This window comes from Lathyrus oleraceus, chromosome 3, assembly GCF_024323335.1.
Source record: "Lathyrus oleraceus cultivar Zhongwan6 chromosome 3, CAAS_Psat_ZW6_1.0, whole genome shotgun sequence".
Taxonomy (NCBI): Eukaryota; Viridiplantae; Streptophyta; class Magnoliopsida; order Fabales; family Fabaceae; genus Lathyrus; species Lathyrus oleraceus.
The window spans coordinates 235,123,832-235,195,920 of record NC_066581.1 but is presented as its reverse complement, the minus strand read 5'-3'; the positions used below and the strand labels follow the sequence as shown (position 1 = coordinate 235,195,920).

General features: G+C 41.7%; 1 pseudogene; it reads right to left on the bottom strand.

The window, feature by feature from the left end:
* Positions 1-27,832: 27,832 nt before the first annotated feature.
* LOC127126555 (metal tolerance protein 11-like) lies at positions 27,833-48,123 on the bottom strand (annotated as a pseudogene).
* Positions 48,124-72,089: the final 23,966 nt, after the last annotated feature.

The window sequence follows — 72,089 nt, the reverse complement described above, 5'->3', positions numbered from 1 at the left end:
TCTTGTCTTTCGCGCCCGATTCCAGGGGCAAGTGGACTCCAAACTACGAGGGTCCATATGTTGTTAAGAGAGCCTTTTCAGGCGGTGCTTTGATGCTTACAACAATGGATGGGGAGGATTTCACTCGTCCTGTGAATTCAGATGCAGTCAAGAAATACTTTGCCTAAAAAAAAGTATATGCAAATGAAAAATATAATAGCTCGCTAAGTTGAAAACCCGAAAGGGCGGCTTAGGCAAAAATGAGCGTCTCGGTGGAAAACCTGCAAGGGTAATCCAGGCAAAAATTAGAGACTTGGAAAAAAGGAATATTTGCATCCCGCTAGATTGAGTACCTCACTCTGGGGCAATCTAGGCAAAAATTAGGGATTTGGCAAGTAACTGCATCCTGACAAGATTTTCTGTTCCACAACTGTCATTTCGTCAGAGGATTCTCGATTCGTCGTCAAACTGAAGCTTCGAATACATCGAGATTCAAATTGGTAGAGAAAGGATCATTATGTTCAATGTAGCCCTCTTCCAATATATATCACTGATTTCAAATTTGTACCGATCTATGGAGTCTTGCCATTTGCAGGCTACCATTCCATCAAATGAATTTGAGCTTTTATCCAATTATTTGCACTCTTATTTGTTTCAATTCAACAAATGTTTTGCATGTTTTAATTGATAAAATATCATTGTTTTTAAACAAATCAAATTTTTCAAAATTTGCTGTTTTAAACAAAGTGAATATTCACAAGGTTGAAAGGATACTCAAGAATATCTCAGTGCTCTCCCAAGGGTGGCATGATCTCCAACAGGTAAGACATTTGGTTCATATTCCTGGTTTGGTTGTATCTTCTTTCTCCAGATCTTGTGATGGGGTTGTTCCCCAGCATAGTTGCAAACAGAGTGTTGATTGAAGACTCAGTTTTCTCCAGCAGCAGTTTTTCCCAGTAGAGTTGCTTATACAGTTGGATTCTACTTGGATGATGTTATTCTCCCCGTGGGTTGTTCCCCAGAGTTGTTTGGAGTTGCAAAGCTCTTTGTTTCTCAGTTGATGCTGAGATCCCCTGCGGATCTTCGAGATTTTCTCTTGTTCCCCAACAGATTCGTCTTGGTGGCTGTTTTGCCTGTTGTGATTTTCTGTACCCTGGTTGGGTTGTTTGCTGATCCAGCACTCAGAGATTTGGTGTTTCCTGATATCTCTGATCTCCTGCTTCCCCAGCAGTACCCGCAGATCTTTGCTTTATAGCATAGAGATCTCCGCAGATTGGCTTTCCAGTTGGTTCTCCCCTGGAAGTATAGTACCGGGCGTTTGATTCCTGGACCTGTTTGAGTTAGATATGTCTGTTTTGTCAGCATTCATCAAACATAAATCACGCATATTCGTGCATATTCATAAACATTCAGATATTCATGTTTCATTTCTCGCCATATATCTTTTGTTGATTGTTCCTTGCTATGGTGGTGCAGATCCCCAATAGATCTCCCCTAGCAGATATCAGATGTTAAATCTCTCCATATAGAGTCAACCCCATAAGCAGAAAATGTCTGTTGTCTTTCCTTCTGCAGTTCCCCACTGAGATATATCCTCGTGGATGACGGTTTCTTCCGTTTCCTCCCAACATATATATTGGGATGGATTTTCCTATTAGAGCTACATCCTCATTAGGACGTGTCTTGATTCAGTCTGTCTTTTCGGATTATTCCCGAATTGGCTATTTGTCAACTGTCTTGTGCTTCCCAGTGGTTTGTTCCCCCAGCGGAGTTTTTCGGGCCTCTACCCTTATACCGGTAGTTGTAAGTCCTATTTTCTTTGCCCTTTCAGCGGAATTGGTGGTTATATACCTTTTATTCCTCGGCAAGTTTTTCGGTTTTCTACCCCTTATTCGGTAGATGTAAACCCTAGTTCATGGTTATCCCCACCAGAGTATGGCTATTACCTCGTATTCGGTAGTTGTAAGTCCTATCTCTTTTCCCCTAACAGAGATAACCTTTATGGTTCGTCCTGATTGTAAGTGGATTTCTTTTGTTATGGTTTTTATCCCTAACAGAGTTGGTGTCTCCCTGTGGTGATTTCTATCCCCCAGTTGAGTCTATGGTCTTCAACCCCGTATTCGGTAGTTGTAAATCCCAAGTGTTGATGTTTCTCCCCAGCGGAGTTTGTGCCTTGTGGTACAGTTGGATAATTGTCGGATGCTTGCAATTTATCCCCAGCGGGTCTCCTTTCATTTACCCTTGTGTTGGTAATGTTGTTGTTCCCTTTGATTGGTCATCATTATATACCTAGTTTGGTATCCCGGTGCCTTCCTTTTCGGTTGATTTATCCTTTATTAACCCAGTAACCGGTTGTGGATAATCTTCCATGCGAGTATGTTATTCACGGTCTGCCGGTAATGAATAATATATCTCATGCACTCTTCAGTCGAAGCCTTTTGTGTTTCCCTGGTCGAGTAAGTTTCGTTATTTCCCTTTTGCGGAATCGAATTTTTGTTGTGTTGGATAATTGCCGGATGCTTGCAGTTTATCCCTTTGAGTTATCTTTCGTTTACCCGGATGCTTGGTATCGATTGTCTCTCTTTTTGGTTAGTCACCTATTATATACTTCGGTATCTCTGGTGTCTTTTCCTTTCGAGTATATTATTCACGGTCTGCCGGTAATGAATAATGTGTCTCATGCGCTCTTTAGTTGGAATCCTTTGTTGATTTTCCCCAGCTGAGCAAGATTCGTATTCTTTGTAGAATCGAATATCCATCCTTTAACCAGTTTGTGTTTCGGATGATGAGTGTTTTGGCATATATACCAATCCACGTTTTCGGTAGATCACCTATTATATACCTTGGTATCTCTGGTGTTTCTTACCATGCGAGTTTATTATCTACGTTCTGACGGTAATAGATAATATATCTCATGCGAGTATTCTTATCCACGGTCTGCCGGTAATGGATATTATATCTCATGCGCTCTTTGGGTTTGTGTCCCCAATTGAGTAAGGTTCGTTTTCCCGTTGTGGATTCGAATGTCCATCCTGCAAGTCGATTTGCTTTTTCAAGCCCTCCTTTCGGATGATGAGTGTTTTGGCATATATACCAATTCACGCTTTGGTCGGTCACCTATTATATACCTCGGTATCCCTGGTTTCCTTCCTTTCTGCTCCCTATTATGACTTTGGTCCCTTATGGAGTCAGATTTTCCTGAGTTGATGTACATTTTTCAGGTCTTTCTCAGATGTTTGGTTGATTAATATCTCTCACCCTTATACCGGTCTTAGATATTCATTCTTCCTGAGTTTGTTACCCTTATACCGGTAACATCTCATTCTTTGGTGCTTCCTCAGTGGAGTTTCCTATTTGCTTCTTCCCAAGAGTCAGCTTGTGTCTTTCTAATGGATGTTCTGCCTTTGGAATTTTCTTTTCCCCAGTGTGAGTCCTTCACTCCCCAGTTAGGTCTCCAGTCTGATTTTTGTTATTCCCCAATCAGAGTCGTGTCTTGTTCACGCTGTGTCAGTTTTGTTTTTCCCCAACTCAAAGTCGTGTCCTGCTCACGCATTCTTTTTCTTTTACTATCCCCAATGAGAATCTTGTTAGAGTCTCTGTTCCTGGTGAGTGTATTACTCCGATGGATCGTCTTTTCTTCTGTGTGAACTGTATCCCCACAGAGTTTGTGTCTTTTGCATACATACATTTGCATCATGAGGTCTGTTAGGGACCAAAATTTGTCTCATTACTGTTATTTAAGCCCATTCTACCGCGTCGAGATGAAGATTTCTAAACTTCACTTCTCCGGCTAGAATGACCTTAAATAGGGGCATCTGTAAGACCCCAATTTTGTCCCTAAGATCCCTCATGGCATCATATCATACCATATCATTGCCTCAAGGATCTTTGTGCACCTTTTGCTTCCCTCCTAGTGGGTGGGTTATCTTGTGAGTGTGGTTCTTGATCACCAAGCATGTTTTGCATTTGTATATCATTGCTTTTCATCTGTTTACTAACCAAAAGTACAAAAATATTGTCATCTAACCATGCTACTTGCAGATGAAGCCAGCTAGGTCAAATCAGTCATTGAGCAATAGATGGTGGCCATTCTTGAAGAATTTGGGCACCATGATCATTCATCAAGAGTTCATATGAGTTGTGACATCATTTTGAACCAAGATCTCAAGTGGTAGGGGCTTGGAATTCATCAGAACATGGTTCAGTCAACCAAAACCCTAGCAAAGTCAACTGTGGTCAACTGTGCATTTAATCAGTGATTTGATGGTGGGAATTGGTTTGAGAGGTCTCATTCATGTCCATATAAGCCTCATATAACATGTCAAACATCATCAGTGAAGAATTTGAGGTCAGACAACAAATTTCCAAAAATAGTAAGTTGACCTGTAATTGGAATTTCCCAAAAATGGAAAGTTCTTCTCCTCAAAATTACTTCATCATACAAGCTTCAAATGAATTTTTGTCCAACATGAAAGTTGAAGATCTTGTTCTCCCATTTCCAAAAAGTCCAAGAACACTCATTTCTCATGTGTGGTTGGAAAGTTATGATCAAATCATTCTCAAGAATTTTTGAACTTCAAAGTGAGATAACTTTCAAACCATTTGGCCAAATTGAGTGAGGTTTTTTGCTACAAGTCATATTTGATATGCTCTATCCAAATCCTTCATCACATTTCACCAAAAATCTTCCAATCAAAATGGCCTTTTTCAAGTGCATTGAATTAAAAAGAGAGGGGTGAAAAATGGACTTTCAAATTAAGCTTTGCCAATGCATTCTACCAATTGCAAATGACTGAAAATCACATTTGGAGATTGTTTAGGCCCATTTTCGCACTGTAGTGCCAATTGCATTATTTCATAGCTGTAGAGCCATTTCCAGCACTGTTGCATTGAAGTTCTTCCATGGCAAGTATCGATTGGAGCTGCCTCAAGGGTTGTTGAGCTAAAATTCGTTGTTCATTCATCATTTGGAACATCATTGTGCATCTGTTTCAGCTCAACACGGCCAGAAAACCACGATTTCACCACTGCTCTTCAAATCAGGTGAACTTTCGATTCTCTCTATTCTTGAAATCATGTTGTGCTTTAGAAAGATCTTGCCATGCTGAGTTCACTGAATGTTGTAGTTTTGATTATGGTTAAGTATTGAGAGAGAAATATGGATTCAAAGTTTGGTTGTTAAACTTTATTTTGCTCGATGCTTCCATGATAGTTTGAATTAGGGCTAAGCATTGTTGGATTGTTGATGTACTCTGCAAGATGAACACATTGATATGTCGTTTTTTGATTTTGGTTGCAAGTTGATTCATGAGCTGGGTTTTGTTTGAAGAACACATGAACCCTAATTTTTTCGAGCCCAGAACCGTGCCAGATCTCCAAAACCCGCGTCTGCATGTGTTTTCCCGTTTCACTTGCCATGAAGCCAATCAGGCGTGGACATGCCCTTAAGTGAAATGCAGCGTTTCACTTAAGGGGCCGGTTAATTACGATTATGCCACTGCCGTGTTTAATTTGATTTAAATCTTTTTCTTTTTTCAATATTTATTTCATTTTGTGTGCCAATCTTCAAAAATTCATAAGTTCTTCAATTTTAATCCAAATTTGATGGGATTTTTTGTGAAATGCTCCTCATGATCTCTAGTTTATTATGGTGATTTTTCCAGATTTTTTGCACGAGTAGATTTTAAAAATGCCTAGGGTTTGTTCATGTGTGTCCATTTTGTGTATGCCATGTCATTTTGCTTGTGAAATGATGATACTTAATCCAATGCCTCTGAAATTTTTTGTGCTTAAACTAGACATGTTCATGGTGATTTTGGTATAGAGTTTGTGAATTTATCATTGCTGGTTGATGAGATATGATTTTTCGAATAGAGGTGTGACAATTTGTGTCACACCATTCATGTCGAACTTCATGATTTTATTTACCATGCTTATTGAACTCAAAATGGTCTGGACTTTTGCATGAATATACTTATGGATGTTGAGAATACATGTGAATGTTTCTGGAATTATTGATGGCATTTCCTATTTGATTTGGAATTTCTCCCCTGTTTGGTCATTTGTTGATATTTTGTGATACATGATTTCATTTGATTTGTGAAATCCTCATGCATTATTGGATGGATCTAAAATTTGGCATGTGCATTATAGACATCTTAAAGTTTGTCATGGTTTTGGTCCCATTCATTTATCATGTGTTGTTTCTGTTTTATGATTAATTGAAGTTGGTGCATGTTTTGATGCTTTGTATGAGTTTGCTTGAACTTGCTTTGACTTTCTGATTTTCATTGACCTACTTCCCTTGATCCAAATGAGCTGAAATTTAGTATGCTTATCATGTTATGGATGATGTTTGATCATGAATTATTTGAGAATTGTTTGAAATGTTTGTGATTGGATTTGACTTGAATCTTTCTGTTGACTTCTTTGAGGTTCTATATGACATGCCTTGACCTAATTCGTTTGTGAAATGATAATGATGAATGATATGAATGTGAAACCACTTGAGTTTGTTTCTTAATTGTTTGAACTTGATTTTGGATAGCTTTCACTTGCTGTTTTGGATTTCTTATCTCTTTTTGACCCTAGGCTTGTCCTAGTGGTCTTGTTTCTCATGTTTAAGTTTGCTTTTCAGGTTAAGAAGCAAATGCCTTAAGGAGACTTATGCAAGTTGATTGAGTTTGATTGATTATCATGAACTAACTTGTTTGTTTTGTAGGATGCTTAGCTCATATGCTTTGAGCTTTGTGCATTGCACATTTGACTGATTGTGTTGATCTTTGTCTTATATTGGTTTTGAATTTGAGTTGTATACTGATTTTATTTGATTGATTTCAGGTACCATTAGTTGCTAATAGTTCTTTGAGAACTTGCATTGCTTTGCTTGATAGCATTTGCATTGAGGTAGAATCTCTTGTCTTCATGTAGTCTGGAAGACCTGGCCTATTACTTGGCCAGGCAACTGTCTGAAGTCCTCATTAAGAGGCGATGTTTGTGCTTGTTTACTTTTGTCCCAAGCAGGTAAAGACCTCATGTGAGGAAATTGGTAAACAAAAGAGATATGTAGCCTATCTCCTACTATTCTGTGTGTCACTCACCTTGCTCACACCACATGTGTTGATGCATAGTGAGTAAAAACCCAAGATCTATCGAGTCTAACTTGTGGAGAGAGTTCCATCTTTCTGAACTCCCACACCTTCTATCATTTGAAGCTCTCCCTGACCAGGGATAAGAGCATGAGGCACACCCCTCATATCCTTTCATCTGCTTCACCTTGGCTCTCAATGTCAAGGTTAAGAGCACCATTAACCCTATTCCAGTTGGCTTCAATGCCTAACCCTTTGTATGAGCCTAATTGTTTGGTTATAGAGTGTGCTGAATGACTTTGGTTGATTGATTGCTTACTCCATATGCACATGTTTGCTTGTATGATTTGTGCATTTATCATCATTAATTGCTCATTAGTGCATGATCATTTCATTTGTCTTTGTGACATATCTTTGTTGTTTGCCCATTGAGGACAATTGTAAGACCATTCATTGGCCATTGTTCCTATGATATGGAAGTGAGTATAAGACCATTTCATTGGCCACTCATCTTCTCTTTGCTTGATGCATTTGTTTGATTTATGTAAGGATGCAATTGTAAGTCCATGTAATTTGGCATTTGTTTTCCCATGATCATGTGTTGGAGGTTAGAGTAAGCCCAGATAGATTGGCATCTGACATCCAAGTGTTTGCTTTGTTGTTGGAGATTGGTATAAGTCCAGATAGATTGGCATCCGGTATCCATTTTTTTTTATTTCTTTGTTGAGGAGATTGGTATAAGTCCATAGAGTGGCCTCTGATATCTAGTTTCTATTTTAGGAGATTGGTATAAGTCCAGTGATTGGCATCCGGTATCCGCTTTTGTTGACTTTCTTCCTTTCCTTTGCTTGATTGCTCATTGCCTATTCCAAAGGACACACTTGAGTCATCTTCTATATGATTTCAAGAGGTGAACCTTCTAGGAAGTTTTACATTCCATCTTCATCCATTCATCCCATTTTGTCCTAAACCTTTTCACACGTTGCTTTTAAAACTTGAGATAAATATTGTGCAAACATCTTCGTGCTTTTAAATTAAAAACCTGGACCCCAAGTCCTTGACTTTTTCAAACTCCATTTCATAATACTTCTTTTGAATCAACCTTAATCATACTTTGACCCTCCTTTTGTGAATAATCATAATCAATTAACTTCACCCATTCAATTGTTTTGTGGCTTTGTCCATTCTTGTTAAGTTTTCATACATTAGCCATAGGTTTGATTTATCCTAGTTGGTTGATGTTAATCTCACCTATTCGTCCTTAGTTGACTGAATTGTAAGTCTTCCTTGCTTATTATAGGGTTAACCCCTCACTAGCAAGTTGAAGCTATTCTCACATGGTGGACTCGTTGTTTGTATAAGGTTGAGTTTTCTCCCGTGGATAACGTAAGACCTTAAGGCTTGTGTTTAAAATTGAATCCACTAACTTTTGGAAATCTTTTAGCCGAACTACGGCATTTTGATCCTTACCTTTGATGGAAGGTACGTAGGCAACGGGTTCATCCGTTCGAACACAAAAATAATAAAAATTGTATATTCTTTTCTCATCATCCCATTCATGTTTGCACAATAAATATTTCATAACAAATAACAATTTAGTATAACAAGTGTGAAAAGGGCTCCCTAGGAGTACCTAGGACGTAGTGGGTGCCTAACACCTTCCCATTGCGTAATTTACCCCTTACCCAGACTCTCTGATCTTTTCATTAGTTTTCTATGTGTAAAACTTCTTAGGCTTTTGTTCGCTTTTTAGCCAGTCCTTTGGATAAATAAAAGTGCGGTGGCGACTCGATTCATTGTATGCTTTGCTTATGGTTTAATCAATAAATCATATAGCGACGAATACACCGCTACAGGTACAGGTTCTGTTGGTGATTCTTTGATGGTGACTTTGGTTCGGTTCGTGATCTGGGTTTCTATTTATAAGTTGGATTTATGGATATTTATTTCTGACACGCCGGAGTTCTGTCCGTGGTATTTATTAGCGGGTTCCGTTTATTTCGGATTCCCCGGGTTAGATTTAGGGTTACTTGTTCAGATGATCTTGTTGTTATCCGTTCAGTGACTTTCCTATGATGATGGTGATGTATCCTCCGGTTCCGTTTATTTCGGAACCCCCGAGTTGGATTTGTGGTTACTTAGTCCCTTGGATGGTTGTGATCAGTTCTGAGACCGGAATCCAATACAGTTGGTGTTCAGATGTCTTGGAGGATGGCACTATGAATTGAATTCATGCATCTGCATCATTCCCATTTTGCACTTACCCGCATCTAACTCATGTTTATCCATATGTAGGGTACATTCTTGATTGAGATTCTGGTTGAGAGACATCCTTGTTCCAGGTATGAGGACCGACTTAAAAGATGATGTTGTCTACAGTTTCTTTGATCCAGAGATTAGCGTGCTGAAGGGTATGATATCATTGATTACGCCTGACCATGTGGGGATGTTCCGTGAGGCTTATGGTAGTATTACGAAGATGGTTTTCAGGCTCACAGATGGGGATAAGAGTGCCATCCATACTCTTCTCCAGTTTTATGATCCGGGTTTGAGATGTTTTGTCTTCCCAGACTATTTGTTGGGACCTTTGATGGAGGATTATGCCGGTATTCGGGGCATTCGGGTCAGAAACCAGATTCCTTTTTATGTTACTAAGGAAGAACCTGATATTGTTGAGATTTCTCGTGCTCTTTATTTGAGCCCGGAAGTGACTAAGAAAAGTTTGAAGGAGAAAGGAAACTTTCCCGGTTTTCATCTGAGTTTCTTGGAGGTCAAGGCCAAGGAACATGTTGTTTTGGGTAATTGGAAGATTGTTTGTGCTTTGCTTGCCGTAAGCATTTATGGAATTATTCTGTTCCCTAATCAGAAGAATTTTGTGGATATTAATGCCATCCGGGTGTTTGCTCAGAAGAATCCCATTCCTACCTTGATTGGGGATGTTTATTATTCGGTCCATAATCGGAACGAGAAGCGGCGTGGAGGATTGGTTAGATGTTGTGCTCAATTGTTATATAAGTGGTTCATGGGATACTTGCCTTCCAAGGGTGCCTTTGTCTTTCTTGACCATATTGTAAATTGGGCAACCAAGTTGATGGGTTTGCGAGCGAAGGACATAGCTTGGACTCACATTGATGTGGTTGGACGAGATTTTATTTACAGCTGCGGGAGTTTTCCCAATGTGCCCCTTATATGAGTTCAAGGGTGTATTAATTATAACCCGACGCTTCTTAAGAGACAAATGGGATTTGCTATGGAGGTTCCTCCCCTCGAGCGTGAGATTCAGGAGTCTTTCTACTTCCCGGTTGAGGGTAATCATTCATTGTTGGAGCAAGTGTCTGATGCATGGCGCAACATTCAAAGGAAAGGAAAGATTCCTTTTGGTAGAGCTAATAACAGGTCTTTTCCTCCATTTGATGATTGGCTCAGAAAGAGGGTTGAGCTCACTCGTCTGCCATTTCCTGTGGGTGATCTTTGGTATCCGTTGATTGAGGAGCCACGCTCTTCTATCAGTATGAAAGAATTTCTTGAGATGAGGAGGGCAAGAGATCAACTGCAAGCAGAGAAGACTAAGTTAGAAATGAGTGTTGCTGGAATTCAACTGGCTAATCAGGAAGTTAAGGGGAAAGCAGAAGACCAGGCTAAGAGACATGCTCTCGAGGTGAAGCGTTTTGAGAAAGACACCGCCTATTACTGTAAGATCAGCCAAGCTTTAGAGTCATCTACGAGTGAGCACGACCTTACCAAAGAGCAGTTGGCTAGAGCTTTGAAGGTCATTGAAGATGAAAAGAAGAGACAAGTCCTTGTGAAGACTCAGAGGGAAGCTAGAGCCAAAGCCCTTACCACAGAGTGGGAAGCGAAGCTGAGGGTTAAGGAAGAAGAGAAAGCGAAGATTATGGCCGAGAGAGATCACTATCTTGCTGAGAGGGACCATTATTTCCGTCAAATGAAGATTCATCAGAAAGAGGTGGGAAGACTTCAGCAGGAGAACACTGAGCTCAGGTTCGCTATGAAGTTTACCGGGATGGTTGATGAGGCATAGCTTTCTGTGGGACCTTCTTCGGATTAGACTTTTATTGCAGTTGTTATCATGTGTTGGATTACCGTCAGGCATGTTGACGGAATTCACTTGCTCGTATTTCTTTCCGATTCTGGAAGATTGTAAAGATGATTTGTATTAGATATGATATATGACTCTCGCACGTGTTGCGCACTTTTGCTATACAGTGGTTATTATCATTCAGTGATTGATCTCAAAGCTTTATTTTCTTTTTCGTGTTACACTTACTTAACACACACATGGTCGGGTGATATCTTTGTTAAAGCACAACTTTCTGTTCCGTACGGCAAAGCCAGATGATTGATGTCAGAATGTTGTTGTCGAATTATTATCCGTCTCAATGAAGCCAGGATCGAAGGACAGAATGTTCCTCATACGGATAGACATTGCATTCATGCACGAATCATAATAACTTGTCCTCTATTTTGCAGGTGTCGGTTTCTAACGTGTTTGATTGTTTCAGGAATCATTGCTCGTGCACACAGAGTCATCCCTCTGCACGTAGCTCGTCCGCACAGATACTTTACCAGACACAACAAACGCAGACTGATGGATCCATCCAACGCTGACATTCTCGAGCTGAAAGAGAAGATGAGTGAGTTGATCAACGTTATGCAAGGGTTCGCCCTGGGGCAGAAAGCACTCGCCGAGAAAGTGGAGAAGCTTGAGCTGGCTTCGATTGCCAATAATGGCAATAGTCAAGAGGGTAACTCCGACAATGGTCCTGGTGGTTCTAGGGGTGGTGGCGATCCCAGAAAGAAGGCAGTTAATGGTGGTGTAGTCATCAACAATGGTGGTGGTCTTGGTTTTGCTGCAGGCAGTGGCCCAGGCCATGTTGGCAACACTCTGAAGGAAACTCAATTTTCTCCTTTCCTCGGGGCTGTGGAGGATAAAGAAGAGGATCAGTTCTCTATGTTGAATGAGCAGTTCGGTCAGTATGGTGTTCAACCGCCGAATAAAGAAATTCAGGTACTAGCAGAAAAGATTAGGGCTCTAGAAACCCATACCACTCCTGGGACTATTAACATGACAAATATGGGGCTAGTTGAGGGGATTGTGATCCCACAGAAGTTCAAGGTGCCCACGTTTGATAAGTGCAATGGAAGTTCTTGCCCGGAAACTCATATTCAGGCCTTTGTTCGAAAGATATCTGCCTACACCATGGATCAGAAGCTCTGGATGTACTTTTTCCAAGATAGCTTATTTGGCGGGTCTCTCGAGTGGTACACCAAGCTGAGATCGTCAGATATAAAGAGCTGGCAGGATTTGGGGGATGCTTTCTTCAAACAATACCAATTTAACACTGACATGGCACCAAGCCGTACCCAGTTGCAGGGTATGTCTCAAAAGCCGAACGAGGGGTTCAAAGAGTATGCACAAAGGTGGAGAGAGTTGGCTGCCAGGGTTCAACCCCCATTAGTGGATCGGGAGATGTCAGACTTGTTCATGGGTACTCTTCAGGGGACTTTTGCTGAGAGGATGGTGGGATGTCCAGTTACTGGTTTTGCGGATATAGTAGTGGCTGGTGAGAGGATTGAAAGCTGGTTGAAAATGGGAAAAATACAAGGAAATGCTCCGTCTTCTGGAGTGAAGAAGCCCTTCGGAAATGGTCAGCGCAAGAAAGAGGGTGACTTGAGTGCTGTGTATGCCCAAAGAGGACACGGTAGGGATCATTACTACCAGCATACTGCTGCAGTAACAATTCCTGCTGGTAATCAACCCGCACAACAGCAACAGCAACAACAGCCACCTCAGCAGAGAACACAAAGGGCTGGGTACCAAGTTAGGGGAAGGATGGCAGATCGCCAGTTTGATAGGCCACCCATGACGTATGCCCTTCTGTTGAAAACGTTGAAGGATCTCGGGTTGGTACAGTTGAGGACGTTAGCTCCGTTAAGACCAGATCAGAGGCCTGCAAGTTATGATGAGAACGTCAAGTGTGAGTTCCATTCTGGTGCTCCCGGGCATAATATTGAGGGTTGTAAATCCTTTAAGCATGTTGTTCAAGACTTGGTGGATTCCAAAGCCATCAATTTTGCACCAACGCCGAATGTTAATGCCAATCCCATGCCGACGCATGGTCAGATGATGGTGAGTGTAATTTCTGAGGATAAAAGTAAAATCGGGGTGACGGATGTGGATCAATTGAGGACCCCAATGTCTGTGGTCAAGAGACATTTGTTAAAGAATGGAGTTTTTCCTGGTTGTGATAATTATTGTTCTGCTTGTACTTGTTAGTTGTAAATTTACGTGTCGGGTTTTTGTTATCGTATCCACAGGGATTGTAAGATATCACCGCCGTTCGATGGTTGTATTAATTCTAGCTCAATGTAACAATAAGGTTTTGGTTGGTTGTCACGTTATCTTGCATAAAAAGGTAATAAATTGCGGTAAAAGTTATGGTTTGAATAAATGAGAAATATTGCCAAAGTTAGGGTTCGATGATCATTTTGCATGTATTTGTTCGGTCAACAATCTTATAAACTCCTTTAGATGATAAATTATTTCACAAGGTCCTCCCAATGTGTTTCTCTCGAACACCCATTGTGAGTTTTGCCATTTTGATCCATTGTTTCTCTCGAACACAATCTATCAAAATGATAACTTTTTAGTTCAACCTTATGGTGAACAAAATCATTCATTACTATCTCTAGCTAACAAACAAGATTGGATGAAAACCTAGGTCAAGAGTTGGTAAACATCTCTCGATCATAAACCAACACTAAGAGTTTTAAATAGAAACAAAGTTTTCATCATATATTCACCATTAAAGAGTTTACACATGAAGATCCTTACATTTACACACAAAGCTAGTAATCACCTACATCTAACCTTGACAAATGGAGGACTTAGCTACTCATTTTCATGGTAGCTTGGTCGGCAAGTTTCGGAAGAAGGTTGATCAACATCCAAGTCGGATAATCGATGTTGGATGGGAATCCACCTTCTTTTTGTAGAAGATGGTTACAAGATGAAGAGAAATGAAAACTAGGGCATAAAAGCTCCCAAGAACAATGCTGGAAAGTATCTCTAAGAAAGTACAAAAGTGGAAAAATGCTGTAAAAACTAGGTATGGTGCTCAAAAGTGGCACCTGCTACTTATAGAGTAGTACTGGGCTGTCATGCTCGCTAGGCGAGCAGAAAGGCTCGCCTAGCGAGGGTCTAATTGTGGCACACAAGGCACCTGTGCCCAGAGAAACAGGGTCTGTTGAACTGTCATGTTCGCCTAGCGAACAAACCTTCGCCTAGCGAAGGACACGCTCCAACCTTCGCCCCAGCGAGGTTGAGAGGTTTTGCTACTGGAATGCTCGTTGGGGACTCGCTAGAGCTTCGCCTAGCGAGTGAGTGCTGGCTGCGCTTTCCACCAAAACTGAACGAACTCGCTACCACCTTCGCTATCAGCTCGCCTGGCGAATTTATTGACATTTTACTGGAGCTTTTCGCTGGCGCTCGCCTAGCGAGCAGGCTTCGCCACAGCATTCGCCTAGCGAGCATGATGATGAATGCTTGTTTTTCTTTGGTTCCTTTGCCAACTTTCTTGTGTCTTAAATTTCAATTATTTCATGCCTTCTTCCTGCACAATAACACACAAATCAAAGGCACCAAGCTTGTTTATCAATGTAATGCATTTCATCTAAAACAAAGGTGATTTAGACAATTTAGCAAGGAAATAGAGTGAAAGATGCCCACATATAATAGCTCAAATAAGCACTTTTGGGCATCTAACAACTCTCCCCAACTAGATTCTTGCTTGTCCTCAAGCAAAGTATGCCTCTTGAAGGACAAGAGGATTTGCTTTAAGAAAAAGGTTTCTCCGAAGTTGGATAAACGGCTCAAACACAAGCGAAATCTGCATATACAAGTTTCCAACGGTTCGAATAAAATAATACACAAGAACTAAAACTTAAATAGCAATGCAAAATATTTATCTATCTACAACAATACTATTCTGAATGAATCATCCTATCTCTCCTCTTCGAATAAGGAATGAAGATTTTACGCGTTTGCAACCGCGGGAATAATCTCACTCTCTAACAAACAATGAAGAAATCAAATAGATTCATACAATGTCTAACAATTATAAATGGTACTGTGGAAGCATAAAGATCACTAAGGGCTTTTCGGTTGAAGCTTGGTTAGGTTAACAAACAAGGGTCATTTCTAAGGCCATTGAAACGAAAGTGCCGATGCAAAAGAGACATTCACAGTATTATTCACACATCTCGACTTTGTTTCATTTGTTTCTTATTTGAAACCTTCACAACACATATTCCACAACTCAATTTTTATTTTTCACTATTTTTCTTCCAAGCAAGCATTCATTTTCATTCTTTCTATTTTTGTTCTTTTCTTTCACATCAAATATACAAAACAGATGTTTCTTTTCTATATTTTCTATACATATATTTTTTTATGCTTGCTCGGTTTTTCATTTTTATTTTCAAGAGTTGTGGTACTTACCAATTCTCCCCAACTTATTTCTTACTCACCCTAAGTGAATGCTCTTAACTTTTTACGGCAAAAGAACAATAATCAAGATTTTCCGGGTTGTAAAAAAAAGATTTTTGAGATCTCGCTTTATTTCAAGCCGAGATTCAACTGTTTAAGCTCAAAGGGGTTAACAAATACTCTCTCTGCTCACAGGTAAGTTGTTTTTGGATGTAGTTGTGCTCAAAAGAAAACAAGTGCCTTGATCATTTCTAATTGCTTCCACAATTTCACAATAATAAAAGACAAAGCATGAATCACATGAATCAACAAAACTTATTAGAATCCAGCATTTAAGTGTACAATGGAGGTTTCCTCACAATTTGTGGTTTTAAGTTCTAGATGAAACATTCATTCAATTATGTTGCAAAAAGACAATATTCAATTTACCAAAAAGAGTAAAGTTCCTAATGCATTCTAAAATTCTAGCCGGAGGTAACTATGTACCTTAGCTTCATTCACTTGTTTATTCTTATCATTGCCATCCAAGCTCGGATGCACCTTCATTGGGTACTTCTTGAGGAGCAACCAATCTAGAAGGTTTGCCACTTAATCACCCAAAAATTTATTAAACAAACAAAATTAAAAACAGAAATAAATAACATTAACTGAAAATATAAATTTGTTCATGGGGGACAAAACACCCCAATAGTACAACACCAAAGTTAAGATACAAAATCCGAAAATACAAATAAAAATAACATAAAAACTGAAAAGTACAAAAACTTAACCCTCTAAGGGCTCAGGACTCCTCCTCGCTACCGGCATCAGAACCGGTAGCCTCATCATCAACATCATCATCATCATCATCATCATCAGCATCAACGCCCACCCCCTCACCATAGACAGGCCTGTCCACAGGCCAGTTGGCGTTAAGCAGAAACTGCTCACGCGCCAACAATGCCTGAGCACCGGTGGGGTCATTTCCTTGCAGTTCTAACCTCTGTATACAGTTGTGCATATCTGTCATGGCTCTCTGGGATGCCGCCATCCACTCAAAACTGTAATCGCACACAGCTCGGAGGTAGGGATCAAGTCCAGGAGTAGAAGTACTAGGACCATCAGAAGCCCTGGTACTCCCTGTAGCAGCACTGCCTCTAGCATTCTTCGCTCTACAATATTTGGCCACATACCGGTCATCGATAGGTGACGGGATCCTTACCTGACCCCGAGACGGAAGTCTCACCCTTGCCTGAATGCATAAACTCATGATCAAGCACGGGAAAGCTAGGGGACAATTAACACGAGCCCCCGACTTTAGCCCGCTCTCGATCACGGACTTCAGCTCATTTGCGATGATCCTCGCCACATCGATCTGGACGTTGGTGAGGATAGAATGGACCAAATGTGCCACTGGGATCGACACTGTAGAGGTGTGGGATTTAGGCTGGATGTTGGTTAAAACCAAAAGCAGTATTAGTTGAGCCATGAGAGTCATATCCTCCCTGTGATACCTCATTAGAACCCCAGATGGGTTCAGCTCAACAGATTTCCCTGGTAAAAGCAGGGCGGCAGAAATTGCTTCAACATCACGGTGAAGTCGTAGGTCAGTGTGGTATTGGTCTCTCTCATCAGCTCCTAGCTGGAGCGGTTCCCCAAGGATTCGGTTGATGGCATCCCGATCAAATGCAATTTGACGCCCGACCACTTTAGATACCCAAGTAAAGGGCTCGTCGTCGTCGGGCAGTGCGTTAGCATAAAATTCCCGCACTGTAGCTATGTCGTAATGTTCCAAAGGATTAATCAACCGATCCCATTTCTTCGCGTCAATCAACCCGGCAAAATTTCTGTTAGTGCCCTGTGGGTTGATCAGGAATCGCTTCTCTGGAAGAATTTTCTGCTTCTCCAGAGAAATGTATCTGGCGGCCTGCTTCGGGCCGACAAACTTATCTTGGTCAAACTGGATAGGCACGGTCCGGGAAGTAGTCGCTCCCTTTCTTTTCTTAGGCGCTCTAGACCTTGACTCCATCTGCAAAATATGAGAGGAAACAACACACACCAAACAAACAGATTAGACATCAAAACAATATTCAAAAGACTGACATGCTCGCTGCTGCTTCGCCTAGCGAAGTGGCAGCGAACGCTCGCCCCAGGTTCGCCTAGCGATTGCTAGCGAACCTTACGGGTTTTGGGGTTTTTCAGCATGTTCAGAGATTCTCCCCCAAAACCCATACTCAAATGGTTCCAACATCAGAACCTAATGATTTAACAAGTAAATAATCGTTCTATGCTATTGGGGATTACATATTTGCATTCAAAACCTAAAATCCCCAATTCTAAAACCTAAAATCCCAATTTGCAAAACCTAAATTACCACATGCAAACCTAATGTTTCCCATACTCCACTCATCCTAATTGCAATTCAAATTGGAAATTTAGAGTTCAAACAAAAAGAAAAATGTAGTAGGGAAAACCTTAGTTACACGGATTTGGAAATGTGAAGTGAGTAGAGTTTGCAATCGACCGAAAAGAGAGAGTGTTAGTGAGAGAGATGCAAATGAGAGAGTGTGGAGAGCTCTGTAAAAATGTTCTCAGCAGGGTTGCAAGACAGCAAAGTTATGTTAGGGCAAAATTGAGTGCCCTGCTGAGTTTTTAAATAAGTGCTGTCATGCAGCGCTCGCTGCTGCTTCGCCTAGCGAGCAGCTAGCGAATCAGCTCGCTACTGCCTCGCCTAGCGAACAGCAAGCGAGCATGACAGCAATTGCCTTTTCAAAGGCAGCAGTTCATGTTCATACAGCATGGTCTAAGCACAAAGAAACCCAACACAACACAACACAAAAACAGTAAATACTTACAATGTTGGGGTGCCTCCCAACTAGCGCTTGTTTAACGTCGGCTAAGCTCGACGGTGCGATGCTCACAGAGGAGCATCAAGCGGCAAAGCACAGCTCTCGCGATCCACATGACCGCCGAGATAAACTTTCAATCGTTGGCCATTCACGGTCCAACTATCTTTCTTGTCTATGTCTTCAATAACAATAGCCCCGTACTCCTTCACATCTTTCACCCGAAATGGCCCGGACCATTTTGATTTCAACTTCCCGGGAAACAATTTCAACCGGGAGTTAAACAATAAGACCAATTGTCCGGTCACAAATTCTTTGTTACGGAGCTTCTTGTCGTGATACTTTTTTGCCTTTTCCTTGTACAACCAACTTGAGTGGTATGCGGCATTGCGCATCTCTTCCAACTCAAGTAGTTGTACCTTCCTTTTGTCACCGGCCAACTCATTCTCAAAATTTAAAATTTTTAGGGCCCACAAGGCCTTGTGCTCCAATTCAACCGGCAAGTGGCAAGTTTTACCAAATACCAATTGAAAGGGAGTTAGGCCAACAGCGCCATTTTGTTAGTTGTAAATTTATGTGTCGGGTTTTTGTTATCGTATCCACAGGGATTGTAAGATATCACCGCCGTTCGATGGTTGTATTAATTCTAGCTCAATGTAACAATAAGGTTTTGGTTGGTTGTCACGTTATCTTGCATAAAAAGGTAATAAATTGCGGTAAAAGTTATGGTTTGAATAAATGAGAAATATTGCCAAAGTTAGGGTTCGATGATCACTTTGCATGTATTTGTTCGGTCAACAATCTTATAAACTCCTTTAGATGATAAATTATTTCACAAGGTCCTCCCAATGTGTTTCTCTCGAACACCCATTGTGAGTTTTGCCATTTTGATCCATTGTTTCTCTCGAACACAATCTATCAAAATGACAACTTTTTAGTTCAACCTTATGGTGAACAAAATCATTCATTACTATCTCTAGCTAACAAACAAGATTGGATGAAAACCTAGGTCAAGAGTTGGTAAACATCTCTCGATCATAAACCAACACTAAGAGTTTTAAATAGAAACAAAGTTTTCATCATATATTCACCATTAAAGAGTTTACACATGAAGATCCTTACATTTACACACAAAGCTAGTAATCACCTACATCTAACCTTGACAAATGGAGGACTTAGCTACTCATTTTCATGGTAGCTTGGTCGGCAAGTTTCGGAAGAAGGTTGATCAACATCCAAGTCGGATAATCGATGTTGGATGGGAATCCACCTTCTTTTTGTAGAAGATGGTTATAAGATGAAGAGAAATGAAAACTAGGGCATAAAAGCTCCCAAGAACAATGCTGGAAAATATCTCTAAGAAAGTACAAAAGTGGAAAAATGCTGTAAAAACTAGGTATGGTGCTCAAAAGTGGCACCTGCTACTTATAGAGTAGTACTGGGCTGTCATGCTCGCTAGGCGAGCAGAAAGGCTCGCCTAGCGAGGGTCTAATTGTGGCACACAAGGCACCTGTGCCCAGAGAAACAGGGTCTGTTGAACTGTCATGTTCTCCTAGCGAACAAACATTCGCCTAGCGAAGGACACGCTCCAACCTTCGCCCCAGCGAGGTTGAGAGGTTTTGCTACTGGAATGCTCGCTGGGGACTCGCTAGAGCTTCGCCTAGCGAGTGAGTGCTGGCTGCGCTTTCCACCAAAACTGAACGAACTCGCTACCACCTTCGCTATCAGCTCGCCTGGCGAATTTATTGACATTTTACTGGAGCTTTTCGCTGGGCGCTCGCCTAGCGAGCAGGCTTCGCCACAGCATTCGCCTAGCGAGCATGATGATGAATGCTGGTTTTTCTTTGGTTCCTTTGCCAACTTTCTTGTGTCTTAAATTTCAATTATTTCATGCCTTCTTCCTGCACAATAACACACAAATCAAAGGCACCAAGCTTGTTTATCAATGTAATGCATTTCATCTAAAACAAAGGTGATTTAGACAATTTAGCAAGGAAATAGAGTGAAAGATGCCCACATATGATAGCTCAAATAAGCACTTTTGGGCATCTAACAGTACTGTAACTGCAAATGGGTGTGTAATGTTGAGGGAGACGGTTCAGAAAATGATGGATGAGGGAAGTCTCCGATTCGAGAAAGTTGCTTTGGAGAATGAGGATATTTCAACGATAACCATTTATTTCGATCCTGTCCACTTGTCAGGGCCGGCAGATGTAGCTCCAATTACCATCACGGTACCTGGACCTATTCCGTATGAAAGTGATGGTGTTGTGCCCTGGGACTATGGTGGTGATGTGTATTGCAATAGGAAAAAGAAAGAAGATCATGCTGCAGTTGATACCACCGTTTCAAAGGTGGACAATGCCGGGCTTAGTGGTTTCACTCGCAGCGGGAGGTTGTTTGCACCTAACACGTTGAGAGGTGATGATGTAGAAAAAGAACAGAGAGATAAGGCCGAGGCTTTAGCCAGGGCAAAAGGGAAGCAGGTGGTGAATGAGGATACTCCTAGAGCGGCATAGGCGCCTGTTGAGCCGGAAAGTGGGTTTGACATTGAAGCCGAGGAGTTTTTGAGAATTCTTAAGAAGTCTGAGTACAAACTTGTTGATCATTTGCAGCAGACTCCGTCCAAAATTTCGATCTTATCTTTGCTGTTGAGTTCAGAAGGTCATAGAATTGCTTTGTTGAAGATCTTGAAGAGGGCCTACGTCCCGCAGGAGATTACAGTCAATCAATTAGGGACAGTGGTATCGAGTGTTAATGCCAGCCATGGGTTGGGTTTCACTGATCTCGATCTTACTATGGACGGGCGCAATCACAATAAGGCACTACACATTTCGATGGAGTGTAAAGGAGTTGTGCTTTCGCATGTTTTGATTGATACGGGCTCGTCACTCAATGTGTTGCCTAAGAAGGCCTTGCCTAAATTGGACTGCGAGGGATTGATTTTAAGGCCTACTGATCTGGTGGTTAGAGCGTTTGATGGCTCTAAAAGGGTTGTGTTCGGGGAAGTTGAGCTCCCCATAAAGATTGGTCCTGAGGTGTTCAAATCTGTGTTTTGTGTCATGGACATTCAGCCGGCGTACAACTGTTTGTTGGGCCATCCACGGATACATGCTGCTGGGGCAGTAACATCGACTCTACATCAGAAGTTAAATTATATCTTGGACGGGCAAGTCGTGACAGTTTGTGGTGAAGAGGATATTTTTGTCAGCCAGTTGTCATCATTTAAGTATGTGGAAATGGACGGTGAAATATTCGAAACACCAAGCCAGGTGTTTGAAACCGTCAAGGTGGAGAATGCCGTTTTCACCGAAAGAGAGAAGAAGTCGTCCATTGCTTCTTATAAGCAGGCTGTGGAGGTGGTGAAAAGTGGAGAGGCCCCAGGTTGGGGAAGAGTGATAGATGTTGCGGTGAAGGAGGATAAGTTTGGGATTGGTTATTAGTCAGACCAAGGCTCGTCTGGACAGAATAAAGGTCGTCGCCAACCGTTCACACTCACCAGTGCTGGAATGTTATATCCAGGCCGTATCTGTGATGTGGGTGAAGAGACTGACAGTGACTGCGAGCTCGACTCATGGATAAAACCGCGCGTACCAGGAATGGAGATCCAGAACTGGAAAGCCGAAAAGATCATCACTGTCACTCTGCGTGAAGAGTAATATTTCTGTTTGTTAATTTTGTTTGCATGAAAGCCATACGTTTTTCCCGAAACGTAATGGTCCATTGTAAGGGCAACCTCATGTGTTTCATTTTGCAGTATTTGCATCATTAATAAACGGATGTTTTTCGCATTAAAAGTGGTGTTCTCTGTTTTTCATTTATTTTTGCAGTTAAAAAAAATAATATAATAAAAGTGGCAATGTTTATTTTCATTTTCCTTCCTTTTAAATTTGTCTCGTTCCGACTCTAAAGCAACGCATGAATCAACATTCATGCAGACGCGATTATTCTCTGGGTCTCATTGATGACAATTCTGTTACACCCCTATATGACTTTGACAACCCGATCTATCATGCCGAAGAAGAAGGCAAAGAAGATTGTGAACTGCCGGAAGAGTTAGCCAGGTTGTTGAAACAAGAGGAGAAGGTGATTCAACCGCACGAGGAGCAAGTTGAGATTGTTAATCTGGGCACCGAGGAGGTCAGAAAGGAAGTAAAAATTGGGGCCGCTTTGGAAATGAATGTCAAGAGCAGAAAGGTGGCACTGTTGAAAGAGTATGTTGATATCTTCGCCTGGTCGTATCAAGATATGTCAGGGTGGGATACCAATATTGTTGTACACAAGTTGCCATTGAGAGAAGATTGTCCTCCAGTAAAGCAGAAGTTGCGCAGAACTCGACCCGAGATGGCCATGAAAATCAAAGAGGAGGTACAAAAGCAGTTGGATGTTGGTTTCCTAGCTGTCACTAATTATCCGCCTTGGGTCGTGAACATTGTGCCGGTACCGAAGAAGGATGGAAAGGTGAGGATGTGTGTGGACTACCGGGATTTAAACAGAGCTAGCCCAAAAGATGATTTCCCATTACCACACATCGATGTGTTGGTAGATAATACAACTCATATCTCGGTGTTTTCCTTCATGGATGGCTTTTCTGGCTATAATCAAATTAAAATGTCGCCAGATGATATGGAGAAAACAACGTTCATTACACCATGGGGCACTTTTTGTTATAAGGTGATGCCATTCGGTCTCAAGAATGCCGGTGCCACGTATCAAAGAGCTATGGTGACTTTGTTTCATGATATGATCCATCATGAGATCGAATGCTATGTTGATGACATGATAGCGAAGTCCCAAACAGAAGAGGGGCATCTGGTAGACTTGGCCAAGTTGTTTGACCGGTTGAGACAATTCAAATTGAGGTTGAATCCGAATAAGTGCACTTTTGGAGTGCGGTCTGGCAAGTTGCTGGGGTTTATTGTAAGTGAAAGAGGAATCGAGGTTGATCCTGCTAAAGCAAAAGTGATACAAGAAATGCCTGAACCGAGGACAGAAAAAGAGGTTTGTGGTTTCTTAGGTAGATTGAACTACATTTCACGGTTCATATCTCATCTAACAGCCACGTGTGAACCCATATTCAAGTTGTTGAGAAAAGATCAAACGGTCAGGTGGAATGATGATTGTCAAGCGGCATTTGAAAAAATAAAAGAATATTTGTAGGAGCCTCCGATTCTGATGCCTCCTGTGGAGGGGCGACCATTAATCCTGTACTTGACAGTCCTTGAGGGGTCTATGGGGTGTGTACTGGGGCAGCATGACGAGTCTGGTCGAAAAGAGCATGCAATTTACTACCTTAGCAAAAAGTTTACCGACTGTGAAACAAGATATTCACTGCTCGAGAAAACTTGCTACGCTTTGGCATGGGCTGCTTGCCGACTGAGACAGTATATGCTGGTTCATACCACCTTATTGATTTCCAAGATGGATCCGATCAAGTATATATTTGAGAAGCCAGCATTGACCGGACGGGTTGCGAGATGGCAAATGATTTTGACTGAATACGATATCCAGTACACTTCTCAAAAAGCAATAAAGGGGAGTGTATTGTCTGATTACCTCGCCCAACAACCCATTGAGGATTATCAACCAATGAAATTTGAGTTCCCCGATGAGGACATCATGTTTCTCAAATCGAAAGATTGCGAGGAACCTATCCCGGAGGAGGGGCCTGACCCTGAGTCCGAATGGATTCTGATGTTTGATGGGGCCGTTAACGTGAATGGTAGCGGAGTTGGTGCTGTTTTGGTTACGCCAAAGGGATCCCACATTCCTTTTGCGGCCCGACTAACATTTGAATGCACCAACAATGTGGCTGAATACGAAGCTTGTATCTTAGGTGTCAAAGAGGCGATTGATTTGCGAATCAAGAACCTTGTTGTGTATGGAGATTCAGCTTTGGTTGTGAACCAGGTTAACGGAAAATGGCATACGCATCAATCCCACTTAATTCCATACCGGGATTATACGAGGAGATTGTTGACGTTCTTCACCAAGGTGGAATTACACCATGTGCCGAGGGAAGAAAATCCTTTAGCAGATGCCTTGGCTACTCTGGCCGCTTTGATTAAAGTGCAGTGGTGGAATCAAGTTCCTAGTGTTGAGGTGGGACGGCTGGATAGACCGGCTTATGTGTTTGTTGTCGAAACAATGCCTGATGATGAAAAGTCGTGGTATTATGACATTGTCGTAACCTGAAAAAATACAGAGGTGCGAAAAAACAACCGGCGAAAGAAAATGACAGAAGAGTCGCCACCGTGCGTTATTTATCCCAAAGGAGGGAAAGGAAACGCTCGAAGTAAACCTGGAAAAAGGAAAGGAAAAGACAAGGTCTCGCAACCAAATCTTGGGTTCGGGAGTCGATTATGCGAAGGGAAGGTATTAGCACCCCTACGCATCCGTAGTACTCTACGGGATCCACTCTTGTTGTTTCTTGTCTAAAGGGTGTGTGTTTATCTAATGTACTATTTACTAAAAGAAAGGGTCAAAGAAAATGACTCGCACGGATGTCGCATCCATTGCATACGTATCTCATCTGAATATGAGAATCAGAGTCGTCGTAGCTCGGCTACCTAAGGGTTAAGGATAAGTGTGCTCGCTAAGACGTCGCGTCTTATGCCTACGTATCTCATCAGGAATGAGAATCAGAGCAAAACGTAGTTCAGCTAACTACGGGAATAAAGGTCTCGATTGTAACCAGGGCAAGAGAAAGGGAAGGTCTCGATCGCAACGAGGGCGAGAGAAAAGATCGCAACGAGGGCGAAAGAAAACAAGGATTAGTTGTTAGTCGTTAGTCAAACTCGGCAAGACATCGCATCTTGTGCCTACGTATCTCATCTGAACATGAGAATCAGAGTTTCCGTAGTTCGGCTACATAGGGATTGCCATCTGAACATGGACTTACAAAGGAGGACACCGGTTGTGTCAAAGGAGAGTGGGCAATGTGTTCACGTCCTAGCAGTAGGTGTCGCAGCTCGCTGAATCGAGTCTTAGGCAGTTACCTCTTTGCAATAGGACGGACTACATGCCACAAGATCGGAGACGCACAGAAGGTCTAAAAGAAATGGGGAAGCTCTGCCCTAGAGTTGTCATGCAATATGTACTTAGGTGTTAGGATTTACAAATCTACATTCGGAAAAGGTTTTTTTTGATTGGTCGCACGGCGGCGAGAAAAAAGAGTTTGATTGGTTGGATGTGCTTTGAATGATGACGAGAACTAGGATTGGCGAGATATACATCTCGAATCCTAGCCTCAGGAGTGCATGGTATACACCATGTTCCATTTCCATCTTTATTTGCAAAAGTGTTTAATAGAGAATTAAGTGTTTTGAATTTGATTGAGAAAGGGTTTGGAGAAACTGCATTGACAATTTTAGGCGATGGCGAGAGTTAAGATTGGCGAGGCATACGTCTCGAATCTTAACCTCAGGAGTGCATGGTATACACCATGTTCCATTTCCACCTTTATTGAAAAAAGTGTTAAATAAGAATTAGGTATTTTGAGTTTTTGTTGTGAAAATGACTTGACCTAGATCAAGTATTGATGGATGTTTGAGAAAGATTTGAATGAGTGTTTGATAGAGCAAAGTGGGTAAATTGGATGATGGCGAAAGCTAGGATTGGCGAGATATACATCTCGAATCCTAGTCTCAGGAGTGCGTGGTATACACCATGTTCCACTTCCATCTTTATTGAAAAAGTCTTGACTTATGAATTAATATTTTTTGAGTTTTTTATTAGAGAAAATGGCTTGACGTTGGATCAAGCATTTGATGAATTTTTTTTGAAAGAAATGGAATAGAGTGGGGTGAAGAAATGGATTGATTTGTTTATTGAGAAAATACTCGACATTGGATCGAGTCATATTTTTTTTATCTTTGAAATTGTTGATTTTATTCTTGTGTTAGTAGCTAACTAAACAGTCAAGCAATAAAGAAATAAAACAGTAAAATTATTACACATCGGGGAGTGGGGTACATTTTGTCAAATGGGGATTCAAAATATTAGAATAATTAAATCGGGCCCAAATAACAAATAATGCAAATGTATGAGTGTAAGTGCAAGAGAACTGTCTCATTGTAAGAAGGCCCAAGAGTAAGCCATGTGAAGAAAATAACACAACAAATCATATCTACAACACACTTCAAAATTAAATCGAAAAAAAAGGTAAAATCGGGATTTGTACGGATGGAAATTGAGGGACACATAAAACCTAAATAATGTGCTCAAAGCCGGTTTGCGCATGTTGACAATAATTGGAGTGTCATATGCGATTAATCGAAACGCGGAGAAATACTATCAATATATCGATAAAAATAATCATGGATGAACAACATGGAAATCGTTGAATCCATAAATTAAAATCGATGTTTAACATTAAAATCAACAAATGTTTTTTTAAAAAAGGGAGAAAAAATAAAAATAAAAGGTTTAGAATAATAAAAAGTGGTAGTAATAATAAAAAATAGAAAATATGTTAAAAATGAAAAATGTTGCAAACCAAGGATTGAACCCTGAACCTAAGGTTTACCAAAGCACCTCTTTACCAACTCAACCAGGTAGACATCCTTGTTATATAGTTTCAAACACTAATACATAATATAACAATAGACGCACCAAACCTTTTAAATAAACACAAAGTTGAAAACAGTAACTAGCTCATGTTGAAGACAAAGTAACGACGAATCCAAAGCTCAAAGCTCAGTGTTCTTCCCATTTTGAAAATCAAAAACTTAACAGCAAGTTAACATCACAAGCAGCGGTGTTGCTAAATCAAACATGGAGTTCAAAGCATAATCGAAACATGGAAATAAAGCTCGGAAAGGAAACTAACCGGTTGCGGCGAGCTCGACCGACGAATGTGAGTAAGCGTTAGCTTCAATTCTCTCCTTTTCTTTTCTGAATGGTAGCCGCCAATCCTCTTCAAGATTAGGGTTTTTCAGCTCTGAATTGTAGCCTCCAAGTTTTTCGCCTCCTTTTTTCGTTGTCGGTTTTTTCTGATTTTTTTTCTCTGCCTCCTTTACTGATTCTCTTCCCTATTTATGTTCTGTGAATTAGGGTTTCAAAAATGCCTTGGGTTCCAAAAGAGTAACTCTGCAAAGCACTTTGGATGTTCAGAAATCGGATTAGTCCCTTTGATGTATGGATTTGTAACAGGTAATCTGAGCATGTGCTTTCTTGCCCTGTTTTGACTTCATGCCAATTTGGGATATTTCTTGAATTTTTACTGCTTGGACTAATCGTACATTTTTTACTGCAGTGAATTTCTTGTAACAGGGAGGTTGTGGATGCTGCATTTGGCCTTGTGTTGGTTCTACAATGTTGCTGCAGTAACCTTTGCTCATGTTCTTGTTTCGAAGTAGGTCTTCAACCTTGCTATACAACATTGATAGGCATCACAACATATCCCAAATCCAATTCTACAGCTCTCATCAACTTCTCATTAGTTAATACAGATTCAAATCTACCTAAAATGGTTCACATTTACATCCGAGACAGAAGGCGAAAAGCGCAAATGAAGTACACAAGTTGTTGGCATTGCTTTCCCGTATTGCTGCTAAGAATGAGCTTGAGCATGCTCAGATTTGTGACTGTACTCGTAATCAAGATGAACAAAAGCACGCTCGATCTCAGGCAAGAGTTCGAGCTTCTCTTGCAATGATTCACCAATATCGTGAGCCTCTTGCAAAGGCATGCCAGCTGGTAAGACGATATCAACCTCCACAAAGTAGTGAGACCCAAATGTGTAAGCCCGGACAGTGTCGATGTGCCTTACAGCCTTGTGGTGATTCCAGCAAAGGTATGTAAGTTTCTGAAGATACTCTGGTGCAGCTGATCTTCCAACCAAGGAATTCACGTTTTCCAACACTGTCATTGACCATGTGCGAATTATGTATAAAGCCCGAATGATAGCACCGACCGGATCCATCCTATCATCAAAATAATTGGCCAAAAGTGCAGCAATGAGACTGATCAAATTAGTGATCACATCAACAAGTGATCTTGAGCATAAGCCTTAACAATCTCATTAGTGAAAGAGCGACAATAAATCATCAGCATGAATTTCACCAAAGTCAACTGAGAGCATAATACCCATAACCCAACACTCCTGATCCCTGGTCAAGTGGAAGTTATTATCAGTGTGTACAATTCTCACTGAAGTTGAGTACTGCTGAGGCAGCATGAGCCTATACATGAGGGCGCTGAAAATCACCCATGGCGGCAGCTAGGGCTGGCAACACTCCTGGATGATATTGAACTTACAAATCAGGACCCAAATCAGTAGACAGTTGTCCAATTGCATTAATGGCTGCCCACTTCACACGGGGATGTTGATCGGGAAACGAGTTCCATACCATAGCCACCGCTTGCTCCAAATTTCTTTACCATGACCTTGGAGCATCCTTCAGCTATCTGAGCAAGTGCAACTAATGCAGCATGGCGATTTTGCCACTCGGCTGCGGCCAAGTATGTAGGCAATTGTTTGGGATCCCAGATTGCTGCAAAACAGATGTCTTATTCAAGGAATCATCTTGTCTGGCAAAGGAAAACATGGACTGATTCTTGTCTTGGATTTTCCGCAAAGTAGGTGCTTTGAAGGCTATATCAGTTTCATCCAACAACTTAACTAGTGAATCTCCCCATGCATCTAGTTCCAAAGACAAAATGTTAGATATAATGTTGTTTTCTCCGATGTCTGAAGCAACCTTGTTTCCTTAAATGATTCTGGTTACAAATTTGATTTTGATGCTTCAGTTCATGGTTTGATTGGTTTGGATTCTGAAGATAATGAGGTGAATGATGCCCGGATGCTAAATTGTTAGTGCCTTTCCAGAACTGTTGTTGATCAAAGTCTTTATTTAGCATATCATCCACAATTATATCTTCCCAAAAAGCTGGTGTGGTTGAATGATCTTTACAATATTCACTATCTTGAGGAAAATGCTTCCCTAGAGAGGAATTGATTGAGTTAGGAGAAAAAAGTAACTTGTCTGAATCCTGAGTGAAATATGAATCTTTAAGATTACTGTTGACGTTAACGGATGATAACTCAGAACATAAGCCATGCACATCCCGATTGGAAACTGCCTTGTTAGTATTCAAATTGTGAGGTCTGCCAGTCTCCAGGAAGCTTGTACTCGTAGAGGGTGCAGCCTTATCTTGATCAAAGCCTACGAAAGCTGATGTTTGAGAACTTCCGCCAATGTGATGTTTGTTCAATGCTGAGTATCAATGTCCCACACTCTCAAAAACTTGCCTTTGGATGAGCTAACTAGCTTTTTCCAGAACCAATAAATACAACATCCTTCACCTGATCGCGATGACCGCGAAGGCGAAAAAGACCGGTTTCTCCAACAACATCATTATCTTTACTACCAGAAGCAAGTAACAAACCAACCTTATTGTATCGAAGAGTAGTTACAGCTCCTTTATGTCCATTCAAAGTAGTCTCGCAAGTTCCCTTATCAGAGTCCCAAATCCTTATGCTACCATCAGTATTTCTCTTCTGCAGTCTACCTGAGGTGTAAGTGTAGGTACTCGGCTTCTTCACCACACGTTTCCACTCATCAGATGTCTGGTTCACATACATTTGTTGTTCAAAATGATACTGTACACGCGAAGGTAAGAAATGGATTTCACTTTCTATAGATTGACTGTTGTTTGTTTTAACTATTCAAAAGGCGTAATGTTTGAACTATTTTGCAGCCTCAGACCATATCCATTGGATAAGTTGCGGACATAGCAATTATTCCAGCACATGCTCCAGCTGCTGTAGTATATCCATCGAAATTTACGAAAGATTAATGCTTAAGAGAATCACAAGCTTGAAGCAGCTGTGATGCAAAGTCGTTCTTCTCTTGATCACCAACTGAAGTCTTGAAAGTGGATGAAGAAAGTTGGGTTACATTTTTATCATGAACATCAGTAGTTCCACTGTGTCTTGGCATGAAACCGTCACTACCGGGCTGATGCCAACTTCTAAGCATCAATGTGAAAAACATGAAGATAAGGGTCGAAACTTCCCCGAGAATCTCATCCGACACACCGTTAAAATTGTTGTAAAAAAAAACCAAAAGATCTTTATATCAGCATTATCCGGAACTGAACTGGAAGTTTAAACGGCGGTGGCGGTAGAGTGAATGATGAAGAGATGAGGAAGCACTTATCTGCTACTGCACTTGATTAATGATGCTGAACCATTTGCTCTATGAATGTTAAGAGCCATTTGACAGAGTTTCTCTGCTTCATTAAATTGCAAAGTTTGAACATTAGCTTCAGCCGAATACCGACAAGTTTCGCCATGTCTTGGTTCTGTACCTCTTGTGTTCCTTTGCTTACTTTAATGATTCCCAGTGTCAAGCTACCAAGGATGTTGGTGTTATTGTTGGTCTTAATATCATGCGAATCATCAATGAGCCCACTGCTGTTATTCTCAAACTTAGAAAATGCTTTCAGCTTGGCCACCTTTCTTGCAGCATCGCAGTGGAAAAATCCAGAGATAAATCTTGAACTTCAGAAAGCTTTCCTTTATTGAGAACTTTGAAAAGAGCGAAACCCGCCGGCGTTTCAAATTGTACCAGCATTTTAACAGATTTTGAACAAACCTTTGTTGAGACTGGTTTTGCGGTGTGCGAAGAAAATGAAACACGACGAGCCTTACTGTACACAGTAAAAGCAGTCTCTTTTAAAATAACAAACTCACTCACTGATGGACTTGTGACTCTGAAAATGGCATCGACTGTAACTATCTGCAAGACCAATTTAGGAATACTAAACCCAAAAAAGCACACGGATATTAGACCCTGAAGCTTCATCAACAGTTGCCAAGCCACTCAATGCCTTTACAACCTAATTGTGCAAGCTAGATCTTCTCTCTCTAGCTGACTGTTGGATAACCGATCCAATGGCCACGGATTATTCAATAACAGTTTGTAAAATTGCAGATGGATCCGGAAATGGGCACACCACATAGATTACCAAACAGGAATTGTTAATTCCTTCAGTGGGGTTCGCAGAAAGACAAAAGTTGAGGTTTAAAGCTCGCAGCGCCTTTTAGCTTCATCAAGTAATTCAACCAATCGAACTATCTCGGTGTTGCGAGTCCGGAATCGTCTTCCATCGTCACCAAGAACAAAGCCAAAAACTACATGAGTGCATTTTGGATATCCATTTCCATCCTTTGGGAGTCATCCTACACACCTGTAAGCCTTAAAGAGCATGTCAAAATGTTGCCACTGCCCAACATCTGTAACATATATATTCCATTCAATATTTTCGACATCCAGACAGTACCAAGTTGATGTTAGATCAGTTGAAGAGTAGTTGTAGCCACCATCTCTTTTAACAACAATCTTTAAGGCAACAGGTTGCTCTTGAGCATGAAGCTTGGTGATACCTAATTCATCGCCACGACACCCACATAGCGAAGAACTCACATCCCTCATCCACCACCTGATGAGCCAATACTGACTGGTCGATTCCATCATTTATCACGAGCCTATAAACTGCATCGGCAACCACAAAAGGATGTGGACTTAAATCAACAAATGCTGCTCCTCGGTGTGATCAACAAAAATTTGTTACCAATGACCAATGCTGGCTGGATATCTTTCGGTGAGATCTTGACTCATTTCCATTAACGTTTCCAGTTAATGTCCATGACCCGTAGGTATTTCCATCAACTAACAGTGGAAGGCTTGCCTTTTCCAGATGGTGTAAGACAAGAATAAGAGCTCGTGAAGACTGTTTACTTGGAGCTCCCACTTCAAAAGCAATTACAGGAGAAATCTTGTGTAAATATTCCTCAGCTAGAGCTCGAGCAAAAGATTATGTTACATCACTTTCATGTGACTTCGCATGAAACACAGATCCCTTAGATGATAATGGCTTGATATTTTTGTTAGCTTTATTTGATTTGTAGAAATAGTATATCTGTTTTAGCACAACAATGTTAATGTGCATCTTGCCGGCAGATAAACCGCGTAGCTCCAGAAGAAAAGCACAAGAAGCAACAAGCATAGAATCCTCAAAAAATGCAAAATTGCAGTTGACCAAACAAATGAAAGTATAGTATCTTCATGTTGTCCTAGTGGTGAAAGAAGTTTCTGAACATCTAATTGAATGTTAGTTTGCCCAAAAGATGAACTAGTGCCTTCCCATTCCTACTTCCGATTTTGGACTCTTGGACCAATAATTTGGTTAAAAGCTGCCAGCGCTCGTCCACGATGCAAATGATGCTCAAGCCCAAATCCATTTTCCTCAAGTAACATACTAGTTTCTCCTTTGTATGCCACTTCAATTAAGATCTAACGAAGATTTATTATTTTCTCTTGCATAGTCTTAGCCTACTTTGAATGTCGCTTGGTTAACAAAAACATGATGCACATTTGTTTCCTTAGGATCCAAGCATAAAGTTTGCACATGACTATCAGTAGCTTCGACCAAATGCCCCCTTTAGATTTAAATCCCAATATCAAAACCAAATTATAGAACATGATCGAGACTCCTTTTGTGTTTCCCTTGAATTATCTATTAAAATCCATGCGAATAAAGGATGACCTTCGGCCACTAGCTTGATTTCGACGATAACCAGGCTCGGTCCCTCTTGAAAAACTCACATGATAATGACTCTCCCTTAAAACATGGTAAACCACTGGAATCTCCTTGAATCAAACAAATGTTCATCAAAGCTTTTCATGACTAATATTTTTGACCACATACTCTAATCCAAACACAATAATCCTCGAATTCCTTGATTACCAACCGACGTGGAATGCGCCTATGCATCCAAATATGTTGACGGTAGAACCTCGCCTTGAATGCGCACAACCCAACAAGGTGCACCCATAACAGAAAAGGAGACCACTTGATGCTCATGAAAAAGGAGTACCATAGTAGAGGAACAAAATCATGAGGAACAAATAATGAATGAAATAATGATATGAACATCAGGGTTAAAATCGGGGTGTGACAGCTGCCCCTATTTAAGCGTCTTCAACTAGAGAATATGAAGCAAGACGTTCTTCATATGATCATAGTGGGAGATGGTTAAATACTAAGAAGACCCGGATTTTGATCCTGAATCCCTATGAAATAATTAACAATGCCTGTCAGAATCGGCAAACAAGCAATGTCAAAAGAAGAATCCGTCTGGTACGGTGAAAATCGGCCTGAGTACCAAAACAGAAAGTTGACCTGGATACCAAAATAAATGGTAACACAGGAATACCCATGGCCTGAACGCCGCACATTAGTCTGAACACTAAGCATAGGAATATGAGAGTATCAATGTTGGTCTGATCACCGGAAATCTGGTCTGAACACCGCTTCGATCTGGAAATTGGAAAACTGGCCTGAATGCCACATGTACTTCGACCTGATTGTCGGAAACTTCTTCGGTCTGAAAATCGGAAATTGGCCTGAACGCCACTTCGGTCTGGATACCGGAAACTGGCATGAATGCCACTAGTTGCATCAACCTGAATGTCGGAAACTTCTTCGATCTGAAAATGGCCTGAACGCCACTTCGGTCTGAATACCGGAAAATTGGCCTGAATGCCACTTCGGTCTGAATACCGGAAAATTGGCCTGAATGCCACGAGTTGCATCGACCTGAATGTCGGAAACTTCTTCGATCTGAAAATCGGAAACTGGCCTGAACGCCACTTCGGTCTGAATACCGGAAAATTGGCCTGAATGCCACTTCGGTTTGAATACCGGAAAATTGGCCTGAATGCCACAAGTTGCATCGACCTGAATGTCAGAAACTTCTTCGATCTGAAAATCGGAAAAAACTGGCCTGAATGCCATAAGTACTTCAACCTGATTGTCGGAAACTTCTTCGATCTGAAAATCGGAAAAACTGGCCTGAATGCCATAAGTACTTCGATCTGATTGTCGGAAACTTCTTCGATCTGAAAATCGGAAAAACTTCATGCCTGTCAGCATTGGCAGAAATAGGGAATGATAATAGAGGCGGCGCGTGGGCCAACGACCAATGCTGGGGATAATAAGTCATGAACAACCTTCAGTCTGAGCACTGGAAACAAACTTCTGGCTTATCACTTGGGATACCGAGAATGTTTTATGCTTACATGCGTATGTTTGAATTTTTCAATGGCGTAATGCTCCATGAAAATGGAAATGCTACGCGATTTGGGAGGATGCAATGTAATATGATTCTACATGCAAGGATGCGAAATGCTGGGGAAAATGCCAAGCCGAAGCAAGGAATCCTGTTGGGGAAATGACCGGTCGCGCGGTGTTCTGGCAATGGCGAGATACCGAGGCTCTGACTGGGGAGAGAATGGCACTGAAAACTTGTTGTTGGGGGAAGCGATAGTGGTTCTGGCAACCATAATCTACGAGAGATGACTCAGCAGGGGGGAGCAAACACCGATACAGTACCGAGGTTATGCTTCCAGGAAAGAGATCATCGATCTGGGATTGAAATCCTCGATCTGGCATCGAACTTTGAGGAGCAGCTGCTTCTGCTGGGAAGATACAGTCTGGTACTGTCAACTCCGCTGGGGAGTGTAGCCTGGCACTGTCAACTCTACTGGGGAGTGTATAGTCTGAAGCACATGTTAACTCCGCTGGGGATATACAGTCTGGCACTGTTAACTCCGCTGGGGATTGAAGAATCTGATGCTCTGATCAGCTCTGCAGGGATAAAACACCGGATTCGTCTGTTGGCGACTTCACTAGGGAAGATATTCACAATCATCTGCAGGGGATTTTAAGGAAATGCCCCGAGGGTATCTGTTCTGAATAGACGATCCAAAGCACTTAAAATTTACAGCAATTTTAAATGTTTATTGAGCATGTACCTGTAAAGCTCTTATGTTTCATGATGCAATGTTTATCAAAAATCCGGACATCGATTTTGCAAACAAAATAGTAAAATGAAAATGAAAACAGAGATATACTGAATAACATGATTTTATTGATTGAATAGCCTCTGAATAGGCATTTACATCAGGAAGCAATCCCTGGAAAGAGGTAATTGCACAAAAGATAAAATATAAATTAATCTAATGGCAATGTGAAATTGATTTCTATTGGGTTCCAATTCTGCCATGACCCGCTCGTCTTCAAGATCCTCCAGATGATCAGCCTTCTGAAAAGGTGATTGGACTGTTTCCTACCTTTCGAAAATTTCCAGTCATCGACATGAGATGAGATTCAGAACTAACTCAGAACGCAGTCATTCGCTTAATCCCTAACTTTTGCCTGGATCGCCCTTTTCGGGTTTTCAATCCACCGGGATACCCATTTTTGCCTAAATTGCCTTTTCAGGTTTTCAACTTACCGGGTGTACAATCTTTTCATTTTTAAATCCCTAATTTTTGCCCGAACCTTTTCATTTTCTTGGTTCGTCGGGATGCCCATTTTTGCCTGGACTGCTCTTTTTACAGTCCAGCGGGTCTACCTTATGCGAAGTATTTTTTAACTACGTCTGAGTTCACAGGGGAAGTGAAGTCTTCACCATCCATCGTTGCAAGCATTAAGGCCCCTCCATCAAAAACCTTGGTGACAATATACGGTCCCTCATAGTTAGGAGTCCACTTGCCCCTGTGATCCGTCTGAGGAGGAAGGATCCTTTTCAACACCAAATCTCCGACTTGGAAACATCGAGGACGCACTTTCTGATCAAAGGCTCTCTTCATCCGACTCTGATACAACTGCCCATGACAAATGGCTGCCATTCGCTTCTCTTCGATAAGACTCAACTCATTGAACCTTGTCCGAATCCATTCAGCTTCGTCTAGCTTGACATCCAACAGGACTCTTAGAGAAGGAATCTCCACTTCAACAGGTAGGACTGCTTCCATACCATACACAAGGGAGTAAGGGGTCGCCCCGGTCGACGTACGTACTGAAGTGCGGTACCCATGTAAGGCGAAGGGTAGCATCTCATGCCAATCTTTGTACGTAACGACCATCTTCTGCACAATCTTCTTTATGTTCTTATTCGCTGCCTCAACAGCATCGTTCATCTTAGGACGGTAAGGGGAAGAATTGTGATGCTGAATGTTGAAGTTCTGGCACAACTCCTTCATTATTTTGTTATTGAGATTGGAACCATTATCAGTAATGATTCTTTCGGGAATCCCATAGCGACAAATGATTTCTTTCTTGATGAAACGGGCAACCACATGTCTGGTGACATTCGCGAACGATGCTGCTTCGACCCACTTGGTGAAATAGTCGATGGCAACAAGGATGAAGCGATGCCCATTGGAAGCAGTTGGCTCAATCTTTCCAATCATGTCAATGCCCCACATAGCAAACGGCCACGGCGAAGACATCACATTCAGAGGATTCGGCGGTACATGTACCTTATCAGCATAAATCTGGCATTTATGACACTTCCGAGCATACTTGAAACAATCTGATTCCATGGTCATCCAGTAATAACCCGCCCTTAACAATTTCTTAGCCATTGCATGTCCGCCGGCGTGAGTACCGAAGGAGCCCTCATGAACTTCCTGCATTAACATGTCCGCCTCGTGTTTGTCCACGCATCTGAGCAAAACCATGTCGAAGTTCCTCTTATACAACACATCGTCTTTGTTCAAGAAGAAACTGCCTGCCAATCTTCTCAAAGTCTTTCTGTCATTGTTGGATGCCCCTGCAGGGTACTCTTGATTCTTCAGAAAGCACTTGATATCATGATACCAGGGCTTGTCATCGACTACCAGTTCAGCAGCAAACACATACGCGGCCCTATCAAGGCGCATAACATCGATCCTAGGAGCACGGTTCCACCGACCCACCTTAATCATGGAGGATAGAGTAGCAAGAGCATCTGCCATCTGGTTCTCATCACGAGGTATATGATACAGCTTTACTGTTGTGAAGAAAGTCAACAGTCTTCTCGTGTAATCTCTGTAGGGGACCAGAGTAGGCTGGAGAGTGTTCCAATCACCATTTACTTGATTGATCACTAGGGCTGAATCTCCGAAGATGTCCAGAGTCTTGATTCTCAAATCAATGGCTTGCTCAATACCCAAGATACAGGCCTCGTACTCAGCTTCATTATTGGTGCACTCGAAGGTCAGACGAGCGGTGAAAGGCATGTGGGCACCTTTCGGAGTAGTAATGACAGCGCCAATTCCACTTCCTCTGGCATTGACGGCCCCATCAAACGTTAAAATCCACTTTTCATCGGGATCAGGTCCCTCCCCAACAACTGGCTCTTCACAGTCTTTCATCTTGAGGAACATGATGTCTTCATCTGGGAAATCAAACTTCATCGGCTCGTAATCTTCAATCGGTTGTTGAGCAAGATAGTCTGACAGAATACTCCCCTTGATGGCTTTCTGGGATGTATAATGGATATCATACTCTGTCAGTACCATTTGCCAACGAGCAACCCTTCCGGTGAGAGCTGGCTTCTCGAATATATACTTGACTGGATCCATCTTGGAGATCAGTAAGGTTGTGTGAGTCAGCATGTATTGTCTCAATCGCTTAGCAGCCCATGCAAGTGCACAACATGTCTTTTCAAGCATTGAGTATCTCGACTCGCAGTCTGTGAATTTTTTACTCAGGTAGTAGATGGCATGCTCTTTTCTACCTGTCTCGTCGTGTTGACCGAGAACACAACCCATGGAATTGTCGAGTACTGTCAAGTACAAAATCAACGGTCTCCCTGGGACTGGAGGCATGAGGATATGGGGATTCTGCAAATACTCCTTTATCTTTTCAAAAGCCCTTTGACAATCGTTGTTCCACCTGATAGCCTGATCTTTCCTCAACAATTTGAAAATTGGCTCACACGTGGCTGTTAGGTGAGAGATGAACCTTGCAATGTAGTTCAACCTCCCTAAGAAACCACGGACTTGCTTCTCTGTTCTTGGCTCAGGCATTTCTTGTATCGCTTTTACCTTGTCAGGATCCACCTCAATCCCTTTTCCGCTAACAATAAAACCTAACAATTTTCCAGACCTCACCCCGAAAGTGCACTTGTTCGGATTAAGCCTCAGCTTGAATTTCCTTAACCGTTCAAACAATTTCTGCAGATTCAACAAATGTTCTTCTTCTGTCTGAGATTTGGCAATCATATCGTCCACATAAACCTCGATTTCATGATGAATCATATCATGGAATAGAGTCACCATAGCCCGTTGATATGTTGCCCCAGCGTTTTTCAGACCAAACGGCATTACCTTATAGCAGAAGGTGCCCTAAGGGGTTATGAAAGTTGTCTTCTCCATGTCTTCTGGTGCCATCTTGATTTGGTTGTAGCCAGAAAAAACCATCCATGAAGGAGAATACCGAGAACTGAGTTGTGTTATCCACCAAAACATCGATGTGAGGTAATGGGAAATCATCTTTAGGGCTAGCTCTGTTCAGATCCCGGTAATCGACACACATCCGTACCTTTCCATCCTTCTTAGGTACTGGAACGATGTTTGCGACCCATGGCGGATAATTGGTAACCGCTAGGAACCCTGCATCCAACTGTTTCTGCACTTCTTCCTTTATCTTGACAGCCATCTCTGGTCTTGTTCTTCTGAGCTTCTGCTTGACCAGAGGACAACCCTCTTTGAGAGGTAAACGGTGTACCACGATGTCTGTGTCAAGCCCTGGCATATCCTGATAAGACCAAGCGAAGACGTCAACATACTCTTGCAACAGTTCAATCAACCCCTTCTTCACATCATCTTCCAAAGCAGCCCCTATCTTGATTTCTTTCTTGACGTCCTCGGTGCCAAGATTAATCACTTCAGTAGACTCTTGATGCGGTTGAATGACCCTTTCCTCCTGTTTTAACAGCCTGGCAAGTTCTTCAGGGAGTTCACAGTCTTCATCACCCTCTTCTTCAGCTTGGAAGATTGGGTTTTCGAAGTCGAAGCGAGCCATAGCAAAACTGTTATCAATAGGATCCGGTGATGTGCATCTTCATGAGTGATGGTATGTGCTTATGAGTGTGGACAGTGAGTGAAAACTAAACAAAACATTGCCAAATATTTTTATTCTTTTGAAATTTTGAAAACTGCAAAAATGGAAAGACAGTGAACAAAACACTTGAATGCAAAAGACGTCCTTCATTTATGATAAACAATGCATGTATTCACATAGATGAGCCCTACAATGAGTCATTACGCCCTGGGCGGAACGTAAGACTTGGACATGCATGAATAAACAAAGAAAAATTACTCCTCTAGAAGAGTGACTTGGACAATTTCCTCGGAAGACCAATTGTTGATGACTTCACCAGGGATCCTCGGACGCACCCAGTTGTCGATGTCACAATCACTATCCCCATCCTCTTCATTGATTGCTGATATCTGGCCATACTGAATGATGCCAGCGCTGGAGAAGGTAATCGGCCCCTGACGAGTCTGAAGTGCTGAAGTTGTAGAAGTCAGCGCTGGTTGATACCCAATCCCGAACTTGTCGTCCTTCATTGGTAATTCCAACAGATGTCCCCAACCGGGAGCAACACCTGAATCCACCAAGGCCTGTGCCTGCTTGAAGGATGAGATAGAGGCACCTGCTTTAACCCCTTCCACCGGAGCTGCGTCCTTGATCTGAACTGACTCAAAGGCCTGACAAAGAGTCTCTTGAATTTCACCTTCCACCTCTACATACTTGAAGGTAGACAGGTTACTTACCAGTATGTCCTCCTCACCACAGACGGTGATAATTCTTCCATTGACTGGGAACTTGATCTTCTGATGTAGTGTTGAGGAGACAGCCCCAGCATTATGGATCCAAGGACGACCCAAAAGGCAACTGTACGAGGGACTGATATCCATCACATAGAATACGGTGTTGAAGGTTTGTGATCCAATCTGAATTGGCAATTCTACCTCTCCAAACACCGACCTCTTAGAACCATCGAAGGCTCTCACCATGAGATCGGAAGGTTTCAAGATCAAACCTTCTACTTCTAACCTTGACAGGGCTCTCTTGGGTAGCACATTGAGAGAGGAACCTGTATCCACCAGAACGTGAGATAACACGGTGTCTTTGCATTCCATTGAGATATGCAAAGCCTTGTTATGATTGCGTCCAGCTGGTGTTAGGTCAGAATCAGTAAAGCCCAGCCCGTTGCTTGCATGAACATTTGCAATGATCCCTTCTAGCTGGTTTACTGAGATCTCCTGAGGCACATATGCAGCATTAAGGACCTTCAGAAGTGCCTCCCTGTGTGCCTCTGAACACAACAGGAGTGAGAGAATGGATATCTTAGACGGCGTCTGAATCAACTGATCGACCACTTTGTAGTCGCTTTTCTTTATGATTCTCAGAAGCTCGTCCACATCCTTCGCAAAAGTGGGCTCAGAACCAGCCTGGGGTGCAGACGTACCCTCACTCATTACTTACTTGCCTTTGGCTTTCGCCGCAGCATCAACATTATCAGCTTGGGTAACCGGTGGTGAGAACAGTCTACCACTTCTGGTGAATCGCCCGATTCCACCAACATTGTCCACTGCGGGACCTTCAACTTCGAGTTCAGACTTCTGACCCTCTTCTACCTTCAAAGGTCGTTCCACCCCATGATCGTGTGTGTATACACTCCCCCCATAATGCCACGGAATGGCCCTTTCACTTGTGAAAGGTAAAGGACCAGGGGTTGTGATTGTCATGGCGGCCGGTCGCGCTGGTGGCACTGGTTGTGCTTCTGGCACACTGATCTGATTAGTCGGGTAAAAGAGGGTGATAGTAGCGACATCATAGTCATACTCGGGAATTTCATTCATTGAAACAAAAACATTCGGAACACCGGAATCAAGTTCAGTTACATCAAGATCAGACACATTGTTTGGTATATCAGCAACAACATTTGAAAAATTAAATACATCAATAGGAAATACACAATCAGCAGGAACAACATCTGTGAATTCTTCAACAGCGTCTTCAAACACCTCTTCAACTACCCCTTCAGCAAACTCTTTGGCAGACAAGTCTTCAACTTGGAGGGTACCATTGTCAAGCAAGACCTGGATACCCTGTTGCAGTTTCAAGCAACCCTTGCCCTGTATAGCACATTCCGAACAACCTTTCCCACAACCGGGGAAGACATCAGCCTTCAACAAGCATTCCTTAATTTCCCACAACGGGGTCTTCAACTTCAACACATCCTTAACAGACTTGGCTTCTCCCTCCAGCATATTAACGTTTGCACCACCATGTTGTGGCATGGGATTGTTGACGACATTAGGAATCGGTGCAAGGCTGATAGCCTTTGAATCAATGAGGTCCTGAACTACGTGCTTAAAAGCTTTGCAGTTCTCGATATTGTGGCCAGGTGCCCCAGAGTGGAAACTACACCTAGCATTGGCATCGTAACCCACCGGAAGTCTACCAACCGGAGGAGCCAGAGTGCGTAGCTGCACAAGTTGTAGCTGTTGAAGACTAGCAAGCAGTTGAGCGCACGACATTGGAAGAGTGTCGAAACGCCGGTCCATCATCCTCTGCCTCTGTTGATAGGCGGGTCTATTACCTGGCTGTTGTTGTTGTTGATACTGAGCTGGCTGACGTTGTGGTTGTTGCTGATACTGAGTTTGCTGGCGTTGTGGTTGTTGTTGTTGTAGTGGTGCTGCAGCTGGAATGGTCACAGCCGCAACATACGGTTGCTGATGATAGTTTTGAAAATTATTGCTCCTGTTTTGATATGAAGACACGGAATTCACGCCCCCTTCCCTCTGCTTCGGTCCTCCCATAAATGGCTTCTTTACACCTGATGAAGATCCACCTCCATTGTGGCTCTTGTAGGTCTTCAGGTAATTTTCTACCCTCTCTCCGGTAGAGACCACATCAACAAAGTTGGAGGCATTGCACCCCACCAGACGCTCCAGGTAAGGTCCAGGCAACGTATTCATGAACATGTTGGCCATTTCCTTTTCCAACATGGGAGGTTGAACACGGGAAGTTGTCTCCCTCCAGCGTTGAGCGTATTCTCTGAAGCACTCATTGCTTTTTAGGGACAGATTCTGGAGTTGAGTTCTGTCCGGGGCCATGTCCGCATTATATTGATATTGTTTCACAAAAGCTTCCGCCAAATCCCTCCAGCAACGGATATGGGCTCTATCCAACCTCATGTACCATTCCAGGGATGCCCCAGCTAGGCTGTCCTGGAAGAAGTACATAAGTAGCTTCTCGTCATCAGAATATGCAACCATCTTTCGGAAGTAGGCTTGCACATGGGTCTTCGGGCAAGAGCTACCATTGTACTTGTCAAAGATTGGGACTTTGAACTTCGGTGGGACCCTCACGCCTGGGACCAATCCCAAGTCAGAAACATCTACCCCCAGGGGGTTTTGTCCTTCTACCGCCTTCAGCCTCTCCTCTAATCTCCTGAACATGGGATCCATGCCATGGCCCATGCCAAAGTCTTCTGGCAGCAAGAACTAATCATCTTGATCATCGTGGATGGGTTGTTGATCAAGGTTGTTATGTGGGATCGGGACAGGCCCCGGTCCATTAACCTCTGCATTTGGAGGATCAGTCACGACCTCTGGTTGAGTAGTTGCGGGATTCCTTTGTATCATTTGTCTAATCTCCTACTGTCCTTGCGCTACTCCCTGAACCACGTCCATGAACTGGTTCATGCGGACCCTCATTTCAGCAAGTTCTTCTTGTAGACCCTCCATTGCTTTCTGCTGGTTTCTGCGGGTACCATACCGGTGAATTCCTGAATCAGCTATCCTGCTAATGGAACACCCCACAAAATGAGAACACCGCGACGGTACCTGTTATGCAAGACATGCTATGGATATGCAAATGTAATGATATGTTTATCAATTCCAAAAGGTATTCTAACCCTTTGATTCCAGTCTCTCGTCAGATAAAAAGTGTAAGAAAAACCCCGACCAGAATCAAGAAGAAGATATCAGCCCATGGGAATAGATAAACATGTGTTGAATGATTTGAATGCAAAATGATGTGATGCAATGCAGTGACATGGAAATCAGGACTGTTGTATCTGCTTGAGCAACTGTCAGGTTGCACTGTCTGAAGAGAAAACCCACTGAAGAATAAGATCAAAACTTTGCTCCAGAAAACCGGGTTGGTTGGAGGTTAAGGTTTTCCTGAATTTAGCCCGCCCCTTACTGGTAGGTTCTAAGAACAGAAGTTTGTCAGCTTCAGCCCTTCAGTCGAGAATAATACGTTTACCACTGAAGGTTTGGCATTATTACGGGATAAAAGACCTAAGCTGACTCCCCTCAACAGGATAACTTAAAGCAAGTTCCCAGGCTCGGGGTCCTCGGATTGAGCAGCGAGAATGCGCCCACCAGAGCTAACATAAACGCGTCTCGGAGGAGAGGCCTTGACTGAGTTCTCGGGAAATGGTCACCAAAGTCGACGATTTCTAAAGGAATATATGTCGTTATGGAACACCCATAGGACAAAATATATCCAACAGAAACCTCGTCTGGAATGTGGGTCTCATGAACGACTTAACGTAGCAACACGCCACGCAAGCCTCATGACTATCCACTCTAACACCTATGTGTACACTCAAGCCTGGGTAGTGGGCTTATCTCTCATAGAACAGTCCCAACCCAACAAACAAACAACCCACAGATACAGCAAGCATATGTACATGAATGCAATAAGGTAAAGCAGGTAAATGATGAAAATAAATAACTGTACAAAAGAATAAACACCCAACAAACAAGAAACCTACAAAAGCTAGGAGGGACTCGCTTAGGGAAACCGGGTCCCCAGCAGAGTCGCCAGCTGTCGCAACCTGAAAAAATACAGAGGTGCGAAAAAACAACCGGCGAAAGAAAATGACAGAAGAGTCGCCACCGTGCGTTATTTATCCCAAAGGAGGGAAAGGAAACGCTCGAAGTAAACCTGGAAAAAGGAAAGGAAAAGACAAGGTCTCGCAACCAAATCTTGGGTTCGGGAGTCGATTATGCGAAGGGAAGGTATTAGCACCCGTACGCATCCGTAGTACTCTACGGAATCCACTCTTGTTGTTTCTTGTCTAAAGGGTGTGTGTTTATCTAATGTACTATTTACTAAAAGAAAGGGTCAAAGAAAATGACTCGCACGGATGTCGCATCCATTGCATACGTATCTCATCTGAATATGAGAATCAGAGTCGTCGTAGCTCGGCTACCTAAGGGTTAAGGATAAGTGTGCTCGCTAAGACGTCGCGTCTTATGCCTACGTATCTCATCGGGAATGAGAATCAGAGCAAAACGTAGTTCAGCTAACTACGGGAATAAAGGTCTCGATTGCAACCAGGGCAAGAGAAAGGGAAGGTCTCGATCGCAACGAGGGCGAGAGAAAAGATCGCAACGAGGGCGAAAGAAAACAAGGATTAGTTGTTAGTCGTTAGTCAAACTCGGCAAGACATCGCATCTTGTGCCTACGTATCTCATCTGAACATGAGAATCAGAGTTGCCGTAGTTCGGCTACATAGGGATTGCCATCTGAACATGGACTTACAAAGGAGGACACCGGTTGTGTCAAAGGAGAGTGGGCAATGTGTTCACGTCCTAGCAGTAGGTGTCGCAGCTCGCTGAATCGAGTCTTAGGCAGTTACCTCTTTGCAATAGGACGGACTACATGCCACAAGATCGGAGACGCACAGAAGGTCTAAAAGAAATGGGGAAGCTCTGCCCTAGAGTTGTCATGCAATATGTACTTAGGTGTTAGGATTTACAAATCTACATTCGGAAAAGGTTTTTTTTGATTGGTCGCACGGCGGCGAGAAAAAAGAGTTTGATTGGTTGGATGTGCTTTGAATGATGGCGAGAACTAGGATTGGCGAGATATACATCTTGAATCCTAGCCTCAGGAGTGCATGGTATACACCATGTTCCATTTCCATCTTTATTTGCAAAAGTGTTTAATAGAGAATTAAGTGTTTTGAATTTGATTGAGAAAGGGTTTGGAGAAACCGTATTGACAATTTTAGGCGATGGCGAGAGTTAAGATTGGCGAGGCATACGTCTCGAATCTTAACCTCAGGAGTGCATGGTATACACCATGTTCCATTTCCACCTTTATTGAAAAAAGTGTTAAATAAGAATTAGGTATTTTGAGTTTTTGTTGTGAAAATGACTTGACCTAGATCAAGTATTGATGGATGTTTGAGAAAGATTTGAATGAGTGTTTGATAGAGCAAAGTGGGTAAATTGGATGATGGCGAAAGCTAGGATTGGCGAGATATATATCTCGAATCCTAGTCTCAGGAGTGCGTGGTATACACCACGTTCCACTTCCATCTTTATTGAAAAAGTCTTGACTTATGAATTAATATTTTTTGAGTTTTTTATTAGAGAAAATGGCTTGACGTTGGATCAAGCATTTGATGAATTTTTTTTGAAAGAAATGGAATAGAGTGGGGTGAAGAAATGGATTGATTTGTTTATTGAGAAAATACTCGACATTGGATCGAGTCATATTTTTTTATCTTTGAAATTGTTGATTTTATTCTTGTGTTAGTAGCTAACTAAACAGTCAAGCAATAAAGAAATAAAACAGTAAAATTATTACACATCGGGGAGTGGGGTACATTTTGTCAAATGGGGATTCAAAATATTAGAATAAATAAATCGGGCCCAAATAACAAATAATGCAAATGTATGAGTGTAAGTGCAAGAGAACTGTCTCATTGTAAGAAGGCCCAAGAGTAAGCCATGTGAAGAAAATAACACAACAAATCATATCTACAACACACTTAAAAATTAAATCGAAAAAAAAGGTAAAATCGGGATTTGTACGGATGGAAATTGAGGGACACATAAAACCTAAATAATGTGCTCAAAACCGGTTTGCGCATGTTGACAATAATTGGAGTGTCATATGCGATTAATCGAAACGCGGCGAAATACTATCAATATATCGATAAAAATAATCATGGATGAACAACATGGAAATCGTTGAATCCATAAATTAAAATCGATGTTTAACATTAAAATCAACAAGTGTTTTTTTAAAAAAGGGAGAAAAAATAAAAATAAAAGGTTTAGAATAATAAAAAGTGGTAGTAATAATAAAAAATAGAAAATATGTTAAAAATGAAAAATGTTGCAAACCAAGGATTGAACCCTGAACCTAAGGTTTACCAAAGCACCTCTTTACCAACTCAACCAGGTAGACATCCTTGTTATATAGTTTCAAACACTAATACATAATATAACAATAGACGCACCAAACCTTTTAAATAAACACAAAGTTGAAAACAGTAACTAGCTCATGTTGAAGACAAAGTAACGACGAATCCAAAGCTCAAAGCTCAGTGTTCTTCCCATTTTGAAAATCAAAAACTTAACAGCAAGTTAACATCACAAGCAGCGGTGTTGCTAAATCAAACATGGAGTTCAAAGCATAATCGAAACATGGAAATAAAGCTCGGAAAGGAAACTAACCGATTGCGGCGAGCTCGACCGACGAATGTGAGTAAGCGTTGGCTTCAATTCTCTCATTTTCTTTTCTGAATGGTAGCCGCCAATCCTCTTCAAGATTAGGGTTTTTCAGCTCTGAATTGTAGCCTCCAAGTTTTTCGCCTCCTTTTTTCGTTGTCGGTTTTTTCTGATTTTTTTTCTCTGCCTCCTTTACTGATTCTCTTCCCTATTTATGTTCTGTGAATTAGGGTTTCAAAAATGCCTTGGGTTCCAAAAGAGTAACTCTGCAAAGCACTTTGGATGTTCAGAAATCGGATTAGTCCCTTTGATGTATGGATTTGTAACAGGTAATCTGAGCATGTGCTTTCTTGCCCTGTTTTGACTTCATGCCAATTTGGGATATTTCTTGAATTTTTACTGCTTGGACTAATCGTACATTTTTTACTGCAGTGAATTTCTTGTAACAGGGAGGTTGTGGATGCTGCATTTGGCCTTGTGTTGGTTCTACAATGTTGCTGCAGTAACCTTTGCTCATGTTCTTGTTTCGAAGTAGGTCTTCAACCTTGCTATACAACATTGATAGGCATCACAACATATCCCAAATCCAATTCTACAGCTCTCATCAACTTCTCATTAGTTAGTACAGATTCAAATCTACCTAAAATGGTTCACATTTACATCCGAGACAGAAGGCGAAAAGCGCAAATGAAGTACACAAGTTGTTGGCATTGCTTTCCCGTATTGCTGCTAAGAATGAGCTTGAGCATGCTCAGATTTGTGACTGTACTCGTAATCAAGATGAACAAAAGCACGCTCGATCTCAGGCAAGAGTTCGAGCTTCTCTTGCAATGATTCACCAATATCGTGAGCCTCTTGCAAAGGCATGCCTGCTGGTAAGACGATATCAACCTCCACAAAGTAGTGAGACCCAAATGTGTAAGCCCGGACAGTGTCGATGTGCCTTACAGCCTTGTGGTGGTTCCAGCAAAGGTATGTAAGTTTCTGAAGATACTCTGGTGCAGCTGATCTTCCAACCAAGGAATTCACGTTTTCCAACACTGTCATTGACCATGTGCGAATTATGTATAAAGCCCGAATGATAGCACCGACCGGATCCATCCTATCATCAAAATAATTGGCCAAAAGTGCAGCAATGAGACTGATCAAATTAGTGATCACATCAACAAGTGATCTTGAGCATAAGCCTTAACAATCTCATTAGTGAAAGAGCGACAATAAATCATCAGCATGAATTCACCAAAGTCAACTGAGAGCATAATACCCATAACCCAGCACTCCTGATCCCTGGTCAAGTGGAAGTTATTATCAGTGTGTACAATTCTCACTGAAGTTGAGTACTGCTGAGGTAGCATGAGCCTATACATGAGGGCGCTGAAAATCATCCATGGCGGCAGCTAGGGCTGGCAACACTCCTGGATGATATTGAACTTACAAATCAGGACCCAAATCAGTAGACAGTTGTCCAATTGCATTAATGGCTGCCCACTTCACACGGGGATGTTGATCGGGAAACGAGTTCCATACCATAGCCACCGCTTGCTCCAAATTTCTTTACCATGACCTTGGAGCATCCTTCAGCTATCTGAGCAAGTGCAACTAATGCAGCATGGCGATTTTGCCACTCGGCTGCGGCCAAGTATGTAGGCAATTGTTTGGGATCCCAGATTGCTGCAAAACAGATGTCTTATTCAAGGAATCATCTTGTCTGGCAAAGGAAAACATGGACTGATTCTTGTCTTGGATTTTCCGCAAAATAGGTGCTTTGAAGGCTATATCAGTTTCATCCAACAACTTAACTAGTGAATCTCCCCATGCATCTAGTTCCAAAGACAAAATGTTAGATATAATGTTGTTTTCTCCGATGTCTAAAGCAACCTTGTTTCCTTAAATGATTCTGGTTACAAATTTGATTTTGATGCTTCAGTTCATGGTTTGATTGGTTTGGATTCTGAAGATAATGAGGTGAATGATGCCCGGATGCTAAATTGTTAGTGCCTTTGCAGAACTGTTGTTGATCAAAGTCTTTATTTAGCATATCATCCACAATTATATCTTCCCAAAAAGCTGGTGTGGTTGAATGATCTTTACAATATTCACTATCTTGAGGAAAATGCTTCCCTAGAGAGGAATTGATTGAGTTAGGAGAAAAAAGTAACTTGTCTGAATCCTGAGTGAAATATGAATCTTTAAGATTACTGTTGACGTTAACAGATGATAACTCAGAACATAAGCCATGCACATCCCGATTGGAAACTGCCTTGTTAGTATTCAAATTGTGAGGTCTGCCAGTCTCCAGGAAGCTTGTACTCGTAGAGGGTGCAGCCTTATCTTGATCAAAGCCTACGAAAGCTGATGTCTGAGAACTTCCGCCAATGTGATGTTTGTTCAATGCTGAGTATCAATGTCCCACACTCTCAAAAACTTGCCTTTGGATGAGCTAACTAGCTTTTTCCAGAACCAATAAATACAACATCAGTCACCTGATCGCGATGACCGCGAAGGCGAAAAAGACCGGTTTCTCCAACAACATCATTATCTTTACTACCAGAAGCAAGTAACAAACCAACCTTATTGTATCAAAGAGTAGTTACAGCTCCTTTATGTCCATTCAAAGTAGTCTCGCAAGTTCCCTTATCAGAGTCCCAAATCCTTATGCTACCATCAGTACTTCTCTTCTGCAGTCTACCTGAGGTGTAAGTGTAGGTACTCGGCTTCTTCACCACACGTTTCCACTCATCAGATGTCTGGTTCACATACATTTGTTGTTCAAAATGATACTGTACACGCGAAGGTAAGAAATGGATTTCACTTTCTATAGATTGACTGTTGTTTGTTTTAACTATTCAAAAGGCGTAATGTTTGAACTATTTTGCAGCCTCAGACCATATCCATTGGATAAGTTGCGGACATAGCAATTATTCCAGCACATGCTCCAGCTGCTGTAGTATATCCATCGAAATTTACGAAAGATTAATGCTTAAGAGAATCACAAGCTTGAAGCAGCTGTGATGCAAAGTCGTTCTTCTCTTGATCACCAACTGAAGTCTTGAAAATGGATGAAGAAAGTTGGGTTACATTTTTATCATGAACATCAGTAGTTCCACTGTGTCTTGGCATGAAACCGTCACTACCGGGCTGATGCCAACTTCTAAGCATCAATGTGAAAAACATGAAGACTAGGATCGAAACTTCCCCGAGAATCTCATCCGACACACCGTTAAAATTGTTGTAAAAAAAACCAAAAGATCTTTATATCAGCATTATCCGGAACTGAACTGGAAGTTTAAACGGCGGTGGCGGTAGAGTGAATGATGAAGAGATGAGGAAGCACTTATCTGCTACTGCACTTGATTAATGATGCTGAACCATTTGCTCTATGAATGTTAAGAGCCATTTGACAGAGTTTCTCTGCTTCATTAAATTGCAAAGTTTGAACATTAGCTTCAGCCGAATACCGACAAGTTTCGCCATGTCTTGGTTCTGTACCTCTTGTGTTCCTTTGCTTACTTTAATGATTCCCAGTGTCAAGCTACCAAGGATGTTGGTGTTATTGCTGGTCTTAATATCATGCGAATCATCAATGAGCCCACTGCTGTTATTCTCAAACTTAGAAAATGCTTTCAGCTTGGCCACCTTTCTTGCAGCATCGGCAGTGGAAAAATCCAGAGATAAATCTTGAACTTCAAAAAGCTTTCCTTTATTGAGAACTTTGAAAAGAGCGAAACCCGCCGGCGTTTCAAATTGTACCAGCATTTTAACAGATTTTGAACAAACCTTTGTTGAGACTGGTTTTGCGGTGTGCGAAGAAAATGAAACACGACGAGCCTTACTGTACACAGTAAAAGCAGTCTCTTTTAAAATAACAAACTCACTCACTGATGGACTTGTGACTCTGAAAATGGCATCGACTGTAACTATCTGCAAGACCAATTTAGGAATACTAAACCCAAAAAAGCACACGGATATTAGACCCTGAAGCTTCATCAACAGTTGCCAAGCCACTCAATGCCTTTACAACCTAATTGTGCAAGCTAGATCTTCTCTCTCTAGCTGACTGTTGGATAACCGATCCAATGGCCACGGATTATTCAATAACAGTTTGTAAAATTGCAGATGGATCCGGAAATGGGCACACCACATAGATTACCAAACAGGAATTGTTAATTCCTTCAGTGGGGTTCGCAGAAAGACAAGAGTTGAGGTTTAAAGCTCGCAGCGCCTTTTAGCTTCATCAAGTAATTCAACCAATCGAACTATCTCGGTGTTGCGAGTCCGGAATCGTCTTCCATCGTCACCAAGAACAAAGCCAAAAACTACATGAGTGCATTTTGGATATCCATTTCCATCCTTTGGGAGTCATCCTACACACTTGTAAGCCTTAAAGAGCATGTCAAAATGTTGCCACTGCCCAACATCTGTAACATATATATTCCATTCAATATTTTCGACATCCAGACAGTACCAAGTTGATGTTAGATCAGTTGAAGAGTAGTTGTAGCCACCATCTCTTTTAACAACAATCTTTAAGGCAACAGGTTGCTCTTGAGCATGAAGCTTGGTGATACCTAATTCATCGCCACGACACCCACATAGCGAAGAACTCACATCCCTCATCCACCACCTGATGAGCCAATACTGACTGGTCGATTCCATCATTTATCACGAGCCTATAAACTGCATCGGCAACCACAAAAGGATGTGGACTTAAATCAACAAATGCTGCTCCTCGGTGTGATCAACAAAAATTTGTTACCAATGACCAATGCTGGCTGGATATCTTTCGGTGAGATCTTGACTCATTTCCATTAACGTTTCCAGTTAATGTCCATGACCCGTAGGTATTTCCATCAACTAACAGTGGAAGGCTTGCCTTTTCCAGATGGTGTAAGACAAGAATAAGAGCTCGTGAAGACTGTTTACTTGGAGCTCCCACTTCAAAAGCAATTACAGGAGAAATCTTGTGCAAATATTCCTCAGCTAGAGCTCGAGCAAAAGATTATGTTACATCACTTTCATGTGACTTCGCATGAAACACAGATCCCTTAGATGATAATGGCTTGATATTTTTGTTAGCTTTATTTGATTTGTAGAAATAGTATATTTGTTTTAGCACAACAATGTTAATGTGCATCTTGCCGGCAGATAAACCGCGTAGCTCCAGAAGAAAAGCACAAGAAGCAACAAGCATAGAATCCTCAAAAAATGCAAAATTGCAGTTGACCAAACAAATGAAAGTATAGTATCTTCATGTTGTCCTAGTGGTGAAAGAAGTTTCTGAACATCTAATTGAATGTTAGTTTGCCCAAAAGATGAACTAGTGCCTTCCCATTCCTACTTCCGATTTTGGACTCTTGGACCAATAATTTGGTTAAAAGCTGCCAGCGCTCGTCCACGATGCAAATGATGCTCAAGCCCAAATCCATTTTCCTCAAGTAACATACTAGTTTCTCCTTTGTATGCCACTTCAATTAAGATCTAACGAAGATTTATTATTTTCTCTTGCATAGTCTTAGCCTACTTTGAATGTCGCTCGGTTAACAAAAACATGATGCACATTTGTTTCCTTAGGATCCAAGCATAAAGTTTGCACATGACTATCAGTAGCTTCGACCAAATGCCCCTTTAGATTTAAATCCCAATATCAAAACCAAATTATAGAACATGATCGAGACTCCTTTTGTGTTTCCCTTGAATTATCTATTAAAATCCATGCGAATAAAGGATGACCTTCGGCCACTAGCTTGATTTCGACGATAACCAGGCTCGGTCCCTCTTGAAAAACTCACATGATAATGACTCTCCCTTAAAACATGGTAAACCACTGGAATCTCCTTGAATCAAACAAATGTTCATCAAAGCTTTTCATGACTAATATTTTTGACCACATACTCTAATCCAAACACAATAATCCTCGAATTCCTTGATTACCAACCGACGCGGAATGCGCCTATGCATCCAAATATGTTGACGGTAGAACCTCGCCTTGAATGCGCACAACCCAACAAGGTGCACCCATAACAGAAAAGGAGACCACTTGATGCTCATGAAAAAGGAGTACCATAGTAGAGGAACAAAATCATGAGGAGCAAATAATGAATGAAATAATGATATGAACATCAGGGTTAAAATCGGGGTGTGACAGACATCAAGCGTTATCTGGAGACCCAAGAGTATCCCGAGGGAGCGTCTAAGAATGACCGAAAGACTCTGAGGAGGTTGGCCATGGTGTTCTATCTGAATAAAGATGGGGTTTTGTACAAGAGGAATTTTGATTGGGTTCTGCTCAGATGTGTCGATGACAAAGAAGCAAGCCAATTGATGAAAGAGGTGCACGAGGGATCGTTTGGTACCCACGCCAGCGGGAATGCGATGGTGAAAAGGTTGCTAAGGGCTGGATATTACTGGATGACAATGGAGGCTCAGTGTTTCAACTTCGTGCGGAAATGTCATAAATGCCAGATTTATGCTGACAAGGTGCACGTGCCTCCAAATCCGTTGAGTTTGATGTCGTCTCCGTGGTTGTTTGCTATGTGGGGCATTGATATGATCGGAAAGATCGAGCCTACGGCTTCGAATGGGCACCGGTTCATATTAGTGGCTATTGATTACTTCACCAAGTGGGTGGAAGCGGCATCTTATGCAAACGTGACGAAATAGGTCGTGGCCAGGTTCCTGAAAAGGTGCATCATTTGTAGATATGGGGTTCCCGAAAGAATCATCACTGATAATGGTTCTAATCTCAACAACAAGATGATGGTAGAACTGTGCCGGGAGTTCAAGATCGAGCATCACAATTCTTCTCCTTATCGTCCAAAGATGAATGGGGCGGTCGAGGCGGCTAATAAGAATATTAAGAAGATTGTGCAAAAAATGGTCGTGACCTATAAGGATTGGCACGAGATGTTGCCGTTTGCGTTACATGGGTATCGAACCTCAGTGCGTACATCTACTAGGGCAACGCCTTTCTCGCTTATGTATGGGATGGAAGCTGTGGTACCATTGAGGTCCAGATTCCGTCATTGAGAGTCCTGATGGATGTGAAATTGGAAGAGGCTGAATGGGTTAGGACTCGGTATGAAGAGTTAAGCCTGATTGAGGAAAAGAGGCTGGCGGCCATTTGTCATGGGCAGTTGTACCAACAACGAATGAAGCGTGCTTTTGACCGAAGGGTGCGACCTCGTGTGTACCATGTGGGAGATATGGTGTTGAAAAAGATCCTTCCTCCTCAAAACGATCATCGGGGCAAGTGGACACCCAATTATGAAGGTCCATTCGTGGTCAAAAAGGTTTTCTCTGGCGGGGCCTTGTTGTTGACAACCATGGATGGTGAGGATTTTCCATCCCCTGTGAATGCGGATGCAGTTAAAAAATACTTCGTATAAGAGACCCGCTGGACGGAAAGAATAAAATAGTCCAGGTAAAAATGGGCATCCCGGCGAATAAAAAAAAACAAAAAACAAAAAACAAAAAAAAATGAAAATGAAAAAGGTTCGGGCAAAAATTAGGGATGAAAAGAAAAAAAAAACTGTACACCCGGCAGGTCGAAAACCCCACAAGGGCGGCTTGGGCAAAAAGGGGTATCCCGGTGGACTGAAAACCCGAAAGGGCGGTCTAGGCAAAAGAGGGAGTGAAATGAACAACTGCGTCTAGCATGGCCGTTCGTACTTTGGATATGACACATGGATAATCTAAAAGCGGAGATCGGTCGGAAGCGTCTTGTTTCGGAAGGCAGAAAGCGTGGAGAGTCTTGAGCACATATGGGTTGTAACCGGGTTGGAACTTGATGAGATCACGGGTTCACATTGCCATTAGGATAGATTTTCCTTTTGTGCGCAATTACCTCTTTTCAGGGATTGTTTCCTGTGTACTGCTCAGTTACGAGCCACCGTTTTCAATCAAAAAATGCATATTCAGTCAAATAATTTTGTTTTTGTTTTCATTACCGCTTTGATTGCAAAAACATCCGTTTATTTTGATAAGAATCTTTGCATTTTGAGATGAAGGGGTCTCTTCCAATGCATGTTTAGAGGATTGAAACTTGAAATCTTATTCGGAAGGTAGAGTGACCTGGGTGTTGAAATTTTGGCGCGCCTGGGGCACGTTTTATCTGACGATCTCTTTTGCAGGTGTTGTTGGTTATTTTCACTCACTTGCAGGTGGTGGTGCGAAGCGTTTCTTTTTGACAAAAGATTCCTTTGAGGTCCAATCAGGGACGAGGAAGTAAAGAATGGTGTAGAGACGGCGAAAGAATTGTACGATCCTAGAGGGTTAATCAAGATGACTCTTCAAAGTCTGAAGACTGGAGAGTTGGCACGAATCTAAGGAGGTCGATTTTCTTGAAGTAGGGAGAAGTCGAGAATACAAGGTGATGAATCGAAAAAGACCGGATGAGTCTGGGAGCTCTCAAGAGTGGAAAGTTGACACTGTGGTTAGATGGTGAATACCAGTGTTCGACGAGTCGACGGGTGTTCCGTGTCAAATATTCCATATCTCCCCAGCGGGTTCGAGGTCGGTGTTTCCTCAGCAGCCAGGCCTGAAGGTTGCTGTTTCCCCGGCAGGGGTGTGCGTTTGTAGATTTTCTTCCCCAAGCAGATTGAGTTCAGTGGAGGTCATCCCCAGTGAGGGTTACTCTTTCCTTGGCATCAGTGTTATCCCAAGCAGGGTTGGAGATTGGAGAGATATCGAGTTCCTCAACAGAGTTGCTCGTGCCGTCCCCTAAGGGGGATACTTTTTATGCATTCATCATTTAGAGAAGCATAGCATATTGCATAACTAATTGCGTAGCATTTCCATGGTTATGGAGCATTACGCTGTAAAACTCATGCATCGGCATTGCAAGCATAAGCCAGTCTCGAGCCGTGGTTACCGTTTGAGAGCCGATTTAGCTGGGTGGTGAAGATGTTACTCTGAGGAGTTTGGCATCGTGATTTTGAATCAACAGTATTCCCCAGTAGCGCGATATTGGAGGAAGAGATTCCGTCGTGCGGAGATGGAAATGAAGATTGGAGCACGTTACACGATCAGCGCGGAGATTGGGGTCTACCAGGAGAAAAGGAAGTGCTGGGCATTTTCTGAAGAACGGAACTGGAGATGGAGATTGGAATTGAAGATTGTATCCGGGATGAGGTCCTCAGGATTATCTTCTGATCATGTGTCACCTTAGACTTTGGCGAGGCCAAGAGAAGTCGTTATGGGTGTCTTCAAGGGAAGAAATGCACATGTTACCTTCCTTTTGTGAAGGTGTACCCTCTGGTATGTCGCCATCAGAGTGGTGGTTGGTGTTATTTCCGACGTTGCCAATGGAATTATCACAAGAGAATGGAGAACGGGGTTCAAATGGAGAAAAGGAGACACAGGGTGTCTTCTGGAGAATGGAGTTCACAACGACGATCGAGAGTTATCGTCAGGCGACTGGGGTTCAAATGGAGAACGGGGTTCATTGTTTGGCAGCAAGAGTGACATGAAGTTGTCGGAGTTCAAATGCGGTGATCAGGGATCATCCGCGCGAAAGAAAAATATTTGTGTAGGGGTCCAAGAAAAAATCAAAGAAGTTTTGGGGTTCAAGAAAAGCAAAAAAATATAATAACAAAGAGAAAATTTCCAGTGGAGCGCAAATTGTTCGTTTGTTCTTGGTATTCAACCACTCTTCACCCTGATCATCTAAAAGCCGAGACTGTTCATATCGACAGGTTCACAGTGGATTGAATAGGGGCAGCTGTAACACCTCAAAATTTGCCCTCCTCTTCTTGAGACTAGTTTGGGGCATTGCATTTCATGTTTTAGGGCATTAGGCATTGCATTTTGCATCTCATATGAAAATGAGAAGGTCATCCTCCAAAGTCTTTTCAAAAGATGGGGAAGTTAGGTGATTCAAGCCCGAGGGTCTCTATGAATTGATCATCAACCATCTGAGGGTATGGGATCCAATTAGGGTTTCTTGATTCCTCAAAGGTCCTGAGCATCATATTATCTGCAAGGATATATCATCATCATCAAGGGTTTCAGAGTTCATCCTCAAGTTCCTCTGGATTAGGGTTGTGACCTTTGGTCCACCCTAATCAATGCAGTTCTTCCTACTAGGGTTTCTCAAAGAGATGAGGTATTTTCTTGGGATGAAGATCACATGATTATTATAAGGAGCTTACATGAGCTAGAGTTTCATTTTGAAGCAATTTCACCAAGTGGTAGAGGCTCAAGTTGATCAAGACATTTCAAGGTCATCTGAGGACCAAAAGTCAACTGTGCAGTCAACTAAGGGCTATGAGGTGGGGAAATTAGTTGAGACCCCTCAATCATGTTCAAATGGGGTCTATTCATCAGTCTACACATCCATCTTGAAGATTCAAAGATCATGGCAAAAGTTACTAAAAATGGAAAATGTCCTATAATTCAAAGTTTCCAAATTTGGCAAGTTTTTGGTCCACTTTCAACTTGACTTTTCAATCAAAGAAGTTTCAAACGGATTTTTGGTGAACATGAAAGTTGTATATCTTTGTATCCCCTTTCCAAAAGGTCCTAATTCATGTCCATATGATGAATTGTTGAGGAATTATGGTCATTTGATCACAAAGTGTGCATGGAAATTCAAAATGGCATAACTTTTGATATAATGCTTCAAATTGGTTCATTCTTTTTGCAAAGTGCTTCTCATGTTCAAGGCATCTCAAAATGACATCATTTGACTCAATTATGCAAGCTAAGCCTCAAGGAATCATGGTCAAAAGTCACATTATTTCACATTTGTTCTAAGGATGATATCATGCTACAAATCAAGATTCACAAAGAACCAAGGCAAGGCTTCACTTCAGCCTTCTTCATAGACCATATTTGAGTAAAAATGAGCCCTTGCCATGCATGAAAGAGGCGTGTATGTTCCTTGTTTCACACATGTTCAAAATGAAGCAAATCTTCACCATTCATTCTTGGCTTAAGATGCAAGCAAAACAACCTTAAAATCCTGACCCTTGGTTGCTCTTGAGTGGATTAAAATCCTAGCATGGGGCTGAGCACGTGCATTATGGACATGGGAACTCAATTTGCATTTTTGCAATTTGTATAACAACTCACTAATCATGATTAGTAAATGGCTAAAGTGATTATCAGTGTTATTAGCAAGAAGTATAAGTAGGGAAACCCTAATCGCAAGCCTCATAACTGCCATTTCAGATCTAGAATTCAAGAAACTCTCTCAAACTTTCTCTCTTCGAATTTGCTTTTTCTTCACACAAATCTCAAAGATTGTTGCAGATTCTTGATCCTCATACTTCACTGATCAAGAATCATCCATCGTTTGATGTTATTCCTCAAGAAATCAAGCAGTTCAAGTGCATTATCATGCTGATCGGATTTGGAAATTGAGGCACATTCAAGAGGTTTCAGCCATTTCTTTTTGCTTAAAGATTCAAAGGAAGTTCAAAGGACTTGATATGGAGCAGCTGAGCTCGTGAGATCGTGATTCCAGAGATCTCCAGTTTCAGGTGACTCCATTTTCACTCTCTTCTTTTGTTGTTTTTAGGTTATAGAATAGAGGATCTTGCTGTGTAGGTCATGAATATGTGGTTAGAATTGAGATTGAGTGAATATTAAGGATTTCGTTGTGACTGGAAGTTTGTATCTGAAAACTTCTCCTCTTCGAATTGCAAAACCTAGGAAGAATTAGGAGAATCTAGTATTATATTTGGAATCAGCATGGAGATCTGAGTGGAATGACACTGGTCTGAGGAATTTCTGGAAAATTTTAGGGTGGCGCCACCGTGGGAGCCACCGGGAACTCGCCGGGGAAGACGACCGGAGCGGAGCTCCGGCGTCTGTGTTATAATTAGGGTTTGCTGAGTGTGCGCCATGTGGTTCAATGCGTGGAAGATTGATTGGACAAGGTTTGTTTGACTGAGGACACGCATGCGTTGAATGCTGACTAGGGTGGGTGACTCAATTAGTGAAACGGTGCGTTTCACTAGTTTAAACATGGACCATTGATCGCAGATGTGCGCCAGATCCAGTGGTCCGTGTTTTTTCCTGATTTAATTCAAATAATTCATTTCCCTCCTTTTTCTATTTTATATTTCAATTATTTTGGTTATTTTGTTTAATTCATAAAAAATCCAAAAATTGTCCAATTGAGTCCCAATTTTTTTTCATAGTTTTGTATTTGTGTGTACTTTTTTATGGTGTTAAATTCAAGAATTTTTGATGTCTGGATCTTTATGTGGGAATTTTTGAATCAATATTGTGCCAAATTGACCTAGTGCATTCAATGTATTGTGAAATCCTCAATTTTGAACCTTTTGATCCACTCTTTTGCATACATGACATTCATACATGACATGAATTATTGGTCACTGGTTTGGATTTTTTCTCACATGTTATCATCATTTTTGACACATAGAGAAAAATGTGACAATTTGTGTCACATTTTTGACATTGAATTGGTGCATTTTTGTTCACATAGCATTTGCATCATTTTGGACTTGATCTTTTTCATATTGAACATTCATGGCATAAGGAACTTATACAAAAAATTCCAAAGTCATTGCATGCATTTCTGATTTGATATGAATTTTCTAAGTTGGAAGTTCATTTTGTGCATATTTTTTGTCATTACATTGCATAGGCAAGTTGAGACACTTGATCATTGATTTGATGTTGGTCTTTTTGAGGACATTGGAGGGAGTGTTTGAATGTGTGAAGTGCAATAGGATGGGTCCTGGATTGGTCATTTGGTTAGGTTTTGAAGCTTGTCTTTGTACTAGGGTTTTGACCCAATTTTAGGGTTTGCTCTTGGTCCATTCTTTGACTTGGTTTGGGGTCTTCTTTGTAGTGTGAGCCTTTGCCTATTTTGAATTGGTTTGATCCCTGGTTTGTGACTCATTAGAGATGATTTTAGAAATATGATCCTACTGACTTGTGAACTTTGGAATGGTTTGAGGCTTGTGGTGACTTGTTGAAGTGATTTAGGCTTATTTTGGAGCTTTTGAAGTAATTGAATGGTATTTGAGGTATGGTGGGTCTTTGGCCTTGGTGATTGATGTTTAGGGGTTCATATGGTTCTGTTTGGGGCTTGTGATCATTGGTTGGAGTTTATTTGGGGTTCTCACATCTTTTGGAGGCTTTAAGAAGTGTTTGAAGAGGTATGAAGCCATTGTGAGCAAGTTTTGAGTGCAAGCTTGTTCTGCTTGAGTTTGCAAGGGGTTTATGGTTGATTTTTGGATCATTGGAGTATGGATTATTGGGTGGTCATTTGAAGGACCCTACTTCTGACTTGGAGTGATCTTGATTCAATTCATCTCATGCCATTGTTTGTTTATGCTTTGTTGTGTTGATTGGATGTACATAAACTAACTTTGTCTCTTGTTTCAGGTTTGGATACTCATCATTGATGATTGGGTTTGTTCTCACCTTTTGAGATACAAAATGCATTGAGTTCTGACCTATTTTTGTTTTCAGGGTTTTAATTGATGTGGTGAGCTCATGAGCTCATTTGAGTGCCAGGGCACTTATGCATTGAATTGTGTAACTGTTAGAGGGTTTCACTGCCTGTCTTCTGGTTTTATGACTGAAGTACTAACTGTTTGGTCTTTGTATAGGTACCTTAGTTGCTTACTTGCTTTAGCTCTTTCTTGAGCATTGGATTGTGGTTGACACACCACTCAGGTAGTTAGCTTCTTACTTCATGTAGTCTGGAGTCCTGTCACCTTTTTGGGCAGGCATTTTGCTGGCAAGTCCTCCTTCAGAGGCTCTGTTTGTGTTTGTTTAAAATTGTGCCCAGAGACCTCCAAGAAGAGGCATATGTTATATTTGATAAGACCTCCAAGAGAAGAGGCAATTGACGGAAGGTAGGGATCTGTAACCGATTCCCCGTTATTCAGTGTGTCGTTCTTTATGCTCGCACTACGTGCTGATGCTTCTGAACATGTGCCCCAGATCTTTTGTCCAGAGTCTGTCAAGTGGAAAAGGATCCCACTTTCTGGATCCCCATGCTTTCTGTGTCATGAGCTCACCCTGGCCAGGGTTAAGAGCATGAGGTCTCATCCTCATTTAAACTTTGATCAGCTTCACCCTGACGTTCAATGTTAGTGGTTAAGAGCTACAGATTACCCCTTACAGTTTGGCTTGTTTGTCGAGGCTGAGCATTCCCTCTTGACTAAAGCCCACCCATTGTTTGAGCCTCTTGTATGGATATAGTGTGTGATGTTTGTTCACTTATGTTGGTGTGGTTATTTGCTTTCCTCTTCTCATCTCCATTTCTGTAGGAGTCATACGATTAGCTTCGGAGGAAGTTGAACGTATGTAGAGTTTAGACTTGAGTTGACTCGCTTCCAGGGTGAGTTAAGTTCTTGTTAGAGACCTCAACTTAGGGATATTGATTACATGAGAACTATTAGGCTCGAGTCTTAGTCTCCCTATTAGTTTGTTGTTTCCCCGGTCTCTGGTTAGTAGAGTGTTTTACCTCTGGTAAGGGGAACTACGTCGCCCTGATTCTCATACCAGATGAGATACGTAGGCAGGAGGTTGAGGGCAATCTCTCCGGGCACCCTTTTCTTTGTTTTCGCATGTGTTCACCCTTTAGTTGTTTTCTTTTATATTTGTGTTGTTTCCTCTTTCCCTCTTCCATTGTTGAGTCTCTGTTTGTTCACCCTTATTCTCAACTTGTGTTTACCGTTTCGTGTTTTTGTTTCTGGCATTTGTTTTCTTTGGCGAGAGTACCCGTTTGTTCAGCGTGTGTGTGTTGCATGTTCATACCTTGGGGGATTTCTTCTGTTATTATTTGGGGTTCACTAGTTGGGGTTCACTTTGGTTACCTGTTATCCGTTCGTGGTTCACCTATATTGACTTGGGGAATTTCTTCTGTTATTTACTTGGGGTTCATCTCGGGGTTCATTTGTGACGATTGTTACTCATATTGGGGTTCATCTTCGGGGTTCATTTGTGACAATTGTTATTCATTTAGGGTTCATCTTTGGGGTTCATTTGTGGCGACCGGTCGTACATATCGGGAGTTTATTCTAGATATTTGGTTACTTTGTTAGGGTTCGTTCTGATAACCTTTTTCTTTGGTGTTCGCTGGTTAGCGTTTGTTATTGTTGGGAGTCGGATGTAAGTCCATGGATTGACATTCTATTTCCTTTTGGGTGTTTCTTTTGACGTCTCAGCGTCCCTTTTTGGGGTCTTGTTTCAGCGTGTGTTAGCCGAGCTACGAGTGCTCTGATTCTCCTCTGGATAAAGAAGATACGTAGGCATAATATGCGATGTCTTAGCGAGCATGTCTCCTTTTCACGAACTACGTTGACTCTGATGTTTGTTTCTGACAAACTACGTAGGCCCAGGATGCAACATCCTGCCGAGTCCACCTCCTCAGTCTTCTTTCTCTCCCCCACCTGTTTATCGTTCGAGTTTGTGCAGTTTCTTTGAGCAGTTTATTAGCAGCCCTTTCCTTTTCTTTGAGCTATCTTTTGAGCGTGGATCCCGTCGAGTACGGCGGACGTGAGGGGTGCTAATCCTTCTCCTTGCGTAACCGACTCCCGTACCTTGTAATCTCTGGTCGTAAGACCGTTCCTTTCCCTTTATTAGGTTAGTCCTGCGCTCCCTTTCCGTCATAGGATGAACAGCGTCGGTGGCGGCTCTGTATTTTCCCCGCCGGTTGTTTTTCGCGTTGCGACAACATGCACTATTGACAGCAGCTTACACACTTAACCGTGTTCCATCCAAAAAGGTTGAGAAGACACCATATGAGATATGGAGTGGTAAGAAACCACATATGTCTTACATGAAGATTTACGGTTGTGAAGTTTATGTGAAACGACAAATTTCAACTAAGCTTGAACCCAAATCTGACAAATGCTTATTTGTGGGGTATTCTAAAGAAACAAGAGGGTATTACTTCTCCAATCCTTCTGAGGGCAAAGTGTTTGTCGCTCGAACTGGAGTTTTCCTAGAAAAGGATTTTATTTTCAAAGGAATCAGTGGGAGGAAAGTAGAGCTTGAAGAAATTCAAGAATCACAAAGCATTGATACACCTATGGAGGAATTAAAGCAGGAAACACAAGTAGTTGTGGAAGAGCAACCTGCTCAAGTAGAACAAGACCAGCGTAGGTCAAGTAGGATACGTCACCTACCTGAGAGATGTGGATATCTCATAACTGATCAAGGTGATGTATTACTCATGGATCAAGATGAGCCTGTGACCTACCAAGAGGCCATAACTAGTCCCGAGTCTGAGAAGTGGCTAGAAGCCATGAAATCTGAAATGGATTCCATGTACACAAACCAAGTTTGGACCTTAGTAGAGCCTCTTGTAGGAGTTAACCCTATAGGATGCAAGTGGGTCTTCAAAAAGAAGAATGACATGGATGGTAAGGTACATACCTATAAGGCAAGACTGGTTGCAAAAGGATATAAACAAATTCATGGGGTTGACTATAATGAAACCTTTTCACCAGTTGCAATGCTTAAATTTGTTAGGATTTTACTTGATATCGCTGCATATCATGATTATGAAATATGGCAGATGGATGTCAAAACTGCTTTCCTTAATGGGAATCTTCTTGAGGTTGTGTACATGACACAGCCTGAAGGATTTGACATACCAGAAGAAGCCCAAAAGATATGTAAGTTACAAATATCAATTTATGGATTGAAGCAAGCTTCCAGAAGCTGGAATCTTCGTTTTGATGAAACAGTAAAACAATATGGATTCATCAAGAATGAAGATGAGCCTTGTGTCTACAAGAAGGTTAGTGAGAGCATGATCGTTTTTCTGGTATTATATGTAGATGACATATTACTCATTGGAAACGATGTCCCTACCCTGCAACACATAAAGTCTTGGTTGGGGAAATGCTTTTCTATGAAGGACCTAGGTGAAGCAGCCTATATATTAGGAATCAGAATATATAGAGATAGATCACAAAAATTGCTTGGCCTAAGTCATAGTACGTACATAGACAAAGTGCTGAGATGCTTTAATATGCATGATTCCAAGAAAGGATTCATACCTATGCAACATGGCCTGTGTCTATCAAAAACACAATCCCCTTCAACTAAGGAACAAAGGGATCGCATAAATAAGATTCCATATGCATCTGCAATAGGATCTATCATGTATGCCATGTTATGTACTCGACCAGATGTCTCGTATGCTTTAAGTGTAACGAGTAGGTACCAATTTGATCTTGGTGATGCTCATTGGGTAGCTGTCAAGAATATCCTTAAGTATTTGAGAAGAACTAAGGACTCATTCTTGATATATGGAGGTCAGGAACAGCTGGTTGTAATTGGATACACCAATGCTAGCTTCCAGACTGATAAGGATGACTTTAGATCGCAATCTGGTTATGTGTTTTGCTTAAACGGTGGCGTTGTGAGTTGGAAAAGTTCAAAGCAAGATACAGTTGCTGATTCTACAACCGAGGCCGAGTATATTGTTGCCTCAAGTGCATCAAAGGAAGCTGTTTGGATCAAAAAGTTCATTAGTGAACTTGGCATAGTTCCTAGCATTGTGGATCCCATTGGTCTCTATTGTGATAACAATGGTGCTATCGCACAAGCTAAGGAACCTAGATCTCACCAACGATCCAAACACATACTTAGGCGTTATCACCTCATTCGAGAGATAATAGATAGAGGAGATGTGAAAATATGCAGAGTACCTACACTTGACAATATTGCTGACCCACTGACAAAGCCTATTGCGCAACCGAAGCATGATGGCCATACTAGATCTATGGGCATTAGGGGTATGCCTGATTAGCTCTAGTGCTAGTGGGAGATTGTTGGTGTAAACCCTAGAGGCCAATACTTTTGGTACTTGTATCGAATTATTTATTAATAATAAAAGGCTTTTTCAGACCAGTTTCCGATTTTCAGATCGAAGAAGCTTCCGAAGTTCAGATCGATGCAGCTTGCGGCATTCAGGCCATGTTTCCGGTGTTCAGACCGAGGTGGGTATTCAGACCAGTGTCCGGTTTTCAGATCGAAGAAGTTTCCAACGATCAGGTTGAAGTACTTGTGGCATTCGGGCCAATCTCCCGGTATCCAGACCGAAGTGGTATTCATACTGAAGTGGTATCCAGACTGAAATGGCATTCAGGCCAGTTTTTCGGGCATTCAGGCCAATCTCTCGGTGTTCAGGCCGGCATTAATAATCTCATATTCCGATATTCAGTATTCAGACTGATGAGCGGCGTTCAGGCCATGGTGGTTCCTGTGTTACCATTTATTTTGGTATCCAAGTCAACATTCTTTTCGGTATTCAGGCCGACTTTCTCCGTACCAGACGGATTCTTCTTTTAAGGTCACTTCTTGACCGATTATGACAGGCATTGTTAATTATTTCCCATCAGAGTGCAAATTGTTCGTCTGTTCTTGGTATTCAATCACTCTTCACCCTGATCATCTGAAAGCCGAGGCTATTCATATCGACAGGTTCACAGTGGATTGAATAGGGGCAGCTGTAACACCTCAAAATTTTCCCTTCTCTCTTGGGACTAGCTTAGCATATTGCATTTCATTGTTTAGGGCATTAGGCATTTGCATGTTGCATATCATGAGAGAATAAGCAGGTCATCCTCCTAAGTCTTTCTCAGAAGATAGAGAGGTTAAGAGATGCAAGCCTAAGGGTCTCATAAATTGATCATTAGCCATCTGAGGGTTGCTCTTCAATGAGGGTTTCTTGGGTCCTCAAGGAGGTTGAGTATTATCTTGGTTGAAATGGTACATCATCATCATCAAGGCTCATTGTTTATGCTCATGTTCTTTAGGATTAGGGTTTTGACCTCTAGTCAACCTTAATCAGTTGCATTCTACCAGTCAGGGTTTTGCAAGGAGATGAGGTCTTTATTGAGATGGAGATCATCATATGATTTTATTGAGCTTGTATAAGCTGGGGTTTTATTTTGGGATTTATTTCATCAAGTGGTTGAGGCCCAAAATCATCTGTGCATGTTCAAGTCATTTGAAGACCTAGAAAGTCAATAGAAAGTCAACTGAGTGCTAGGAGGTGGAGAAATGAGTTTCAACATCTCATTCATGTTCAAAGGGGGCTTATTCATCATGACAAATGCATATCTTGAAAAATTTGAGGTCAAGTCAAAAGTTTCCAAAAATGGAAAGTGACCTATAATTGAAAGTTTCCAGAAATGGAAAGCTTTTGGTTCAAATTCAACTTGATCTTACGTCATTAAAGAAGTTTCAAATGAATTTTTGTCTAACATGAAAGTTGAAGATCTCTCTCTCCCATTTCCAAAAAGTCCAAGATCTTGAATTTATGATGTGTGGTTGAGGAGATATGATCCAATCATTTTCAAGTGTGCATGGGATTTCAAATGAGCATAACTTTTGACTCATAATTCCAAATTGAGTGCTCCTTTTTGCCAAATTCTTGTCATGACATATATTTTCCAAGTCATTCATGGCATTGCATGAAATTTCATCATGTGCTAATTCAAGTGCCTTTTGGAGGGAAATTGAGAAATTCAAATTTGGTGCATTGCATGAGTGAAAGTCCACTTGCATTATGTTTATGAGTTGGTTTTAAGTGAATGTGAGCATTTGCATGCTACTATTCACGTGGTGCATGGCCATGATACATCATTTTTCATTTTTTTGCATTTCATTCCAATTATCACTAATCCTAATTAACCATTACAAATTAGGATTAGCATGGTAATTAACATGGCATATAAATAGTAAATTATAACAGAATTTCAAGAGGTTAATAACAATTCACCATTTCTAGATCTAACTTCTTTTTCCCTCCAAAATTTCTCTTCATCCAAATTCAAATTTCTTCCACATAAGCCTTTGATTTTCTTCCATATTCTTGTTCTCTGGTACTGATTTAGTGTAGATCAAGCATTGGATCGTCAAATTTGGACAAGATTTGTGTGGTGCAAGTTCAAGAATACAAGTATGGAAGTTCAAATTTGAGCAAGATCTAAGCTACTACAAGCTCCAATTATTGCATAAAGCTTCCAGACATCATCTCAAGAGTAGATCTGCAGCTTGCAAGGCCTTGAATCCATAGATTTCAGCAACTGCTCTTTAAGAGGTAGGTTTTTCGGTCCTCTTAATTGTTGATTTTATGTGCATGATCTTGTAGTTCTTCTCTTGCTGATCAATCTGATATAAATTTTGCGGAATTTGGTTGAGAAATGGCTGAGATATGTTGAATTAAAGTTTGATGTTCATAAATGTTTTTGATCGATTCTCATGATTGATGATGAATTAGGTTTAGTTATTGATTGATCTGTAATGTACGTAGCATGAGCTTTCTAATGATGTACAATTTGCCTATTTCTGGAAAATTTTGTGAAGCACGTACACTGTAGCTCTGCCGTCTTCGCGAAGAAGACGGTGGAAACCACCACGCACCATACGCGTACCATACGCGTACGAGCACCTTACGCGTACCATACGCATATCACCTGCTAGGGCTTGTCTAGTTCAGCGCGCGTACACGCTTCGATTCCTGCCTACGCCACTTTTTTCAAATTAATTCATATTTTTACTTTTCCCTCCTTATTTTCCATCATGTGATCACTTTGACTTTTTATTTTCATGCTAACTTCTAAAATCCATATCTAATTGAAAAATGCATCAAATCACTCCCAATTTTTTGCAAAATGATCCTTGTGATGTCTAGTTTTTTATGATCATGAAGTGTGAAGTTGTGCATGGTTAGATTTCTGTTTGTGCTACACTCTTTGAACATAGGTATATGTGTGACCTTGCCTTGCTTTTTCTATCATGAAATGCTTGATATTGATCCAAATTGCTTGAAATTTTACATGATGCTTCTGGACATGTTTCTGGACCTTTGAAAATTGATTGTGCATTTTTCCCATTTACCATTTCTGTTTTATGCCTATGTTTGCATGGTGTGACAATTTGTGTCACAGATTTGATTGTCTTGCTTATGCAATTTAATTTCCATGCCAAATGATCTTGGATGCTTCTGATTTTTTGTATGTTGATCATGTTGAATGTGTTGAATGCTCATGAATTTTTCCCGAATTATTTGAATCATTTCTGTTTTGTTTTGGAATTTTCATTCATGATGTCCATATATGAGCTTTGAAATTGTCTTTGGCTTCTCTTGCTTGATACATGGCCTTGCTTGATGATTTTGTTGTGAGCCTTTTTAGGACATGTTAATATGTTTTTGAAGTTGCATTGTGTTGGATTTCAGCTCCTGTTTTGAATTTTTTCTTCATCTTTGACCCTAGGCTTTGACCTAGTGGTTTGTTGCTTACATGTGAGCTTTGAATTTCAGGTTTAAGCATCCAAGTTCCATGATTGATGATGCTTCATCATTTGGATGTTGATATTTGCTTTTGATTGCTAACACTTGCTGTTTTGTAGGTTGATGATAACTCATTTGAGTTTGCCTTGTGGCTTTTGGGTTGTACATTGGAAATTGTCTGTTGGTTATTAATTGTTGTCTGTTTGCCTGAAAGTTGTACTGATTGATTTAGCTGTTTCCACAGGTACATAAGTTGCTTTAAGTTCATTTGAACTTTGCTTTGCTTTTGCTTGTGGTTGGCATACCACTTAGGTATAATCTCTAATATTCATGTAGTCTGGAAGACCTGTCATGTTACTTTGGCAGGCACCTGTCTGAAGCCCTCCTTAAGAGGCAATGTTTGTGGATGTTTAATTTTGTGCCAAGCAGGTAAAGACCTCTTAAGAGGCAATTGGCAGATAAAAGGGATGTGCAATCCATCCCCTTCTATTCAGTTGTGTCATTCACTTTGCTCACACCAGGTGTTGATGCAATTTGAATAAGAACCCAAGATCTTGTTGTGTCGGTCATATGGAGAAGAGTTCCTACATTCTGAACTCCCACAATTTCTATTTGATTCAAGCTCTCCTAGGACAGGGATAAGAGCTATGAGGCATAACCCTCATCTCCATTTCATCTGCTTAACCCTAACTCTCAATGTTAGGGTTAAGAGCTAAAAACACCCCATTCCAGTTGGCTTGTTTCTACAGCCTAGCCTTGTATGAGCCACTTGTTTGCATATAGTGTGTGTGCTTGCTCTCTTGTGAATGCTTGTTTGCTATTTATCTACCGTTTCAACTTGCTGCCTGTGCGAGTTAGGATCTGTTCAGATACCTCAACCTAGGACTATTGTGGATTGCATGACAACTATTAGGCTCGAGTCAGTCTCCCTTTTAGTTTGTTATTCCCAGGTCTCTGGTTAGGAGAAAGTTTCTCCCCTATTCAGGGGAACTACGTTGCCCTGATCCTCATACCAGATGAGGTACGTAGGCAAGAGATCGTGCGAGATCTCTCCGGGCACCCTTTTTCTTTTTGTGTGTGTTTGCTTGACAGCTAGCAGGCTCGAGTACCAGACTCCCTGTTAGTTTGTTTGTTCAACCTTTGTGTTTTTTTATGACTCAGCGTCCGGTTTCCTTGTTTGTTTGTTGTTTGGAGTCTGACGTAAGTCCAGCGATTGGCAATCGGTTTCCTGTGTTTGTTTGTGTGCTTGGAGTCTGACGTAAGTCCAGCGATTGGCAGTCGGTTTCCTTGTTTGTTTGTTTGTTTGGAGTCTGACGTAAGTCCAGCGATTGGCAGTCGGTTTCCTGTGTTTGTTTGTGTGCTTGGAGTCTGACGTAAGTCCAGCGATTGGCAGTCGGTTTCCTTGTTTGTTTGTTTGTTTGTTTGGAGTCGGACGTAAGACTAGCCATTGGCAGTCTGTTTCCATTTGTGTGTTTGTTTTGACGTCCCAGTGTCTGTGCGTGTGTTTTGTTTCGGCGTGCGTTAGCCGAACTACGGTAGCTCTGATTCTATTTCCAGATGAGATACGTAGGCATAGGATGCGATATCCTAGCGAGCCCGTTCCCTTCTTCTTCCATTTGTGTTTCTTATTCCAGTGTGTGTGCATTCGTTTGAGTAGTTATTTAGCAACCTTATTCTATTCTTTTGAGCGTGGATCCCGTCGAGTACGACGGACGTGAGGGGGTGCTAATACCTTCCCCTTGCGTAACCGACTCCCTATCCTTGCATCTCCGGTCGCAAGACCATTTCCTTTCCAGGTTTACTTCGAGCATTTCCTTTCCCTCTTTTGGGATAAATAACGCACGGTGGCGGCTCTGTTTGTTTTGTTTTACCCGCCGGTTGTTTTTCGCGGATGCGACAGCTGGCGACTCTACTGGGGACGTGAGAAGTCGACCTCTTGCTGGTCCATCTTCCCTAAGCGAGTCACTCCTAGCGTTCTCTAGGATAGTTTAGGTTGCTTGTGTTGCTCTATTTATTGCATTTATGATTATTATGTTGTGTATATATTTGCATAAATGTTTGCATGCATCATACTATCATTGTGCTGTCTTCTGTACAGGTGGTTCCTCTGATTTGGGGGGGGGGTGTTCTGAGTGGGGCTAAAACCCAGGCCCGAGTATACACCTAGGATTAGCGTGGTCTCGTGTTGCCTCTCATGTTAGGTCAACATGTTTTTGGCGACGTGACATACCACAAGCCGGACGAGGTTCTTTTGAGAGAACTCTTCCTTTGTGGAGTATCCACTTTGGTTGAGTTACCTCATCTGAGCTGGTGACTTCGGTGACCGTTCTTTCCCGGATATTTGGTTTAGATGATATTAAGAGAGCTGCAACGGCACACCCGAAAGGGCAAACCCGTTGAGTATCTTTGCCCGATTGTCGAGACCATTATCTGCCTTAGGATGACCTGATTAGAATTCACCTGTGAGGGGAGGGTTGATTCTTACAGATGCATGTTCTGATGGTGACTAATGGTTCAGTTATTGATCAGAGTTCTATTTATAAGTTGGATTTATGGATTTATTTCTAAGACGTCGGAGTTCTGTCCGTGGTATTTATCAGTGGGGATCCGTTTATTTCAGGATTCCCTGGGTTGGTGCAGATGATTTTGTGGTTATCAGTTCAGTGATTTCCCAGTGATGATGGTGATATATCCTTCAGTTCCGTTTATTTCGGAACTCCTAAGTGGGATTTGTGGTTACTCAGTACCTCAGATGGTTGTGATCAGTTCGGAGACCGGAATCCAGTATAGTGGTTGTTCATATGACTTGGAGGATGGCACAGTGCATTGCATTCATACATCAGCATCATTCACATTTTGCATTTATCTGCATCTAACTCATGTTTATCCATATGCAGGGGACATTCTTGATCGAGATCCTGGTTGAGAGACTTCTTTGTCCCAGACATGAGGACCGGCTTGAAAGATGATGTCGTCTACAGTTTCTTCGACCCAGAGATTGGTGTGCTGAGAGATATGATAGCATTGATTACACCTGACCATGTGGGGTTGTTCCGTGAGGCATACGGTGGTATTCTGAAGTTGGTTTTCAGGCACACAGACAGTGATAGAAGCGCCATCCATACTCTTCTCCAGTTTTATGACCCAGGCTTGAGGTGCTTTGTTTTCCCAGATTACCTATTAGGGCCTTTGATGGAAGATTATGCCAGTATCCTGGGTCTTCAGATCAGAGATCAGATTCCTTTCTATACCACTAAGGGGGAGCCTGATGTTGCTGAGATCTCTCGTGCTCTTTATTTGAGCCCGGAAATGACCAAGGGGGGTCTGAAGGAGAAGGGAAAGTTACTTGGTTTTCATCTGAGTTTCTTGGAGGCTAAAGCCAAGGAGCATGCTGTTTTGGGTAATTGGAGGACCGTTTGTGCTTTGATTGATGTGAGCATCTATGGGACCATCCTGTTTCCTAATCAGAAGAGTTGTGGACATTAATGTCGTCATGTTGTTTATGCAGAGGAATCCCATTCCTACTCTGGTTGGGGATGCTTATTACTCGGTCCATAATCGGAACGAGAAGCGGCGTGGGGGATTGATCAGATGTTGTGCTCAGTTGTTGTACAAGTGGTTCATGGGGTATTTTCCTTCTAGAGGTGCCTTTACCTTTCTTGACCCTACTGTCAAGTGGTCAGTCAGGTTGATGGGTTTGCGAGCCAAGGACATAGCTTGGACTCACAATGGTATGGCTGGACGAGATTTCATTTACAGTTGTGGGAGTCTTCCCAATGTACCTCTTATAGGAGTTCAAGGTTGCATTAATTACAACCCGGTGCTTCTTAGGAGGCAGATGGGATTTGCTGTGGAGGGTCCTCCTCTTGGACGAGAGATTCAGGAGTCTTTCTACTTCCCAATTGAGGGCAATCAGACAAAGTTGAGGCAAGTGTCTGATGAGTGGCGTGACATTCAGAGAAAGGGCAGGGTTCCTTTTGGCAAGGTTAACAGCAGGTCTTTTCCTCCATTTGATGATTGGCTTAGGAAGAGGATTGAGCTCACACATCTACCATTTCCTGGAGGTGATCCTTGGTGTCCATTGATTGAGGGGCCGCGTTCTTCTGTCAG